At 37.0% G+C, this 70,886-nt stretch overlaps 5 protein-coding genes across 12 annotated transcripts; 2 read left to right on the top strand and 3 right to left on the bottom strand.

Moving 5' to 3' along the window:
• Positions 1–20,273: 20,273 nt before the first annotated feature.
• Positions 20,274–25,889, bottom strand: LOC142626175 (U-box domain-containing protein 5-like). Of its 2 annotated transcripts, XM_075799969.1 has the most exons (6): positions 25,141–25,889; positions 24,976–25,054; positions 24,362–24,547; positions 23,449–23,556; positions 21,672–22,840; positions 20,274–21,290 (listed from the first exon to the last, which is right to left on the bottom strand). In XM_075799969.1, the coding sequence occupies exons 2-6, from the start codon at positions 25,030–25,032 to the stop codon at positions 20,552–20,554; spliced, it is 2,259 nt and encodes a 752-aa protein (XP_075656084.1). In that variant the 5' UTR covers positions 25,033–25,054; positions 25,141–25,889; the 3' UTR covers positions 20,274–20,551. The 2 variants fall into 2 exon arrangements, with proteins under 2 accessions (XP_075656084.1, XP_075656086.1); XM_075799971.1 differs by lacking the exons at positions 24,976–25,054; positions 25,141–25,889 and adding an exon at positions 24,661–24,932 and having other exon boundaries at positions 24,362–24,548.
• An 8,653-nt stretch (positions 25,890–34,542) lies between these two features.
• Positions 34,543–40,506, top strand: LOC142625608 (disease resistance protein At4g27190-like). Of its 5 annotated transcripts, none has more exons than XM_075799263.1 (5): positions 34,543–34,766; positions 34,874–34,941; positions 35,195–38,786; positions 39,586–39,969; positions 40,195–40,506. In XM_075799263.1, the coding sequence occupies exon 3, from the start codon at positions 35,251–35,253 to the stop codon at positions 38,191–38,193; it is 2,943 nt and encodes a 980-aa protein (XP_075655378.1). In that variant the 5' UTR covers positions 34,543–34,766; positions 34,874–34,941; positions 35,195–35,250; the 3' UTR covers positions 38,194–38,786; positions 39,586–39,969; positions 40,195–40,506. The 5 variants fall into 5 exon arrangements, with proteins under 5 accessions (XP_075655378.1, XP_075655380.1, XP_075655382.1 ...); XM_075799265.1 differs by having other exon boundaries at positions 35,171–38,786; XM_075799267.1 differs by having other exon boundaries at positions 34,549–34,941; positions 35,195–37,869; positions 37,957–38,786.
• Positions 40,507–41,878: 1,372 nt separating this feature from the next.
• Positions 41,879–46,599, bottom strand: LOC142625885 (anaphase-promoting complex subunit 10-like). 2 transcript variants are annotated; one of them, XM_075799628.1, is made up of 5 exons: positions 46,387–46,599; positions 46,246–46,306; positions 46,024–46,116; positions 42,293–42,659; positions 41,879–42,204 (listed from the first exon to the last, which is right to left on the bottom strand). In XM_075799628.1, the coding sequence occupies exons 1-4, from the start codon at positions 46,560–46,562 to the stop codon at positions 42,483–42,485; spliced, it is 507 nt and encodes a 168-aa protein (XP_075655743.1). In that variant the 5' UTR covers positions 46,563–46,599; the 3' UTR covers positions 41,879–42,204; positions 42,293–42,482. The 2 variants fall into 2 exon arrangements, with proteins under 2 accessions (XP_075655743.1, XP_075655744.1); XM_075799629.1 differs by lacking the exons at positions 41,879–42,204; positions 42,293–42,659 and adding an exon at positions 45,046–45,842.
• Positions 46,600–50,591: 3,992 nt separating this feature from the next.
• LOC142625444 (uncharacterized) lies at positions 50,592–53,536 on the top strand. Its single transcript, XM_075799100.1, has 2 exons — positions 50,592–50,702; positions 52,910–53,536. The coding sequence occupies exons 1-2, from the start codon at positions 50,592–50,594 to the stop codon at positions 53,534–53,536; spliced, it is 738 nt and encodes a 245-aa protein (XP_075655215.1).
• Positions 53,537–61,829: 8,293 nt separating this feature from the next.
• LOC142624711 (U-box domain-containing protein 5) lies at positions 61,830–68,371 on the bottom strand. Of its 2 annotated transcripts, none has more exons than XM_075798426.1 (7): positions 68,228–68,371; positions 67,349–67,424; positions 66,582–66,660; positions 65,829–66,014; positions 64,994–65,101; positions 63,250–64,418; positions 61,830–62,856 (listed from the first exon to the last, which is right to left on the bottom strand). In XM_075798426.1, exons 3-7 carry the CDS (start codon positions 66,636–66,638, stop codon positions 62,118–62,120), a joined length of 2,259 nt encoding a protein of 752 aa, XP_075654541.1. In that variant the 5' UTR covers positions 66,639–66,660; positions 67,349–67,424; positions 68,228–68,371; the 3' UTR covers positions 61,830–62,117. The 2 variants fall into 2 exon arrangements, with proteins under 2 accessions (XP_075654541.1, XP_075654542.1); XM_075798427.1 differs by lacking the exon at positions 68,228–68,371 and adding an exon at positions 68,206–68,220.
• Between the last annotated feature and the right edge of the window lie 2,515 nt (positions 68,372–70,886).

Below are 70,886 nucleotides of genomic sequence, written 5' to 3'. Positions count from 1 at the left end.
ATTTCCTTTTATTTTATTATTGTTATTAACCTATTTCTGCTGTACTCATATCATTGTGTTCTTTCCCCTTTACTAAGAAAATGACTTAATCATTGTCTTTGGTTAACAGCAAGCATATTCTTCTTGTTTTATCATATTATACCCTCTTGCTATAACATTTTTATGACAACATATTCTGACGTGGGCACGTGACTAAAGTCCCAGCAAAAGGGTCCTAGCTTGTGCACAAGCTGGTTTGGGGTGAGTTTCAGTCAAGTCAGTCCTGACTCTCTTACCCCAGAACTATTGGGCCATAACGCGATAGGAAGTAGTCCAGCCTAGAATTACAGAAAGGCCCACCACAAAGTTTTGAGGTGTTTGCTTTTTACAGCCTCAAATTTTGAAACTTTAAGGGGTAAAATCTAAACATCTTTAAACTTTAGGGAGTAAAATCCAAACACCCTTAAAATTTAGGGAACAAAATCCAAATTTTGAAATATCAAGGTGTAAAATCTAAACACTCCCAAATTTCAGGAGGTAAAATCTAGATTTTGAAATTTTAAAGTATAAAATCCAAACACTCCCAAACTTTAGGGGGGTAATTTGCAATTTATCCAAACTTTTTATTTTTTTTATTTTTATACAAGATAGAAATTCTATTCTAGTCTAATTTAAGTGTATAGACTAGGCAAACCCAAACTTTCATCTCCAAATTGCAATCCGTTAAATTACCAATTGTTTCAAAAACTTAAATTAATAGAAATTGGTAAATTTAATCATTTAAGTTAACATGATTTGCACATTCTCCCTTACATTGTATATTAAATTACCAATTATCCCAAAAGTTTAAACCAATGAGAAATAATAAATTTAATCATTTAACTACATAATTCTAATACTCTAGTCTTAGTTAAAGGATACGTTTGGTACTATAATAAATCAATGATTTTTCCGAAAGTTTTTAATTATTAGGAAATGTGAAAGTTAATTATCTAACGAATATTCTAACACTCCAAGCATCTAGTGGGCTCCAATCAGACTATGATACAGAGGCATAATGTGAATTCTTTTTTTGGTAATCCACAAGATTGGTTCAATTAATGATACAAGCTAAACGAAAAAACAAAACCAGTGTAATTTTAAACTGATTTTCCTTTATACTTTGTTTAGAATCAATCAGAACCAGTTAACATGCATGTGAAAATTTCAAAATTAAAAATAGATTCTGCTGAGATATGTATGTGAAAGCATCAAAATTTCAAAATTTTGATTGTGTAGAGAATGTATATGTGAAAGAACCAAAATTGAAACTACTAGTTTTTTAAATAATACTAGCCTCATCACACTCTTTGCACATGTGATGAAGAGATTAAGAATTAGGGAAACTAGAAACTTAAAAAAAAATACAGAAAAATTAAAAAAAAGCAATCGGCGAGTCTTTTTTTTTTTAAAAACAAAGAAATCGGTGAGTCTTGATAAAGTAAAAAAAAAAAAAAAATGGAATGTAGTCTTGAGGGAAATATCAAAGTGGATTGAGAAGTTTTTTTTTTATTTTTAATTTTTGAATAAGTTTGTTTTAAAGACATGGATTAATATGAGAGTGTCCTATTTTGTAAGCATTTTTATGTGAAGTTGAAAAAATATTTTTACAGAGTTCTCCTCAAGCTTTTTCCCTATTAAACCTAAGGTTTAGGAATATTTCTGAACCACAACAAAATTAGTCTAAAAATGGAAATCTTCTTACAAATACTATAGATATCTAGTCCAATTTTAAACCAGTTTTTTTTTAATCAGAAGGTTAACAAAGTAAAAACATTTTAGAACCAATTAAATTGTTCTGGGCTAACCTGGTTCTGTGATATGCCATAAATCCCGTAACTCATGGACAGGACCAAAACCTTGTTCCCTACCTCTCTAACCAATTCTATTTCGTGCCTTGTCATTTGACTTCAATTCGGCAACTGTAATTAGTGCCTATATTATTTGTCTTGACGGTTGGATACATTTATTTCAAAACATGTTGAATATTATTGTATTAATAACAAAGTATTCCAAATTCTTAAAAAATTCTCTTTATCAAAGTTTAACCATAATTAATAAAAACAACTGACCCTCAAAAAAAAAAAACATATTATAAACTCAATTATATTTGGTGTGTAAACAAGTTTTTTTTTTTTTTTGTGGATAAACAACAAGTTAAGTTGAATTAAAGACTAAGCTACATATTCAATTAATATTATTCAAGTTTGAATTGCCAAACATAGATATTTACCATCTTGATGTGTTAAGGTTTGGTTGCTTATTAACCTTAGTAAAAAAAAAAAAAAAGTTCTTTTCATATATATTGCTCAGTAAATATATCTTAACAACCCTCCTCCCCCAAAACACATAACACGAATTACAATTTAAAAAGGAAAAAAGAAAAAAGAAAAAAGATAACGAGTCTTGATTTAGTCATACCTCACCAAAAAGTAAGTTAGTTTTGGACATCTATCCTTAATCAATGGACTTTAGACTTTGCTGCTCGTTAAAGAATCTAAAGAGAAATGATATGTCCACAACATTTTTACAATATTTTTACAACAAATTCTAAGTGGCAGGATGTTACTGGTTGTTATTATTGGGGCAAAAAAGTAATCTTAGTGTTAGGTTCAAATTTGAACTAATAACAACTAACCACTTATAATTTGTTGTAAAAATGTTGTAAAAATGTTGTGGACGTAGCACCTCTCGAATCTAAATTGTCCAACCATAGAAAATTATTAAGTACTCTCGGAGTATCATAAATGCGTACTTCCCCCTCTCACATAAATGGTGGGTTCCACCATGAATTTAATTAGTGGTACCTACCATTCATGTGAGAGAAAAGAGTACGCATTTATGGTACTCCGAGAATACACAATAATTTCCTGTCCAACCACTGTTTAACAAATAGCAACAGGAGAGAGAGAGAGAGAGAGAGAGAGAGAGAGAGAGAGAGAGAGAGAATGTCCGCTATTTGGGAAATGGTGCAAATGAACAAGGTTCTTGATTAATAGGAGAAATATTTTTTTCTTCCACCCTCCCCCACCCCTACCCTCGGTTGGTAGGGGTAAACAATTGTGTGCTAATTTTACGCAGTATGTTAAGAATTTGCTTAAAATGAATCATGTTTTTTAAATGAATTATTTTTAATTAATTAAATAATCAATCACTTTCTTGCCAATTTGACATTAATTTTCATAAAACTGAGTACAAGACGTGTATCCCACTTACACATCATGATCATGTGGCAGCTAAAACAAAGTCCTCACGCAGGAAAACAAACAAAAAAGATTAGCAACAAGCTTTTTTTAGGAGATCACTTTCTTCTCACCTTTTCTTTTCCCTTTTTTTTTTCCCCTCTTTTATAAAGTTAGTGATCACTTGTTCCAATAGTCATGTAAAGCCTCTTGCCAAACTCTAAAATATTTTGGATGGACAAGATCATTAGGCTTGGTGGGGACATAGTTTCAAGATACGAGGGTGAAATGGCACATGCTGATCTCCACCCACCTCATGAGAGTGCTTGTCTCTATCACTTTTGCTTGTGAGAAAATACATACCAATCCTCGTGCCACAATTGCTTGTGGGAAATTACATACCAATCCTTGTACAGATCCAATAATGAGTTCTAGGTCAAATGACCGAGTAAAGAAAATAGCTAGTGGGCTCATAACTTGTTAGTATCGAGTTCAATAATTAAATTCTTCATTTTTTTTAATTGCTTTAACCTTTTGAGACAACTACTAAATTATTATAACGTCAACAAGTCCAGTGCCGGCTCAAGGCCAAGGCAACTTAGGCCTAGGCCTAAGGCCACACAACTAAAAAAAAAATTCCCTACTAAAAAAAGGCCTCATCTCCATTTGTAAAGGCCCAAAATTTTATAAAAATATAATATTTTTTAAATAATTGGTACTTTTTTTTTAAAGTGATGTTAAAAATACCACAAATTTTACTATAGGTTTAAGTTTACACTACAAAAAACGGGGTCTATAGCTGCGTTTTCTATAGCCGTGTTTACAAACGCGGCCTATGCGGCGCAGCTATAGACCCTGCGGGTCTATGGCCGCGTTTACAACCATGGCCTAAGCGGCGCAGCAACAGACCCGCTTGAGCCGCGTTTTTTAACGCGGCTATAGCCCTCTTTCATCTTCGTTTGCCAACCAAAGCCTAGAAACTATAGCCGCGTTTTAAAAACGCGGCTATAGCTTCTCTTTTTTTTTTTTTTCCTTCCCTATTACGGCGTAGCATATCATAAGGTTTATTGGGACATATTTGATGGTGAGGGCAACATATCCACATGTCTACCAATCAATTAATTTAAAAAAAAATAAAAAAAAGGAAGAAAAAGAATAGCCAAGGAATATTCGACTCTAGAAAGGGTTTTGTTTGGTTGTTCTTTTGGTTTTTTAGTTGTACAGGGAGTAACAAAAATATTTCCTAGAATTGGCAGGAAATGCAGTTCACTGATAGTAAACCAAAATCACAAGGAAACCTCATATTCAAAAAGCTAAAAAAGAATTGGCAGGAAATAAAATTTCAGCCAAGTACCATAAATAATCGATTTTATAGAAGAGAAGCAAACTTCCAATGTAAGTATAAAAGAATATTCCAGCCTCTACAGTTTTAGTGTCTGATTTTGTAAATAAGTTATTCTAAAAAATGCATTTACCTATTCGGTATTTCACCAAGAAGTTCCATGAAATGCACAGCACGATCTAAATAACTTGCAAAAACAGTCTAAATATTTAAAATGATCAATAAGCATAAAATTCAAATTATACAATAAGAAGACGGAAGCTATAAGTAGATAACAAATTGTCCCACCATAGAATTAGACGTGTTCATTGTAAAAAATGGGTGTTAGTTAATCTTACCTCCAAGGATCCAATCCCAGTAAAAGAGTAAAGTCGTGTAGGAGTAACAACCATTACATAGTATCTAGTTCCATTCATTATGCTAGTTGTTTCCATCTGTAATCAAAAAGAAAGAAACCAAAACAGAATGCCTTAGACTTGTACACAGATAAATTCCTTTTGCAAATAAGTTGTAGTGTCAATTTCTGAAAATCAAGATAGCTTTGATTTAATCTATCTAGCTCCCATTCCAATACCTAGTAACCCAATTGCCCCCACCCAATTACCCCCCTCCCTCCCAAAAAAAAAAAGATGGCATTCCAGTGTTTTGACCCCCTACAGGTACTTCACAAGTTCATCTATCAGAACAAGCAAACGAATCCTTTAATCTTCAAGACATACAAGGTTTGAAGTGCTTGAGAAAATCCAAAGTAGTTGATTAGGCATTGTCTGACAGAAAATTCATGGCCAAAAACCCAAATCAACTGGATACATAGCAAATGCACGCAACTCGACACACCAAAGCATTAAAATTGTTACTATTCAAAGAAAAACTTTCTTAGTTGCTTCTTGTGTAACGGAACACACAAGTTAGTCAGAAATATAAAGTACCTAGCAAACAAAAATCCTTTTTTTTTTTCGGAAGAAAAACACAGAAAAAGAGAGACTTGTAAATCTCATGAAGTTGGCCATTATCCGTACCAAGAATAACTTCCTTTGTCGAAGCTGCATTTTAAAACAACAAAATCAAATTGCATATACGCTTGGCTATCTATATCCACATGTATGAATCAAACAAACAAGGCATGGATAAAACCTTACCTTCAGTAATGAGTTGTCTATTCCAGGCAACAGCATTGACAACAAGACCTTTCAATTTGGTTAAAACTCGAGGCTTAATCCACTTGGCATGAGTATAAAAAGTATCAACACCTCCACTTCCAACTATAGTGGCAATGCAATGACTCCCTCCTGGATCAACAAACACCCTGTGGATCGATTGCTCGCTGGGACGACCCGTAGAGAGATCAATCTCTATAACATACCTCATATACAACCAATAACACAAATATCAGAAAAAAATTCACTTTATTAGAAACACATATCGGACTCTCCCTCTCCAACAAAATAGGGGAAAGGCGGACTCCGCAAAAGTGAGAGGTTTGTGTACTAAGTACGACATTTATAATGGAATTGACAATGGAATTCCAAGAAAGAAAGGCTGGTAAGAATTTTGCTACCTAGAAATGGAATACATTTGTCTCAAAATAAAGTTTAGGGACAACTTTTATTACAATTTTAAGGTGGTTGACTTTCAGTGGTAGATCTACGTGACAGTGATTATTTACTTCTTATGATCAACCACATCATTAATTTGTAACAAAAATTGTAGTAAACGGTGTGATCCTAAAAGAACTGTTTATCTTTATAGAAAGTGGAAAACATCAGTGTAAAATTAAAAATACTAAAACAGGAAATCCCTCACAGAAATGATGATCCATGTAGATCTCAATGTCGGTGCAGTGTACTAGCTTGTTTACAAATGTCTCTATAAGCTAGGCTACATTGTCTTCCTACCACAAGAGATTCATTATCTAATGTTAAAAGCCCCTTTGCTAGTTTACCTGCACTTGCCTTATACTGTGAACTGTGAAGTACAAGTACCCTTAAATTCCTACCTAACCTTCAAATTCCCACCCAAGGATGTGGTGTCTCAGCTAGGAAGGGCGATTTTTTCTTGCTTTTTGTCCACATTGTGGAAACAATTTACTGATTATTGTCTGATTGAGGTTCACAATCACATTGCAAACCACAATCTCTCTCTCTCTCTCTCTCTCTATATATAAGAATTTGGACAATATGCTGTATGCATAAGAAATTAATTATATATCAATTCATAATTTAGTTTTCAATTTATAAATTTATTAGCTTGTTACAGCTAATGCATTTCCCTCAACAACCAATTAGCCAACCAATACCCAGTGGAAATTAAGGTTTAGTACAACTAATCAGCTAATGCCCAAAGAATCCATCAAAATATAGAACATTAAACCGCAAAGAAAATTAGCTTTTTTTTTTTTTTTTTCCCAAGCAGGGGAACTACTATGATGCAATTGACATACATTTGACACAAAGGAATTTCATTGACTAACTTTAAGGCACGCGAGTTTAACAAATTCACCAATTAAAAACCACACTTTTCATTATTAAAAGAACCACGCACACAAACACACACAATATGTACACAACCAAAACGAGCTTAATTCAGCTAATATAACCCAAACATCAATTTTCACTGAATATAACTCATCAACTAATGCCCAAAGAACCAATCAAAATTCAGAACATTAAACCGCTACGAAAACTAGCATTTCATGCAAGCAAGTTTAACAGTTCACCATTGATTCAACTAATATAATAATATAATCATACAAACTATGAATTGCACAAAAATTAAGCAAAAAAAAATTCCGTGTTGGACTAAAATTAAAGTAGAATATTGAGAGAGAGAGAGAGGGGACCTTTGGATGTCTTTCTTTTGAGAGAGGAGGCATTCGAGGATGAATTCTTTGCAGAAGACATGGCCCTTTTGGCAACATAAGGGGTCGATGAAGGGCTTGAGACACAGAGAACAACCATCCAATTCTCTAGCCTGAATTTCGTCACTCTTTTGATGGAAATGGAATTGGAGAGAAGAGGGAGACGTATTTGACGAGGGAGAGCCGATCTACGGCGGAGATTGAAAGACGAGGGAGGCCGTTGGATGGGTTGGGTTTGGAAGAGGAGGAGTCGGTGAGGTTGAAGAAGAGCTTTGAAATGAGAGAGAGTATGGGGTTTGGTCAGGTGAGTGAGAGAGATCGAGTAGGAAGGAGTCGATGGAGGAACGGGTGGAGATGATTTAGGGTTGAGAGCTAGCAATCTGATTTTGGGATTTTTTTTTTTTTTTGTTATTTATACTAAGTGTTAGGCCGCGTTTAATTAACCGCAGCTCCAGACATGTATGAGTTGCGTTTAATGAAACGCAGCTTCAACATGTCTGGAGCTGCGTTTAAAAAACGCAGCTCCAGAAATAATGAAAAAAAAAATGAAAAAAATCCCTCGAGCCGCGTTTTTAAAAACGCAGCTCTAGAAATAATGAAAAAAAAAATGAAAAAAATCCCTGGAGCCGCGTTTCTAAAAACGCGGCTTAAGACCTACCAGCCAAACGCAGCCTAACCCCCCAAGAACGCGGCTTCAGAGTGGGTCTATAGCCGCGTTTATTAAACGCGGCTATACGTGTTTCCTGGAGCTGCGTTTTTCATAAACGCGGTTCAAAACCCCTGTCTGTAGCTGCGTTTTACAAAAACGCGGCCCTAAAGCGCGTTTTTTGTAGTGTTAGATTTAACTAACATGTCACCAATCACATAAAAAATTTATTCAAACACAAATAAATTAAGTTGTTGAATTTTATCAATTACAGTTATTATCACATTATATTGTAAACATTTTGCAGTATCTGTAGTATTTTTCTTTTTCATTTCTAACAAGGCTTCCAAAATAAGAGACCAATTGAAACCCTAAAATGTTTTTAAAAAAAATGCTGCAAATGTGATAAATCATCAATGATGACTAATCTCCTCTAATAGTTTGAGATCTTAATTTTTGTAAATTAATATCCTACAAAGCCACGCACCAAATAATATTTATCTATCTTTTTCTCTTAAAAAGAATATATAAATTAAAATTTAGGTTACAACTGTACTTAACTATGCATAGTTATATATCCAAGTTAAAGTAAATTTCTTTTTTTTTAAAAAATAATATTTTTTCTATTTCTTTTTGTTTAAATTTATGGTTCAACTATGATACTCAATCCTCTGTATGAAATTAACCTTAGTTTAATTATTATCATTCATCAATTTCTGTATTTACATCAAATTAATCTTAATTTGATTATTATTATGTAAACTTATTTAATTAATGTTTATATATAAAAATGCCTCATATAAAATTTCTGCCTTACGCCTCAAATTTTGTTGGGCCAGCCTGAACAAGTCATCCTTACCATTGGATCTACACATTTATTGTGAGAGTAAGTATTTTTTACAGCAAAGTAAGTGTTGGGTGTGAGACCCACCATGAGGCCCACTCCCTATGTGAAAGCGCTAGCACTGCTCTGGAACTATCTTAAGTTTTTCCATATCAAAGTCACGTCTTGCTTTAAATTTTTTATCAACCACGTGCCCTGGCCCCATGGCTACTATTAAACAGAGTCAACTACTGATGTTTCCTTGTGTAAACAATGATAGGAAGCTTCAGTCAATCAGAGCTCGAAGCAGGACAACTGATGATGCCTAAGAGATCACCAGTAAGCTGCTAGTACTCCACCGTCTTGAAGCAACACCTGCGAAGAAAAAAAAGTAGGTGATCGACAGAGAGCACCGGTGTGGTGTCGGCCAAAGACCCTCCGACGATCAAGTTAGAATCTTTAAACAACCCTAGAGTGCCAGAGTTGAGGTAATTGTGCGTACCTTTGGGTCATGAGGGTCTTGGGGTATATATAGTGGTGTGTGGCCGAAATATGCGCCTTGGTGAAGAAGTACTTTCCCTTTTAAAAAGAGTAATTCGCGGATCTTTGCCTATTGTGTTGAGCCCTTTCCTTATAGGAATCTTCTTAACTAAGTCGAACGCGTAGCGCAAGAACTTTCCTTATATTCACATAGGCAAAGGTCAAGATAGGCTAAAAATGAAAGTTGGGTTATTCCTTCAGCCTTCACCTGCCAAGGTCGTCAGCCAACGTGTAACTCCTATACTGTCTTCAGCTTGCGTATGCCAACGTGGTCCATCAGCCAAGGACATCAGCCAAAGACCTTACAGGCAAGGTCGTCACCCCTGACTCGTCCACGTGATCCGTCAGCTTAACGTTGCTGCGTGAGGGGCATGGCTATGAATGCTAAAGGTGTCAATGACAGTAGTTGACGGATAGCGTATTGTCGTCAGTTTCTTAACGTGCATTTAGTATGTAACGAGCGAACTTCCGTCAGCTTCTTAATGTTCCGTCACCTTGTAATAACGTCACTTATCAGTTGCCCCCCACTCCATTATCCCGTCAGCTATGAGTGACGGGTCATGGAGTTCTTGTTATTGGGGAAAGGGTTCGTGCATGGTAGTTTGTGCCATCTTCATTAAATGGTGGGACACATATCATTGGTTGATTGGCTCCGCGTCTGGACGAGTATGTCGCTTCGTCTTCCGCGCCTCTTCTCTCCTATATATACTCCACTATTTACCTTTTTTCCACTTTTTCTGCCTTGTCCATCTTGAGAGAACGAATCCGTCACTGCCAGCCTTGTCACATCGTCAACCGCGCAGCCGTCAGCTTCCTGAGACCGTCCTCCTACACGTAAGTTTTCGCTACTCTACTTTTTAATTTTTATAGTGTCGCCCTTTTAGTGAAGTCGTCTGCCTAGGATCTTAGAAAGAAACCCGTCGCTTGTAAGTAGTCAGATGTCTAGGGAGACGCCGAGTGACCAGTCGTCGATCCGCGACGGAGCGGGTTACGACGAAGTTTTCCCGTCAGGTCGTGAGCTCGTAGAGGGCCTATCCTGGTCGTCAGAAAGAGAATCGTCAACTCATTCTGACGGTGAAGTAGAGAGTTCTAAAGGAAATGGGGTGAGCGGTGATGTAGACGATGAAGACCAGGGAATTCCCGAAAATGCAAGTATCAGTGACGAGGGCGAGGGTGACAACGATGAGGAAGCCTTAGAGAGTACCTCGGGATCCTCTAGTGATGACCGTCCTTTCATCTTACCCTCAGAGTGGTCCGTCAACAATTTTCTCCCAACGATGACGGAGAACGTTTTAAAAAGTTTGCGGTCCCGTTATCAAATACCAGACGACATTCCCATTCGTCTTCCTGAGGAAGGTGAGAAGTGTTACTCCGGACGAACCGCGGACGTCGGCATGTATGATGCCATGTTCGCGAAAGCTGGGCTGCCGCGACGGCATTACACCGTCACCGGCTAACTTCCGGGGATATCCGTCGACGGATTGCCCCCAATGCTTGGCGAACCTTCATTGGTGCCGAGATCTTGTGGGGCCGTTCGAGTGGTGGGAACCGTCACCGACTTTGGACGAATTCTTTTGGTGTTATCGTCCTCGGCACATTTCCTCGTCAAAAGGAGTGTACCACTTTGCGCAAGGGATAAGGAGTTGAAGTTGGTGTCCGATATGCCCGACTCCAATAGGAAGTGGAAGGGCGAGATACTTCTTTGTAGAAGGAACGAATCGGGTGTGTCGTCCCGGAAGAGTGGGAGACGATGCCCGGTGGTTTTGACAACACATGGGCATATGTTAGAGATTCGGGTTAATACCGTCGGCCACTTCTCGCTCCGTCTACTTATTTGCCGTTCTAACCCGTCACTTTTCAATCGCAACTAACAACCGTCCACGTATCACCGCGAGCAAGAGGGACTTCATTTGTCGAGTGACGGCCATTCCCTTGGACGAGAGGAAGTGTCGGATCTAATCACGTTAGACACCCTTCACTTATATTGTGGTGGCCCCCGAACCGACGGAGGAGGCTTGCAAATTGAACGCCTATTCTCGCCGACGTGAGTGTCCTTCAACCTCTTGTCTTTATCCTCGACGTTGTTTCTTTCTAACCCTTATTCTTTGCGAAATGGAGTCGCCTAAGCAAAGGGTCGAGCCGGCACCTGCGGCTAAGAAAAAACAGCAAGAGAAGGCTGGGGGCGAGTTAACCCCACCGTCAGCCCTCAGGCCCGTTGAGAAGGCCGCGGCCAAGAGAAAACCTGACGGCAGGGTAGACCGTCCGGGGAAGAAGGTTGCCCCCCACTCCTAGGGACCCGCCTCATCTCGAAGGCCGTCACCTCCTAGGTCTCGGCTCACGGGCGAGGCAAGGGTCCGATGACCTCGTCGGGCCCGTTGTCCAAGGATCCGTACGCCGTCTGGCGACCCACAAGGATTATGCGCTAGAGGTGACGGAATCCATTTTAAAGGATAAGGAGACGGATCCTTGTGCGGAGCAAACTATCGACGAGATAGGGGCGTCACTTTTGACCTCACTATGGTATGTGTCTCTTTTTACTTTACTTTTGGTGTTCGATCAGTCTTAATAATCCTGACGTTGTTCTATCTTTTTTAATGTAGGCTATGTTTAGCGTTAAGGCCTTGTCGAATATGTGCTCTGCCAAGGAGGGGGTGATCACCCGTTCGAACGAGCGCGTCAAGTACCTAGCCGACGGCCGGGCGCGAGCCTTCAAGGAGGCGAACAAAATCTTGGGCACGGAGCCGAAGGACTATAAGAGAAGCCGACGGAGGAAACCCGTCGACGGGAGCCGGAGACGGAGGCCAAGGTGACGGCGGAGAAGGAGTTGAGATCCATCCTAGTCCAAGTGGAGACGGCTAGGAACGACGCCGTGCGGAGTTCAAAGATTCGTCGGCCTTTATAGACGCTTGCGCCGCCTACTACGGTGACGGGTTCGAGGACCGCTGGAAGCAAGTAAAATCCGTCTATCCGGACTTGGATCATCAAGGATTTCAATGGATGAGTCCATCCCGTCAACCCCCGAGGCGACGTCGTCCATGAAGATGCCGACGACAATAATCGGAGAGACAACGGCGTCGTCCTTACTCACCACGGATCACTCCGTCACTCTGACTCCAAATCCTCACAATGGCGACCCAAATGCCGTCAGTCCTTCTCTCTCTTGTGCCCAGCCTTTCACTGCTGAAGATGATGGACAACACTGACGCCCTCTCATGAGATTAAAGCTTTTTATTTTTATTTTTATTATTTTTTTTTTCTTGAAGAACTGTAGACGAAATTGTAGTACTTGGCGCCCATTTTTCTGGGCTTTTGTAAAGACGCTGCCTATTTTAATTTTAATGTCATTTTATGCTTCAAGCATGTGTGTTTTTTTATTAAGTCAAAATTGTCCGTGATGAACTCGTCAGCTTATGGGTGACGGTATTTTTCTTCAATCCAATTTTTTGAATTGATGACGGCGTCAGCTTCTTTTTCAGCGAATCTAGCTCGATGTATTCATTTGGCAATACGCCCATTTTTCTACGAACGATGCCGTCAGCTAACTTTGAACATAACACCGTTATTATGAACATAACGCCGTCACTTTGAACATAACGCCGTCACCTTGTTGCATCGTGGCAAGGTGACGAGCTCAAGAGGGAACATATCAGCATTTTATTGCCCTTGTACATCTTATGCGCTTGGTGGTAAGGCCTTATAGCAATGAGGTCATCCACCTTGTTGTCCTTAGATTGGGATCGTCCACTTTGTGGATTTTAGGTGTAAGATTGTCCACTTTGTGGACTTATTTACGACGCCGTCCACTTTGTGGACTTAGATGTAGATCGTCCACTTTGTGGACTTAGAGGCAGACCGTCCACTTTGTGGACTTATAAGCAGGTCGTCCACTTTGTGGACTTGGATGTAGGTCATCCACTTTGTGGACTTATAAGCATGTCGTCCACTTTGTGGACTTAGATGTAGGCCGTCCACTTTGTGGACTTAGATGTAGGCCGTCCACTTTGTGGACTTATATGTAGGCCGTCCACTTAGTGGACTTATATGTAGGTCGTCCACTTTTTGGGCTTATAAGCATGTCGTCCACTTTGTGGACTTAGATGCATGCCGCCCACTTTGTGGACTTAGATGTAGGCCGTCCACTTTGTGGACTTATATGTAGGTCGTCCACTTTGTGGACTTATAAGCATGTCGTCCACTTTGTGGACTTAGATGCATGCCGTCCACTTTATGGACTTAGATGTAGGCCGTCCACTTTGTGGACTTATATGTAGGTCGTCCACTTTGTGGACTTATAAGCATGTCGTCCACTTTGTGGACTTAGATGCATGCCGTCCACTTTATGGACTTAGATGTAGGCCGTCCACTTTGTGGACTTATATGTAGAGGACCTGTTGTTTTCTTCAAGACATAAAAAATTCACTAGTCGTTTCTGAATGAACCTCCTCTTATTATGATAAATGCATAAGTAAAATTTTGCTCAAAAATAGGAAAGATAAGTTTTTAGCTCTTTGGACTTAAAATATACTGTAGACAAGAATAAGCTAAGACAAATAACTAAGGATCATAAACTGGTAATGAGGAGTAACGTTCTGCTTGTTATCTTCTACTGGTAGTACTTTCTGAGGTGCTCGGCGTTCCATGGGTGTCGCAGTTTCTGCCCGTCGAGAGTCTCTAGGTGATAGGTGCCCTTTCTTCGCCATGATACGATCTTGTAGGGTCCTTCCCGGGCCCGGGCCGAGCTTTCCTTGTGTGGGATCTCCGGCCGCGCCCATTACTTTCCTTAAAACAAGATCTCCGACTTTGAAGTCTCGGTGCTTGACTCGGGAGTTGTAGTGCTTGCTTACGAGGTCCTCGGCATCGCGCGAGTCTCCCGCCAGCCACCGCCCTTACTTCGTCAATTAGATCCAATTGTAAACGAAGCTCTTGATCATTTCTTCCCTCGTCGTGATTGGCCACCCTATAACTTGTGAGTCCTATCTCGGCCGGAATGACCGCTTCACTTCCGTATGTCGAGTGGAAAGGGGTTTCTCCTGTAGGGGTTCGCACCGTCGTTCTATATGCCCACAACACGCCGGGTAGCATCTCGTGCCATACGCCCTTTGCCCCCTCGAGCCGAGTCTTGATGATTCGAAGCAAGGATCGGTTGGTGACTTCTACTTGTCCATTTGCTTCGAGGATGGCCGGGGAAGAATAATGGTTCTTGATTCCTAACTCCTCGAACGAAGGCTCGGAAGGAGTCGTTGTCAAATTGTTTACCGTTGTCCGAGATTAAGACTCTTGGAATTCCATACTCGCAAACAATGTTTCTCCATACAAAACCCCTTATGTTCTTTTCGCAATTGTGGCTAGGGCTTCGGCTTCTTCAACCCATTTGGTGAAGTAATCGATGCCGACGACGAGGAACTTCGCCTCGCCTTGCCGCCATCGGGAATGGTCCCATGATATCCAACCCCCATCGGGCGAATGGCCATGGGGCGGGTTATGGGGTCAATTCTTCCGCCGGTTGCCGGGTGATGTTGCTGAACCTTTGACACTTGTCGCAAGCTCTCACATAAACCTAGGCGTCATTTTGCATTGTTGGCCAATAGTACCCGGCCCGAATCAGCTTTTGTACCAACGACCGTGATCCAGAGTGGTTGCCGCATATCCCCTCGTGTACTTCTCTCATAACATAGTCTGCTTCTTCGGGGCCTACGCACCTTAGATATGGTCGAGAAAAGCCCCTTTTGTAGAGAATGTCCTTTATCAAGACAAAGCGTGCAGACCGGGCCTTCAACTTCCTGGCGGCCTCCTTTTCATCAGGCAACGTGCCATCTTTTAGGTAGGAGATCAAGGGCGTGGTCCAATTGTTTTCGGAACCAATTTCCTGTACGCAGACAACGTCAATTAATGGTGAGGACCGAATGAAAGAAAGTACCTCATGTCGATGGGGGTCATAGTTTTCCGCATGCGGCTTTGGAAAGTTGGTCGGCATGTTCGTTTTCTCCTCTTGGAATTTGGACTATTTTGGCTTGCGTCCGTCCATCCTCTTTTTTTGCTTGCTCCCGCATTCCTCTTCATTCTTTTACCCTTGCACTCGTACTCGCCGTTTACCCGGCTTGTGACGACTTGGGAGTCGCAATGAACAACCACATTCGTGGCCCCCTACAACTCGAGCAAGGTCTAAACCTCGCTATCGTGGCTTCATACTCGGCTTCATTGTTAGTTGTAGGAAAGTCGAGGCGAATCATGCATTTTAGCTCGTCGCCTTCCGAGAGTTAAGCACGACCCCCTACCCCCGCCGGCCTTCTTGTTGGATGACCCGTCGGTTGAAAATCCCCCATTGGGGAATCTTTTCCTCTTCGCCTTCCGCGTTGGTGAACTCAGCAATGAAGTCGCCCACCGCTTGTCCCTTGATGGCGACGCGGGGGCGATATTGTATATCAAATTCACTTAGCTCTACGGACCATACGCCATCCGTCCGGCAGCCGCGGGGCTGCCCATTGCCCGCCGCAAAGGTTTGTCGATTAGGACGACTATTGTATGGGCTTGAAAATATGGCTTGAGCTTACGGAGCCGCCGCCGTAACCAAAGTGAAGGCAAGTTTCTCCATGGGGGATATCTCTCTTCGCACCGTGCAATGCCTTGCTCGCATAGTACACGGGTCGTTGGACCTTATCGTCTTCTCTAATTAGGGCCGCGCCGACGGCCGCCGGGGAAACGGCCGGATAGAGGAAACAGCTTCTTCTCCCCGGTCATGCGAGGGGCTTAGCAATGGTGGGGAAGAGAGGTAGGCCTTTAAATCTTCGAACGCTTGTTGACACTCGGCGGTCCATTCAAAGGATTTTTTCAATGTTCGGAAAAAAGGTAGACATCTGTTCGCAGCCTTCGACACACAAACCTCGCTAAGCGCGGCGACCCTACCATTGAGGCTTTGTACTTCCTTGATATTTTTAGGAGGGGCCATCCCCATAATGGCCTCGAATCTTGTCCGGGTTGGCCTCGATCCCTCTTTGGGATACCATGTATACCAAGATCTTTCCTGCCGTCACTCAAAAGGCACACTTGCTTGGGTTGAGCTTCATGTTGTAGGAGCGAAGAGTATCAAATGTTTCCTTAAGATCCTCCCGGATGAGCTTCTTCCTCTTGGCTTTTCGACCGGCATGTCGTCGACATACACTCGACGTTCCTTCCAATCGCCGTGCAAACATCTTGTTCATGAGCCTCGATAGGTTGCGCCGGCGTTTTTTCAGCCGAAGGGCATGACCTTGTAGCAAAAAAGGCCTTGGCTTGTTACGAACGAAGTCTTCTCTTGATCGGCCTCGGCCATTCGAATCCGGTTATACCCGAGAATGCATCCATGAAGCTTAACAGCTTGATGTTTGGCCGTGGAATCCACTGTGACGTCGACCCGCGGGAGGGGGTAGCTATCTTTAGGGCACGCCTTGTTTAAGTCCGTGAAGTCGACGCACATCCTCCATTTCCCGTTGTTCTTTTTGACCATTACGACGTTCGCCAACCAGTCGGGGTAATACACTTCCCTGATAAATCCCGCTTCCCGCTATGCGGACTTCTTCTGCTATTGCTTGGTCTCTTTCTTGGGCGAAGGTTCTTTTCTTCTGTCGGACGGGCGGAAAGGACGGCGACACGTTCAACCTGTGCACCATGACTGATGGGTCGATTCCCGGCATGTCTTCGTGGCTCCATGCGAATACATCTTTGTTTTCTTTCAAGAAAGTAGCAAGTTTCTGACGTACCGCCGGGTCGGCCAAGGTTCCGACTTTTGTCGTTCGCTCCGGGTGGGCTTCGTCGAGGTGCACGTCTTCGAGCCTCTCGACGGGTTCTGTCGCCACCCGACGTTCTTCTATGTTCATGGCTTGAATGTGATTGTCCATCTCCATCATGGCCACGTAACATTCTCGTGCGGATACCTGATTTCCTCTTAATTCTCCAATTCCGTGATCAGTAGGGAATTTTATCATTAAATGGTATGTCGAGGTTACAGCTTTCCATGAGTTGAGGGTCGGACGTCCTATGATGGCATTGTAAGCCGACGAGCAATCGACTACCAGGAATGTTACGTTCCGGGTGACCTGCTGTGGGTAGTCTCCAACGGTTCTTGCTAAAGTGACAAGGCTGCCAACGGATGCACCCTCGCCCCTCCAAAGCCAATGAGTGGGGCATTAACCGAGTTAGTCGCTCCCTTTCAATTCGCATCCGTTGGAAAGCGGGATAGTAAAGGATGTCTCCGCTCGAACTACCGTTGTCTACGAGAACCCGGTGTATGTTGTAATCTCCCGCCTGTATGGTGACGACCAAAGCGTCGTCGTGGGGGTGATGGAGGCGCCGGGCGTCTACTTCCAGAATTCAATGGGGGGATTTCCAATCCGTGGCCTTCCAAGCGCAAAGACTTGCCGATTGGACGTTCCGGACCGTTCGATGTATGTCTTTCGGGCTTTCTTGGAAGATCCGGCCCTTGTGGTGCCTCCTACAATCATCCTTATGTCTCCTACGGGCTGCCCGGGGCGATCATTATCTCGTCGAGGCTTGATTTTGTGGCGGGTCCGCCCTCTCTTTGTTGACAAACCTCTCGTAACCTCCTCGCCTAATGAGAGTTTCTATTTGCCGTTTCAGTCGTAGCAATCGGCGGTGTCATGGCCGTGGTCTTGATGAAATCGGCAGTACTTATCCCTTGGTCTCTTGTTGGGATCTCCTTCGCTTTCTGCAGAAAGGCCAAAGTTTCCTCGTCTTTAATACGCATCAACACTCGGTCGATGGGCGCATTCAGGGGAGGAAGTTTGTGTACCTTCCCGTAGGCGGCTTGGGTCGTCGATCATCTCGTCCCTCTCTCGGTTCTCCCCTCTTTCGTCCATTATCGGGTTTCGTATCTTCCTGTCTCTCCCTTTTTCTCGGGTTTGTAGTCGTCCCTCGGCCGCAAGGCATCCTCCGCGTTCATATACTTCGTCGCCCGTAGTATACGCTCGGACATAGTCTTTGGGTCGTTCTTGCATAGAGAGAACAAGAACTTACCCTCTTGTAACCCGTTCATGAATGTCGCCACAAGTGTCTTGTCGTCCGCCTCGTCTATCGAGAGGATTCCTTGTTAAAGCGGCTATATAAGACCTTAATGTCTCACCTTCTCGTTGTTTAATTCCCGTATACATGCAATAGACCTCTTATGTCGATGACTTCCAATGAAGTGCGATACAAACCGTGCACCTAATTCCTTAAAAGTGCCGATGGAATTAGGCGTCAACTCCGTCGTACCAATCCCTCGCAGCCCTTTCAAGGTGGTGAGGAAAGCCCCGCACATGATTTCGTCCGTACACCCCGAAGATGCATTAGTGTTCGAAAGACTCCAAGTGGTCCGCGGGTCCTTGGATCCGTCATAGTTTTCCACACGGGCATTTTAAACTTTGAAGGACGGGGCATGAGTTCACCAACGCCGTGAATGGTGAATCCGTTCTATGGACTAGGTCGTCCGCATTGCCGGATACCCGTCCCTTAAGGGCGTTCATCATTGCATCCATGCGCTCCCTCATCTCCCCGCATCTCGCCGTGATATGAGGTGGCGGGGAGTCCGAGGCGGATGGCGGGTTTGTCTCCCGGCCGCTCCGGCCTAGTCGGTGCGGTACTACCTTCGAGTTCGACGGCATTCCTCCCTCCGGCTCGCTACTTCCTCGGTCCTCCTCGGCGCACTTTGGTGCGCCGTCATCCGTCGTAGTTGCTCTTCTAAGTCGTGGATTCTCCGTTTAGTAAGGCGCTCGGCCGGCGGCCGCCGCCGTCGAACTTGCCTTTCTAGCGCCGTGTAGCATGCGGCTCGTCGCCTTGGTTATTGGACTGTTGCCATCGATCGAGTGAGTACCATACAACTTTTTGTCTCGGGAATGAGCAAGGCTAAATGCTTGTCGTTTCCTCACGGACGACGCCAATCGATGATGCCTAAGAGATCACCAAGCAGTTGCGCTAGTACTCCACCGTCTTGAAGCAACACTGCGAAGAAAAAAAAGTAGGTGATCGACGAGTACCGGTGTGGTGTCGGCCAAAGACCCTCCGACGATCAAGTTAGAATCTTTAAACAACCCTGGGAGTGCCGCAGAGTTGGAGGTAATTGTGCGTACCTTTGGGTCATTGAGGTCTTGGGGTATATATAGTGGTGTGTGGCCGAAATATGCGCCTTGGTGAAGAAGTACTTTCCCTTTTAAAAAGAGTAATTCGCGGATCTTTGCCTATTGTGTTGAGCCCTTTCCTTATAGGAATCTTCTTAACTAAGTCGAACGCGTAGCGCAAGAACTTTCCTTATATTCACATAGGCAGAGGTCAAGATAGGCTAAAAATGAAAGTTGGGTTATTCCTTCAGCCTTCACCTGCCAAGGTCGTCAGCCAACGTGTAACTCCTATACTGTCGTCAGCTTGCGTATGCCAACGTGGTCTGTCAGCCAAGGACATCAGCCAAAGACCTTACAGGCAAGGTCGTCACCCCTGACTCGTCCACGTGATCCGTCAGCTTAACGTTGCTGCGTGAAGGGCATGGCTATGAATGCTAAAGGTGTCAATGACAGTAGTTGACGGATAGCGTATTGTCGTCAGTTTCTTAACGTGCATTTAGTATGTAACGAGCGAACTTCCGTCAGCTTCTTAATGTTCCGTCACCTTGTAATAACATCACTTATCAACAACAATAATAACATGGGAGTTTCAGCTTTTCAGGGCTGTTTTTGCTTAGAAAGGTAGTGGTTCAAACATAATAGTTTTAGTTTCACACCAACTTATTACTCCTGTATATCTCCAGGTGAAAAGAACAGATAAGGGAGGGAAAGGAGAACAGATAAGGGAGGGAAAGGAGCTACAATGTTTGAGAACTTATAGTGCAGTTTGGGAGGATTAAGCAAAAATTTATAAGCTAAGTCATATTATTACTTTACTTGAGGAAGAGAATGATCAATACAAGTTTCACATTGAAGTTACTTTGCATACAAATCCCATCTGAGGTTTTTGCAAATTTTTAAGTTCGAAAGGCTGCAATCAAGGAAGAGGATTGATTTTGCTTAATCACAATATTGGAGTACGGCCCTGCTTAAGAGAGAATTTTACCAAGCAGACTCCATTTCATTTGACATAATATGAGGCACCACTGGGTTAAAATAATCTGAAGACACAAATTTCACTTCTTCTTTTTCGAAAACATTGGTATCTTTGCAAAAAATCCAGATGTCTTAGATGATTTCTTTTCTTTAGGGAGATCTGTAGTGTCTTTAGAGGCATCAATATCAGATCCAGAGCAATCCCGATCTTCAGCATACTCGATATCTCTTAAGAGCCGTAGCAATTCCAAGGCACCCACCCGGCCTTTTTCATTACCATTGATAGATATATCAACAAGAGCAGGAATGACACCCTCCTCCATGACCCACTGACAATACTGAACACGTTGAGAGCATAGCGAAAGGAGAACAGTCACTGCATTTTCTTGATCCTCATGACTGCCAGTCTCAAGTAGTGCAGTAACAGAAGCAATGCATCCACTAGTTTCAGCAATAGAAATCCTAGCCTCTTCTACATCGCAAAGATTTTTCAAAATAAATGCACATTTTCCTGCAAGGGTGCTGTCACCAAAGAAAGGAATCAATTTTGGGATGCACTCCAAAGATACAATGCGTGGACAAATGTCACTGCTTGAGGACATATTGGACAGAATCTTGATAATCCGTTCCTGGAAACTGCTATGGGAGTCAAGCATTTTTAGGATGGAAGTCAACGCACCAGATGCTAATATTTTAGCTCTACAATACTTGTGGCCAGACAACACTTCCAATATGACTAGGGCCTCTTCTGTGTCTTCTGAATTAAGTAAAGTTTCCAAGAGATCATATGCTTCTTCACGTAAGTATGAGATCCCACTTCTGCATGAAGCAATAGGTGTCATACATGAGCCCATGCATAAGAGAACCATGATCATAGTCAAAGAGAAATCAAGGACAAGGACTTGCAAAAGAAAACAACAATTACATGGCTCAATGTTCAAATGCTGTGCAATTCCATGGTGTGAAAAAAAAAAATCTAGCTAGGAATAAGCTAAGGACCTAAGTCAACTCAAGGTCTCACTACATCACACTGTCTCAACTGGCTAAAAATTTGACAGCGACCTTCCTACTTAGTCAAAACCTCATAATTCTCAATTTACAAGTCAGATGACATATTGAACTAGCCACACCAATTAAATGCATTTAAAAATGATAGGAATCACCTTAATTAAAAGATAGCAGCAACAAAGAATAAATCACCTGTTTTTACTGACAAATGCCAATAACAACTGAGATCCAGTTTTTTGTGCTTCTATATCACGCCGGTCACATGCATCCTTCAAAAATCTAACAAGTGGTTCAACAAAATTCTCAGACGACAGAGAATGGTAATCTTCTTCACTGTAATTCAGATGTCTTTTGACTTCTTCAACAACTTCACATTGGGATTCCCATTCAAGTTCAGCAAGGTTAGATAGAAATTTCAAATCTGTCTCATTTATGGTAGCATGAGATTGAAATTTGTGCTCCTCTATTGTCTGCATAGACATCAAACTTAAGCCATCTGCTATCTTAGTGCATGGTGAATCTGAGGTGAAACTTGTGACTAAAGATCCAGATGAAAAATTGCTGCGATCCAATCGAAGCTGCATATAATCCATAGAATGGCCAGTGCTGACACTAGAAACGGAAGATGATTCCCAAGTGTGAAGGACTTCTGGTTTCATAGTTGGGTCGGTAACAGTGACTTCATACCTCACACACCACTTTGATATTAAATCCTTCAAGCTCGTGTTTGGACTCAATGACAGATGGTCCAGTTTGATTTTTGTCTTTGGACATGTATCATTACCCTCATCAAACCACCTCTGTATCCACATCCTCTCAAATGTTTGTCCAGATGCAATGACAACTGGATCGTACATCAATCTTGAAGATATTGGACATCTAAATTCCTCAGGAAGTATAGCTCTACTTAAGACGTCAAATTGAGCCTTGCGATGCCCATATCCTCTATGTGATTTAACTTCAACAGATTGGCTGTGCACAGAACTCTTTCTTCTGTTCTCAGATGCAACTTCTCCTTCATGCTGAACACGGGTATTCCTCGATTGATCTCCCAAAACTAAATTTCCATACTTCTCTAATAGGTACAAAAGATATTTTAAAATCTTCTTTGTTGTTGCCTCACTATCACCGACTTTATCAATTAGCTTCTCCATAGATTGTTTCTCTATCAAGATAGCGTTTTGGGATGTAATATGAAGTGTTGCAGCTGCATATTGAATAGCTTTAACTTCAGAGGTTTCAAATGAATCTGATGGAGAAGCACCCTGCAGGAGCAATCCTTGCAAAGCCTTACCAGCCTCTTCCTCAGATGAGTCCAGAGAAAATTTCGCACTCCTAAGATCATCCATGATTTGAGAGATCTGCAAAAGACATTTCATCCTTAGCTGCACCAAATAACTGAGGCTCAGACTTTTTTTTTTATTGGAAAGAAGAAGTGGGGGGGGGGGGGGGGAGTATGGAACTAAAATTGGTGGGAATGAGACAGGTTGATACTTGATACCCACATAGATTTGGAATCATGAAAATTTTCATTTTGTAGTTGTTCTGCCAAATGTGTGAAGGGGGAGAAGGGAAAATAGTAATTAACAACTAGACTGAAAGCAGGTAAATTGGGAAATGGGGTTACCTATCCTCTTTAAACAGTTCCAATTTGGGATACAAGCATCAGATACCAGAATCACTTTCTGGTACAGTTGCACTCATGTAACGAGCACTTCCAAAAGACAGTTCAGTGGCTGGCTTACTAGACCATGTAATTACGAGCATCTAAACAAGAATATTGTATATTTTGAAACAAAACAATACTGAGGAACTTCTCTGACAACACCATCAAATACATATACCCTTATATATCCATTATCTCACCTTTTTTTCTATCTTGATTGGAAGGGGGAATTGAAAAGGAAAAAAACAAAAGAAAAAATAATAAAATAAGATAAAGCTCAAGGGGGCATGTAACTTGACGGACCTCTACAGCCAGCATAACTGGACACATAATTTGAATTTGGCCTAAACTTTGCTCCAACAAGCTCCTCAATCTTTGAAATCTTGAGACCATTAGATCACCTGTTACTGCCTGAAAGTAATTTGCAAGCCTTATCTTCTATGGATTGAGATTTCAGTATATAAACAGTATCAGAACAACAATAAAGGTTATAAAAGAAGTGAAAGGAGTCGTTAATTCCATCAGATTTGGCACAACTACTGGATGTTCCATCCAAGGAACAAGCCGAAACTTTAACACATGCGCACACTTCAAAAAAAATTAAAAATGAAGTATAAAATAAAATAAATAAAAAAGAGGTTACAAGGAAGCGAGCTTATTGAAGGACTAATCACAACAACACTCCATAACATGCTCTAGTGCAGGTAATTTCCAGTCAGAAACAATGCCATGTATGATCAAAAAATGCAAAAAAATCTGCAGGTAATTTCCAGTTGGAAACAGTGCCATGTATGATAAAAAAATGCAAAAACAATCTACCAAGGATTGCTGGTTGTAGGACTAGAACCAAACCACTTCTGACACAATCAGTTAACATAAGCAGATTAACCTAATCTACTTACCCTACTCCTCCAGCAAATCATATATTCATATCAGTTGAGTTTTTTATCAGAAGAAAGTTTTTTCAGTTTTCCTTCTCTTCTGGAGTCCACCAGCATAGACCAATTTCATATATTTATACTCTTATACAATTATTTACTTTTTCCAGGTACATGGACCAATCATAAATTGCTATCCTCCAGATCAAATTGCCAGATTTTGTGTCTATCAATTTCCAGTAGTTTATTTATGACGGTTATCACGTTGATGAAATACAGCAGAAATTGTACAAATTAATCTACTTTATTTGTCCTTGGTCATTGAAAAGATTACCTACCTGGTAAAGTTTACTAGACTCGCTGCAGTACTGAAGAAGTAGCTTGGCCTTCTCAATTGAACAGTTCAACAAGCATAGTGATTGTATTCCTGCTGAGCATCGAGGGCGAACCGCTTCTATTTCTGGCAATGTGCTTGATATTCTATCAACCAATTTCAGGAGTTCTGTGCACATTAAAAAGTGCACCTGTAATCATGAATAAATACAAGAATGAGACAATTCCACCTGATATTAAGAATAGCTGAGCTAAAGAAAAGAAAATATTCAGATACAAAGTGAGCTCAGATTTAAACTTCATCCTATAAGATTCCACAGGGAAACCACAGTGCTTCTCATGTCCTTGAGAAAAAAACGTCCTATCCAGGAATATATATCCATGCTCAATTTGATAAAAAAATCTTGGCCTTTAAAGAAACAGCATTTTGGGCCAGAGTATACCATCTTCATCAAAGAACAGTAAAATCTGGTTTCCAGTAGCTAATTTCACATCAAATGGGATCTCCATGACACCATAAAGAAAACACAATAGTCTTCTTTCAAATACAGTTAATAGGACTACACATACAAACCAGCACATTCCAACTGAAGAGTAGTCAAAACCAAAACAGTGGTACCTTAAAGGAACAAGGATCTGGCAGTTTTTCCGCTACTTCAGCAACATCAGTCCCCATTAAAAAGGATATTATCTTATATCTGGACGATCAATAACAAGAAAAGCATAACTTATATCGGTTCCTTACAAAATTCTATCCAAAACAACAAGAATAACAAATTCTTACCTATTGCAGTGGAAATCAGAACAATGATCAGAAAAGTTTCAATCCCTTGTATACTGGGAAGAAATTGAACTACCAGGAGACCCTATAAAACCAAAACGATCGCAAACTAATTCTTAAACCACAGAGACCCTTTTTAGAGAAGAAATTAAAGTCAAAACACATCCAGTATCTTTCAGTTCCGGACCACCAAGAAAAACTTCCCAACTTTGCAAACAGCCACAATTCAGCCCTTTGACCACTACAGTTCCCTCAAATTAATTCATGCATGTCGCAAGCATGACTTTCACATACATTTCAGAGTATTTTCCACGCGGCTCTCCCATGCACAAGCAAGAACAGCTATGTAGGATAACTGTACAGCGATAAAATAATCTTCTTTCTCATTTAAATTTTTTTAAAAAAAACCAAAATTCTTTAACAACTGGCGTTCCTTCCAGGATAAGAGCACAGCGAAAAAAGCTTGATCACCCAATCGAACCAAAAGGCAAGAGAAACCCACGACTTCATTTTCCAAAAGAACCAGGAAGCTTCTAAGCAGGGAATAACCCAAAAAGGGCACAACAAATAAAAAAAATTATATATAAGAAATAACAGTGAAAGCAAAGCATGTTAAAAAATTAAAGAATAGTTAACATTTAAAAGATTCTCGTGAAAACAAAAGTCTTTGGGTTACAAGTACAAGAGAGTGAAAGAGATATAGAGATAATTATTTGGTTGAAAAAATGGAAAACTATACATAGAAAATGTTGGGAGTATTAAATAGTAGGAGAATGAATATATATCCACACTCTCAATAGGCTATGAGAGGGTGGATCCCCAATGAATGGTATTCTTTTTACCATTCATCTTTTTAAAAAAGAAAGAGGATAGAAGTTTATAGGAGGGAATTCGCAAATTAACATTATTTTTTAAACAATTTCGTTACTTAGCAACATTTCTAAACTATTTAAAAAATTAACATGTTGAGTCTTTTAAACTCGTGTTCACTATAGCAACTCAAATCTTAGAGAATCGAGTTCCATGTGCTGGCAAAGTGGGACTCGAGTTCCCTAAAGCATGATTCACCATTTCAACTTCAACCCAGAAAGAACCTCAACTTCAACATAGAGAGAAATGAAACTTAACTTTAACTCGAAAGAAACGAAATGACTTCAACTCGAAAGAAACGAAATGACTTCGACTTTGATCAACTTCAACTTCGACAAACCCAGAGAGAAACGAAATCAACAAACCCAAGCAAACCCTGAGACCCACAACGAATCAAACAAACCCATTTCAACTTTAACTTCAACTCCAACAACAGAGTTTAGATACACATAGAAATCATGAACCACAAAGATCCAACCCACAAAGAAATAAAGATCAAACCCAAGAAAATCAAACCCAAACAACGAAGAAGAAACAATGAAGATCAAACTACGACGACAAAGGCCACTAAACCCAGGCGGTGAAGGCTCCAGTGGCAGTGACAAAGGCTTCATTTTCTTTTCTTCTCTGGGTCTTGGATTTGTTGATGTTCTTTTGTTTTCTTCTCTGGTCTTTGGGTTTGTTTAAGTTTCGTTGCTTCTCTTTGGGTTTAGGGAGCTCAAGTCTTAAAGACTCGAGTTCCATAGGGATAATTTTCATAGAACTCAAGTTTCTAAGACTCGAGTTTCTACAGTGAACTTGAGCTTAAGTGACTCAATATGTTAGTTTCCTAAATAGTTTGGAAACCATGTTAACTAATGAAATTATTTGAAAAATGGTGTTATTTTTCAAATTCGTCTAGCTTTTATTTTTTTAAGAAAAAAAGGCTTTATTAATCTTTCATTCATCACTGGTAGAATCAGCCTTGAGTACATCAGTAAAGTCTGGAGGGACATCCTCCATCCAAACCAATAAATTTTAGTGAAGTTTTACCCTCCTTCCAGAGCATAAGCAACATAATTTCCTATTCTATAGACATGGGCATATTTAACACTATGTTAGGTTGTAGACAGGGAAAGGGAAGAGAAAGGAAAAAGAAAAGAAAAAATTTCTCTTTGTGTTTGGATATAGGAAAGAAAGAAAAGAAGAAGATGTGAGCATTCTATCTTTCTTTTGTTTGGTTTGCAAAAGGAAGAAAAAGAAAAATGCATACTTTTACCTTTGTCCCTTATTAATAATAGAGAAATTCATAGATTAGAACACTTGTAATTTCTTAAAAATATTAAGGACATATTTGTCATTTTATAGTATAAATTAGTTAGCCCCATAAAATTTGTGATCTCCCTTCCTCCTATTTCCGCTCAAATTGGGTTGATACAAAATCAGTGGGCCCCAAGAAAACAGAATCATTCCACATCATTCTTTTTTTTTTTTTTTCTCTTTCTCTCTTGTACAACCAAATAGCGAAAAGGAGATGTCTTCCATCCTTTTCCCCTCTTTTCTCTTCCTTTCCACCATTTCCAAACACACTATAAAAGCTAATGTTAAATTTCTAGAAAGAGCTTTTGCATCTTGGAACCATAAATTTAGCAATTTGGTACAAAAAAAAATACTTTATCTATTTTATCACCTCACTTTACAAAGCATCTAACATCAGTGGTTTTATTTTAGCTTTCAACACAATAAAATAATATAAACAACACAATAAAATAATATATTTACTACAATAAACAACTACCACCACCAATACAATAAAATAATATACCTTTTAATATTTTTTTTAAGCTTCTTAGCTATAGTGCATAGCCATCTTTTGGCTTTCCCTTCATCATTGTAGCATGCTTTTTAGTATTGGTACCAATACTAATGCTCTAATCAAGTAGAAGTTTTGGTGGGGGCTGTCGACGCCCAGCCTCAATCGGTACCGAAAAAATTGCCGCCGTCGTGCCTTCTTTCGAATCCTCGCCGTGGCGACGCTCCCATGCACACAGGGCCCCGTTGGTGGGCCCCTCTCGATAATGGTTGTATGTGTTCACGCGGAACTTCGGGTGCTTTCTCTCTCGATGGAGGAAGGTAGGTCTACCTTTGGCGTTATGGCAGGAATCTGGGCCAAATTTTAAGGGATTACCAAAGGTGAGTGAAGTCACCACAAATCATTGGGTTTTTCTAAGGTGTGATTGGTCACCTGTTTCTAGTTGATTTTATTACCAATCCTAGGCTAAGAAAAATTTCATTTTTCCTAATCTAAAGTGGATGGCAAAAAATCTTGATTCTTGAATCCGGAAGTTTGGTTACGTGTGGGGAAGGTGTTAGGCACCCCATAATGCCTGTCCAAGGACAGTCATTTGTTTTGATAAAACCTTAATTTTCGAAGATTGGCAGTAAAAACATAATTTTAGCATCGGATTTCGGGGCTTAACATACATGGGGCTTTAAGGTTTGGCTTTTGAATGGGTGTGGTCTCAATCTATGCTTTGAGCTCATGTCTCTGTTTTATGAGACTCCTTCTTTTTGAGGTGCTCGTCAGAACACCCGTTGCTTAACCTTTGCTAAAGGTCCAAGGTTTCTTAACATGGTGATGACAGTCGTTCTCCATCCTTTGTCTCACTATAACTCTATCACAAAGTCTCGTGCTTAATTTTTGTTATCCCTCCTAGAGCACCTCACTATAGACTTCCCTTCTCACTTCATCCTCTCCCTCATAGATGTATATAGAGATACGGTGACCCGTGATAAACTTATCTTTCCTTCCGCTATCATGAGGATCCTTCACCATTTTTCTATCTCCTTTCCCGTGTCGGATCCTTTTCCTATCATGTGTGCCATTGATGCGGCTACTGTCAGATGGAGTGAGGCCTAGCTTTGACCAAAGCGGCCACCGACCAAGACGGAAACTCCTCTAGCTTCTTTAGCTCCATCCACGTCTGCTCCTCCTTCTTCTACGAATGGTGTGACACTCGAGGCAATAATGGTGTAGCTTCAGCGCATGGATACTCATCTTGACACTCTCAGCGATGAGTTATGTCAGGTGAATACCCATGTCGGTTGTATTGCACGATGACAGGCTCGCCTTGGTGGCTTCGTCGAGTCTCTTACTCCTCCAAAATCTTTTGAGGATGAGGACGACGATGTTGGCTCTAATGGTGATGGTGATGAGGGTAATAGTGCTAGCTCTTCCAGTGATGATGCGATGACTACTTGGGTTACTTACCCTTTGTCATTCGTGACAAAAATGTGAAGTAGTTTTGGATATGAGAGTATTCATGTATTTAGGGAGAGAGTTAGAATAGGAGATTTTTGTTAGGGGGAGTGTTTATACTTGATGAGAGATGTAGTGAGGACTTATGTATTATTTTCTTTTCTATCTTTTATAGATACATTGTTCTTACATTGTGATAGCAAACCTTGTGCTCATTATTGATATATATATATATATATATATATATATTGAGGTTGTCTTCATGTGTTGTTTCTTTTCTCTCTTTATGCACATGCTTCTTATTATTTGTATGCAATCTTTTATTTGTGTTTCACACTAAGATGACGTGACGAGTTTTGTTTAAAGTGTTTTAGAAATACAGATTGTCAAAGTCTTCTTGCCATGAACTCTCTTCTTGCAAAGTTTTTTAAGAGTTTGTGTTAGGATAGATTTTATTGTATTCAACAAATGAGTATGAGTTGAGTGATTTATGACTTCTCTCATATGTTCATTTGTTTATTGTGGTTTTGTCACGGATTGCCAAAGGGAGAAATTGTTAAGACATATGTGAATGATGTTAGAAACATATGTCATTGAGAATTGACTAATCCTTTGACAAAACACACTCTACTTGTAATTGGGTAGATCTAGAATGTATTTAATACTTCAAGGAACAAGAGTTCAAGTCCAAGTATTGAAGCCATGCAAATCTGTCTAAGAAACAAGTGAAGAAGTGTTGAATTTTAAAGCTCGACAGCTAGCTCGACAGATAGCATCTATCGAGGTTTAAAAGGCTGCTTTAGCCCGATACTCGACAGCTGCTCGATAAATACCTTATCTATCGAGATTTATGAAAATCAGCTTTTCAGATCTGATTTGACTCCAATCCGTGTATACATGTTTATGTTTTCTTTTCTCACAACCCTAAACATATATAAGGATTATTTTAAGGGTAGTCAAAGGTGGCACAGTTGCACAAGTATAGAGCAAAGTTTTGTTCATGCAAATTGTGACCGGAGACAGAATTTGCCCTAATTCATCTTTCTCTTGAAGAAACTATTACGTTTGTACGCCGTTGGGTTTTGTAACCAAAGAGTTTCGTGATCTTCATCGTGTTGATAAAGAACTTTGCATCCAACATCTTTCTCGAGTTAGTGATTAAGTTATGTACTAGGATCCGCGCATCTATTGGTTAGTCACGTACTAGTAACCGTGTATTGAAAATGAGAGATTGTCACTACAAAACAAGTCCAATTTTGTATGGAGGTAAGGGTTCAACTGTAAGTTGGTATAAGGTACTGGAATTCCTTTACTTGTAATCGCTTGTTGTGATAATAATGAATTTTCGGGAGTGGTGGCCTTAAAATCACCAAATGGGGTTTTTGCCTTCGAGGTTTTCCCCATTCCTAAACAAATCACCGTGTCAACTTTATTTTCAACTGCATATTAACTTAATTGGTGATTTATTTGTCCTACCACGCATATTGCATGTTAATTGGATTAATTAATTACCTTGGCTAATTAATCAATTAATATATCATAAGGGATTAATACATTCTTGGCCTATCAAAGAGCATCTCCAATAGGTTCTCTAAAACCAATTTTGGAGAACAAACACACAAAAACTCACTCCAATAGCTTCTCTAAAAGCAAAACTTTTCCAAATTTTTTTTGAAGTTGCTACAGTCGTTCTCTTTATCTAGAGAAGACTGTAGCAACTCCAAATGAATTTTTCTATTTAAAAAAAATCATACAACTCAATAAAAAACAATTCTTTCTCTCTCCTCTCACCACGGCTACAAACATTCATAATGGCTACAAACACAATAATCCTTTCTCTCAAACATCTTTAAACTCAAGCATAATCAAAACATAATCTTAAAATTAATCAAATCATAACAATAAAAGAAAAAAAGAAAAAAAAAGACACAAGCCATCTAAGCCATCTGGGCTGTGTTGGGGAGGAAGACGAGCGACAGTGACGGAGCAGAAGGCATGGCGCAAAGAGTAGAGCGGAGCCATCTAACCAATCTGTTCTTTCTCTCTCTACCTCTTTCTCCGTTTCTTATCACAAAGAGAGCTAGAGAATGTTCTGGAATCAAGTAGAAAAAGAGAGAGTTGGAGAAAGAAAGAGAGAGGGAGGTTCTGGAATCAAGTGGAAAAAGAAAGGTGTCAATGCATTTTTGGTCCCTACATTTTCATTTTACCACTTTTAGCCCCTAAACCAATTAATGCGTAACATTTAAGTCTTTACCGTCACTTAACTAACTGAAAAAGCTGACGTGACAAACAGAGTTTACTGTTGGTACACTAAAGGCTGACATGACCAATAAAATAATATTTAAAATGCCACGTCGGCATAAAATAGTAATTAAAAAAGACACATCAACATCCACACAACCTTTGATTTTTTTAAATTAATTTATCAATTTAAAAAAAATGAAAAATGAAAAAAAAAACAAAACAAAATTAGAACTTAGAATACAGACACTAACCCCACAAACCTAGACACAGCACAGGCCACCACAAACAACACAAAGGTCAGAGAAACCTTAGCCCGGGTCCGAAAATCCGGCAATACCAAAGCCAAAGAGTCCGAAACAAGAAAGAATCGGACGAGGCTGAGAAAGAGCTCAAAAGGGTAAGTAGGGGAATGGGGATAGGGCGAGGAGATGAGTGAGAGAGAAGTAGAGAAGAGGAGATGTGAGAGGTGGAATGTGAAGAAAGTGAGGAGCGAAATGAGTGATGGAGCAAAAGAGAGTAATGGGTTTTTACTAGTGGAAGTGGTGGTGGGTCCGATCTACCACCACAAGGTCTGATCTGCCACTGCCACTACAAGGTTTGAAAACATCGCTGAGAAGATATTTTATTCCATAAAGTGATTGTTATTTGATAGAATGGATCTAGAAGCTTCTCTCCGAAACTGAATTCTTGTTGGAGTTTGGGTTTGTGTTTATTTTTTTGTGTTTGGTTGACAAGAAAGATCAATTGCCAGGTTTGTGTTTTTGTGTTTGGTTGACAAGAAAGAGCAAGAAAATCCTAAAAAATTTGGGTGTGTGATTCTTATATTTAAATCTGGGTTTGTATTCATTGTGTTCTTGTTGAAGATGAGCCCAGATCTAAATTTATGTATTGAATTTTAATTCTGTTGTTTTCTTTTTTAATTTGTTGAATTTGATTGATTAATTTTTAAAAAAAATTAGATGCATTTATGCCTAATTTTGGGTTCTAATTTTGTTTTTTGTTTTTTTTTTCATTTTTCATCTTGTTTAAATTAATAAATTAATTTTTTTTTTAAATCAAAGGTTGTGTGGATGCTGATGTGTTTTTTTAATTACTATTTTAGTGTACCAACAGTAAACTCTGTTTGCCACGTCAGCTTTTTCAATTAGTTGGGTGACGGTAAAGACTTAAATGTCACGTATTAATTGGTTTAGGAACTAAAAGTGATAAAATGAGAATGTAAGGACCAAAATGGAAAAAGCCAAAATGTAGGGACCAAAAGTTCATTTACGCCAAAAAGAAAAAGGAGAGACAAAAAAGAAAAAGAAAAAAGGAGAGGATGGAGATAAAGTGGATATACGTGTGTGGTGGAGAAAAAACAAGTGGAAAAAAAATACATATGGATGAAAAAAAGGAAAAATAATATAAAGAATAAGAATTGATAATTTAGAAATACTGCTACAATATTTTCACAATAAATTTTAAGTAACATATTGTTATTAGCTAATATTGGTGAGTAAAAAAATATTTTCAGTGATGAGTTCAAATTAGAACTAGTAACAACTTTCTATATAAGATTTTGTTATGATTCTGGTGAAAGCATTGCAAAAAATATTATGGATGTAACATTTTTTGTTGAAAATATAATTGTTGAGAATGAATAAAGATTAAAATAGAATAAAGAATGAATGAAGAAATAATATTTAAATAAGATGGAGAAAAGATAAAGAATTATTTGAAAAAGCAAATAATTAAAAGATAAACATCACTGTTTATTGTTTAAATTGTACATAAATTTAAACAAATTGCAGGAGCTCTAATCAAATAGGTATTATTTAGGAAAAAAAAAAAGAAAGACCCTATAAAACAAACCCACTATCGATTGGCTTTTTGTTTTTAGCGGCAAGGTGGATGCAAAATTGCCCACCAAGGCCATTGGGGTCCGTTTGGATAGAACTTATTGCTAAAAACTGAAAACACTGTAGCAAAATAATTTTTAAATATGTGAATAGTGCTGTGAACCCATTTTTAATTAAAAAAAATGCTAAAAAGTGAAGTTTGTGGGTCCCGTGAACAGTGCACGGGACCCACTTATACACAGAAAATTGGCTAAAAACTGTTCATGCACAGTACATAAACAGTAGCCTTTGTCCCTTAAAAGCTGCGAAAAAAAAAAAAAACTGAAACATGAACTGGGAACATAGACGCAGATAAGCTGGATCCAAACGCCACCTTGGTCCCAGACATTTGTTTATTGATCAATCATGTTTGGTGAAACCAGCTTTATGGAATGCTTAGCTTCGCCTGGTTTGTTTTCATCTAAAATAATATTTATTTTACAGTAATTAGTGAAATGTAAAATATTTTTAATAAAAAAAAAACTAAAGACAAAAACTATAAAATATTTTACACTTAAAAAATCTGTAAAACATTTTACATTTTCTTCTCCACTCTAACTTCCGATACTTTATCAACTTCTTTTCCTCTCTCAAGGTATGTTTAGATATCTTTTATTTTGTTAAAACTAAAAAAGTATTGCTAAAAATACTATAAACAAAAATAAAAATTAGTTAAAATAGTAAAATAAGACTTATAAGTAGTACCAAAAAGTACAATAAGATTTATAAATAATAACAAAAGTAAACTCAATAATAAAATAATTTTAATTTTTTATTGTCATCCAAACTCACTCTTAGTATCCATTTGGATACGAATTAATTTTACTGCGTTTTGCTTTTTCACTTTTTTTTTTGTCTTTTTTGCTGCTGCATGTGTCAAGAATAGATTTTTCTGTTCATGAACAGTAGCCGTATATGTTTGACTTTTCAACCCCAATTCAGCCCCTTTTTACCTTTTTTATTTTTTTTTCTAGGAGTTTCGGCTTTTATCTGACAAATTACACTGTAGAGAACTGTTGAGCATGGTTTATATATTGTTTATGAAACCCACAATTATTTTATTCAAAAAAAAATATTAAAAGTGAATCTTATTATATTATTTACCTATTTAAAAATTATTTTAATACCGTGTATTTAGTTTTCGTTTAATTTTCAGTATCCAAACGTAACTGTAACTTTCTCATTTCTTCTCCATTACTCATCTCTCTCACTCACAAAGCCACAGCCCTCTCATCTCGCACCCGTCCACCCACTGACTGACGCCACTGACCGACCCCAACTACCATCATCGACGCTACCAACCTCATCATATTCGCCCTAACTTTCTAAATCAAGGAATCTTCGTAGATCTTCATTGATGTTGATATTGTCTACCTTTTCGCCCCAATTTTGAACCCCAGGTGCAATTCTCTCTCCGTTCCTTTGCGTCAATTTCTGATTGCACCTCACGTCTCTTGTGACCCAGCTTTTGAAATTGATCTTTAATATTTTTGATGTTGCTATTTAGGTGAGATAAATAGCCGCACTGTTGTCCAATTCGCTCCAGCAAGTATTCTTCACTTTTAGCTATAATTGGTAATTGATAAATTCCATTGTTATATCCACGCTTTCTTCTTTTGGATTATTTATTAGAATATTTTAGCGCAGCGGTTATCACCCAACTTTTTAGAATGATCCTTTGATCCAATATACCTTGTGATGAGTAATCTTCTTTCGCAGATCCTCATCAAGTATTTTTATTGTATTTGCAAATATTTTACTTCGAAATAAACAGAGTGTAAATCAAATGATCTCCTTTGTGCAGTGAAAATATTTTATTCTTGTGCAGCTTTTTCCCTATCAATTATCTGAGCTGCCGACATCGCACGTAGCAAAAGTTACAGCATGGAAGTGGTGGCTGCGGCTGTTGGTGCATTAGTGACATCAACTGGGGAGCTTCTCTGTAGCTGTGTCTGTTCTAAGATCAATATCACTGTCAATCTCCAATCAAATCTTGTTGCTCTTGAGAAGGAGATGAAATGCCTTATGGATCGTAGAAAGGAGGTGAAACATGAAACGGAAATAGCTGAGAAAGTTGGAAACGAAATAAGAGCACAAGTCGTAACTTGGCTTGAGGATGCCGAAAAGCTTCAGCTTAGAGTTAATCCGATTCAAGAAGAGATGGTCTACAACGAGAATACTTCTGCATGTTTTTTAAATTGCAGTAAGCGGTATAAAGCAAGCAAGGAAGTAGAAGAAATACTCCAAGAGATTAAAAGGCTTCTAGATGTTGGAAGTTTCAGCTCTGGAGTAGCTTATTCTACTAGAGTTCCCAGAGCAGTGGAGCATATTCCTGGACCTTCAATAAAGAGTCAAAAAACTGCATCAAGAAAATTTGACGAAACTATGAGCGCTTTGTATGATAACAGATTTCAAAGGATTGGTATTTGGGGACTGGGAGGGATAGGAAAGACTACTCTAGTAAAAAACTTGAACAATGAGCTCAAGACTGCGTCCACACAGCCTTTTGGCATTGTCATTTGGGCTACCGTTTCCAAGAATTTGGACATCAAAAACGTCCAGATACAAATAGCTCAGAGATTGAATTTGAAGTTAAAAATGGTAGACAACATGCAGAGAATGGCTAATCAACTTTATCAAAGGCTTGAGAAGGAGGAAAGATTTCTACTCATTCTAGATGATGTTTGGGAGAAAATTGATTTGAACATTTTGGGTGTCCCACAGCCTGAAGTTCATAAAGGATGTAAGATCCTTTTGACATCTCGACGTATGGAAGTTTGTAGAAGTATGATGACCGATATTGAAGTTAAAATGGAGGTTTTGAATGATGAAGAAGCTTGGCAATTGTTTAGTCAAAATGCAGGGGATGTGGCTCATTTGAAAGACATTAAACCATATGCAGAAGCAATTGCTAGAGAATGTTGCGGGCTGCCTCTGGCTATCATCATATTAGGAGCTGCTATGAGAAGAAAGACAAAGATTGAGTTGTGGGATCATGCGTTAAAAGAACTACAAAGGTCAATGCCTTCTGTAGGAGGCATTGAAGATGAGGTCTATAAGCCTTTGAAGTGGAGTTACGACTCATTACAAGGTAACAACATAAAAGAATGTTTCCTATATTGCTCTTTGTTTCCTGAGGACTTCTCAATTGAAGTTAGTGAACTAGTACAACATTGGTTGGCAGAAGGTTTGATAGATGAACAACAGAACTATGTGGACTCAGTTAACAAGGGAATAGCTTTAATTGAAAATCTGAAGGACTCATGTTTGTTGGAAGATGGCACCAATGCAGAGAGTGTGAAGATGCATGATGTTGTTCGTGATGTTGCTATATGGATCACATCATCATTTGAGGATGGACATAAATCCTTTGTTCGTTCAGGGACTGGGTTGAGTAAGATTTCAGTTGGAGAATTTTCAAATTCTTTTAAAAGAGTTTCTTTCATGTGTAACAAAATAACAAGGCTACCTGATTGCGTCATACAATGTTCAGAGGCCTCAACTCTGCTACTACAAGGCAATTGGCTCCTTGAAACAGTTCCTGAGAGATTCCTGCAAGGATTTGAAGTACTCAGGGTCTTGAATCTTGGCGAAACCTGCATCAAATCATTGCCTCTTTCTCTACTTCAACTTAGTGACCTCCGTGCTCTTATTTTAAGGAGTTGCTTCTCTCTTGAAGAGTTACCCCCACTGGGAGGGCTTAGTAGACTTCAAATACTTGATCTTACTGCTACTCGAATCAGGGAAATTCCAAGAGGGATGGAAGACTTGAGCAATTTAAGGCAACTAGGCTTATCCCACACTCGCAGACTGAAAACCATTCAAACAGGAATCATATCCAGGTTATCTTGTTTAGAGTTTCTAGATACAACCCGCAGTAAATTTCGTTTCCGTATGAAGGGAGAGGAACAAGACGGACAAGCAACCTTTGACGAGCTTAGGTACCTTGATCGATTACTTATCTTATCCATCACATTCAAGAGGATCCCATGTTTCCGGTTTGAAGATCTTTCTTGGATAAATAGATTAAGAGGATTTAAAATTTTCATGGGTACAACAGTATACCCAATTGTAACTACATATGACAAAAGGGTGATTATAAGTGGTCTTGATCTCTCGCAAGAATCGATTGGACAGCTATGGGGTATTGCAAATTATTTGGTCTTAGAAAATTGTTCAGGACTGAATAAAATGCTTAAAGACTTGGTCATTAATAGCGTTGGCTGCTTTGTTGGTTTAAAATCACTCACTGTTGAAAGATCTACAAGCAGCAATTTACGGACGGTTGGAGAATGCTCTGCCCACTCTGACCTTCTACCAAACTTGGAGCAACTTCATCTCTACGCTCTAGCTGACTTAGAAAGCATTTCAGATCTAGCTAGTCTTCTTGGGTTGAGATTTGATAGACTAATATTAATTGAAGTGAGGGACTGTTATAATATGAGATGTCTTCTCTCTTGTGGTGACTTCATTTGCACCCTGCCAAACCTAGAAGTAATCAAGGTTAGCTCCTGTCCTGTCTTAGATGAGCTCTTTAGTTATGATTCAGGGCAGAATATGGCTCCAAATCCTATTGTTCCAAACCTGCAGATATTGGAATTGAAGGACCTTCCCGAATTAAAAACTCTTTGCAGACACAAGGAGACATGGCCGTGTCTAGAGCAGGTTGATGTGATTGTGTGCCATCGTCTCAGAAGGCTGCCTCTAACTGAACAAAATGTAGGCGCCATAAAAGAAATTAGAGGAGAATCACAATGGTGGGATGCATTGGAGTGGGATGAAGACAAAACCAAATCAAGTTTGCTGCCTTATTTCCGTCCATGTTAAGTGCTAGGAATCCCAAATTTGGTCGTCATGATTGTATATCAAGATGGACACAGATTTCCTCCAAAAACAAGTTTGCTGCAACCCTGCAAACAGGGACAGGTGTCAATTAAATAAAAAGACACCTAAGCAATCACTTAAGCAAGGGTCATGTGCAAACGTTAACAGCGTTAGGCAGAGTCTTCTCATCAAACACGCCCCTGCTTCCTCTCACCCACAGCAACAGCCTCACGCCTCTCCCCCATCTCTTCCTCTGCGGCGCGGCGGCTCCACCTTTGTTTTTCTCAGAAACCCCAGTCTGGCCAGAGAATCACGGCCACATGCAGAGGCCGCCGTCGATTCCGCCTGTTCACCCCCTTCCCTCTTCGCCGATTCCGTCTCATTCCCTTTCCCTAACAACCTTCTCTCTCTTTTCCATTCCCATCCCGCACCCATATATTCTCCGCCAAGGACATATTGATCATTTTGCTTGAGTGATGCGTGTGTTACCTAATGTCGATGATGGGAAGGATGACTTCGACTCGGAAGAGCATGAAACTCATGCCACGGTGCTGGATAAGTTGCTAGCCTGGGAGAAGCTATATGATGAAGTGAAGGTATATTGCAGTATTTCTTTTTGCTTTGTTTTTTCACACTTTGTCCTGAAAAAAAAGCTGTACCCAGTGCGGTTCCATTTTACATGAATTGATTATTAATTTTTTGCTTAATTATAAATTTATGGGCCTTCACATGTATGCTTGAGCATTTCTTGAATATAAGTAATGGACATTTTCTTTGAGTTGATAAGAATTGGTGCACGTAGATAATCTTCTAGTTATTACTTCTAAAAAAAAAAAACTTCTAGTTATCTCAGCTTGCTTGTCAATTTGACATGAAATTGGTGATGTGCTGGTATGATGCACAATTTGAGTCTGAGAAACATTACAGACAAATAACAATGAAATTGCTAATTGCTTTAGTAGGTATCTTAAGTTAGTTTTCATATCCAAACTTAGGTACTGCAACTTAACTTCACCAATTAAATTCAGCTATGTTATAAGTTGTAATTATGAATATGAGAGCACATTCTGTAATCTGTACATGAGTTTTTTTATTTTGGGTCAAAGAACTACTAACCATACAAATTGCTTCTTGGAATGCGAATTTTGATCATTGTTTGTGGGTAATCATTTGCCGTTTGGCATGGTGGTGTCCAAGGACAAGTAATTTGGCAAAGGAATATTGAAAATGTCGCTTAATCATCTTTCTTTCAATTTCATGTTGTTTACCATCAAATCCCATTATCTTTTTACCTTTTTTTTTTTTTTTTACAGTGATACATTATTCTCTTTTTCATGATGTATTTTAGGGCCTAATGTATTTTATGATGTATTTGGAGTCTGCAAATTATTGCAGCAATGACAGGATAAATCCTGGCCAACTATCAGAAATGGCTGAAGATATTTGGAGTCTTGGGCTTCTGTTACTTGAGCTACTAAAAGGGAAGCCTCTAGCAGATAGAGATGGTAACAAAAATTTCAGGAGCATGGAAGAGATAAATGAGCTTGTTGGTGGTCAGGAGTCCTTTGATGAGCGGCTAGATATTCCAAAAGACAAATGCAAGATCATGGTGTTGGCAAAGTTTGGTGAAATTGCAAGATGGTGCATCAGTAGCAGCTGGAGTTTTGGAAAAAATCAAAATTATCCCAAGATAGTTGATGTTCTGTCTGGCTTGACACAAGTGAAGCAACTGTTTTCTTCTGCTTCATGCTGAGAGGAAAAGGCAAAATGTAGGTTGAGGTGAAGCATCAGTATTGAACCTTAACTGGTTAATTTAGTGAGTTACAGGGATTCACATATATGATTCTGAACCCACCGCAGTAATAAATTTTAATTGTCTAGATAATAATTGCTTCAATAGCAATCATAACAATTAAAACTTCTGTTGTAGTTCTAAGAAACTTGAATGTGTCATTTCCTTGATGAAAATAAATTGTTAACTGTTGCTCTTGTTTTATCTGTCAGGAGGCCAGATTATTGCCTTGGACCTCACTTGCGGCAAATGCTTTTGTATGGTTGTACACGATTGGAGATTGGAGTCCAGAGCACATATGAGGATGTTGCTTGTGACACAAATGGAGGCCATACAGTAGCCGCTGTGGCTGATTGTTTTTGCTTGGCAAAGGATGCTGATATGGATTTTGTCATTTGTATTAGTAATGTGTTACGTTACAATTCTTGCAATATTTATTTGGGACGAGCTCTGAGAATCATATATGGTTTTGTTACATCAAATTGAGTTTTGACATAATGTTATTAGTTCCTTGCCAACCAAAAGAATTCTTATATGTTCTTTTACTTTATTTATAAAGGTGACACTGTGGTACTACTCTTTATTCCTCTCCCTTGGTTTAGATTTTGGTTGTTTAATTGATGTTACATGTGATTGAAGATTATGGACCTCTTGTAGTGGGCCATGTGATCATGCACCACATGCAACTAGCTCACAACAGAAATAAGCATGTTCCATGGCCTGATTTTGCTGATCATCAACATCCCCACTACTTGCTTCTGATTTTGCTGATTTTGTCACAGAGAAAGTGAATGGGGCGGAATCAGCGTAGGGGGAAGCGGGTGAAGAGAAGGAATGGAGATATGGTTCGGTGAGATCGGCGGCCGCTGCATATGGCCGCCGTTGATTCTGCCTCCCAAGACAGAGGTGAGAAGGTTGAGATGCAGGTTTGAGGAGTTTGAGTAGAGAGAGAGAGAGGGGCTGTCCAGTTTAGATGAGAGAGACGCTGTTAATGTTAGGCTTTGGCCACCGTCGATTCTGCCTCCCAAGCTCTTGCCGGTCTGAGTTTGCTGAGATCATAGAGGTGGAGGAGATGAGAGAGAGGCGTGAGGCTGTTTGAGGAGAAGACTGCCTAACGCTATTTTTTTTTTTTTTTCCTTGAAAGGCTGCCTAACGCTGTTAACGTTAGGGTTAACAGCAATCCAATTAAGTTGCACATGACCCTTGCTTAAGTGATTGCTTAGGTGTCTTCTTATTTAATTGACACCTGTCCCTGTTTGCAGCAGTTGCTGCAAACTTGTTTGGAGGAAATCCGTGTCCTATGAAGATTGAAAGATGACCCAATGAGTGAGTTAAGAGTTTGTTCACTATATAGCTTGAGTACCAATAAGTTTTTGAGAGTTTGTTCATTTTTTGAGTGTGAGGGCACCTATATTATATATTGGGAATTTGAAAATATTGAGTGTCATGTTTGTTAGTTAAGATTGAAAAGGGTTTTGAGTTGGGTGTAATTTGTTTTAGAATTGTGAGGGACTATAAATTTGAAGTTTGTAAAAATCTGTATCTTTGTATTTGAATTTTGGTTGACGTCGCTCGGGACTAGAATGAAGTTGGCTCAACAATATTGAAATCTCGTTGAATGTTTTAGTTGTATGCATCCATATACTTATCACTATTTATTTATCATATTTTTTTCTAGATAGCTTATTAAAGGCACCAACATGCTTCCAACCAGTTGTTGAGCACCACATGTTTATCTTTTTTCCTTTTTTCTGGTTTCTTCTTCACTATTTGATGATTGAAGATGATCCATACGGATCATTCATCTTCTTGTGCAAATTGAATGTCAGCTCTTTGATTGCAAAAATAAAAATATTTAGGCCATTTATGTATATTTTCTACAAATATACGATATAATTTTTGCAAAATTTTCAATTGCCGCATATTTTGTGTGTGGGAGTTTGGCGAACTTATTTGTTGTGAGATCATAAAAGTATACAAATATTATGCTTTTGAAGCCTTATATCCATCTCGCCACCTCTTTGTCCATATAATTTACATCTTGAAAGTTGAAACTACGTAGAATAGCACCTAAAGAAAGAAGCATCTGAAAGAAGTCCTAGCCCATCTCAAAGGAGAATACAAAGCTATTGAATTCTTACCTCTTTTAAAAAAGACGTCAACAATGTCAGATTTTAATATTTTATCTTCGGCTTTAAAGCAGCAAGTTTCATTGACAAGAACTGCATGTCAAATCAAATTCTACTTTAGTGCTAAACACAAAAGCTGCTAGAGTTAACATAACGTACAAGGTAGAGAAGTTTCAATTACCTCGACTAGTATTTGAAGAGATTGAATGTAGTTGATGTCAATATCTTACCAGCCTTACTCACGATTTAGCTATCACCTGACCCGGGACCAAATCTTACAAACAATTTCATCTTCGTTTTTACGTTTTAATTTCCTCCTTGCTTGTATATAATGGACATTACAATTTTGAGATTTTCATCATGGACATTAACTAACAAAGAGATTTTTTCCTACACACATTTTCTGCTAAGCTGTGGCTATCAGTGGCCTTGGAATTCTCTTTTGAAGTATCGCTGAAGCTTCTCTGGCTTTTCTCAAAGACCTTAGATCCTACTTCTTCTGCATATCCTTTGATCCTCTTGTCTCTATATACCTCTGCTTCTACAAACTGAACACGAAAAGACAAGCGTTTATGTCCATCCTAAGTAATTCTTTGATAGTCAACTTAATCAACATTCAATATCAGTTGCAGACTCACGCGATACGTTAGAATAAATAATTATTTTATAACTGTGGTATATAATAAAATTTGTTTTTTTAATTTTGTTGAAGATAATTTTGGTCTCCTTAAAAATTAAACAATTTCTAAAATTATTTCATCTTTCTAACTCTACAAATATATCATTCTATTATTTTGGGTTTCGTTTAATTGATGTTATTCCTTTATGAGGTGATCCATATTATTCAAAATTATGTTATAATGTACTATGTTTATCTTTTTTTTTTCTTGTACAATTAAACTTTTTAAGTTTTGAATAAATCATTCAAATTCCTCATTCTCTTAAAGATTATTATGATAATAAAAAATCATAACAAAATTGCACTTAATGTTACTTAAATAATTAATAGACACATTCAAATACATAGCCATGACTTTTTATTTGTTTTTTTATATAAATTCAAATTCTCATTTACAAAATAACTAACTCAAACAAAAATCAAGCTAAAACTATAAGAGGGGGAAAGATTAATTGTGATGGAAAACTCAAAAATATAACACTAAAACGTATTAACCCAAAATAAAGTTATAAAAAAATACAATGATTTATCAACTTAAAGTAGAGTTGCAAGAAATAGTAAAAAAATTGAGAGAGAGAGAGAGAGAGAGAGAGAGAGAGAGAGAGAGAGAGAGAGAGAGAGAGAGAGAGAGAGAGAGAGAGATTATAAAAACTAAGATAAGAACAAAAAGAGTAAAAATATAAGATATACTAATAAATATCAAATTACTTGATTCATGCTATATAATATAATAATGATATATTTTTATATACTATCTTTATAATGTAATAAGATGACATCTATTAAATCAAAGAAAAAAAAATACCATCATAAAAATACAAAACTAAATCACACCAATCTAAAGTAAAGTTCTAAAAAATATAAAAATTCATCAACTTAAACTAAGCTTTGAAAACTGCTTAACGTTGATAATATGAGACTAAAATAATTCAATAACCTATGACAGAACAATAATCATTCAATAACTGAAAATATACTTGCACTTTTTTATAGTGTAATATGAAGCTAGCCATACCATATCAACCACATTATAGGATGTAAAAAATTAAAAATATATATAAAAAAGAAGGAAAATAATTATGAAACTTTTCAATTCACAATTATCAATAATATTTGGAAAGGAACTCATAATCTCAACCAAAGAAAAAAAAAATTAAAACTTAGAAACTCTTATGGTCTAGGCATATTTGATGACTCAAAAGGATATGCATCTCAAATTTTGGCATGGTCATGTTCAATTTAGGCCAAGTATATAGGTTCGTTACTTCAGTTCAATACATAACAATGATAACATAAACAACAATTGTAATTGACAATTAACAATGGTATAATTAGGCTTCCCAAGCATTAGTGGTATACTTATTCCTTACTCTCATATCTACATCAGATTGGCTAAAATCACAAACATGAATTCTATGATGTGACTTGATGCAAATGAGCTGCAATCAAATATTAATAATAAATATGAAAAAAAAATTCTAATACACTACCATTTTTGATTTGATTCCTATCTTGTTGAAGTTCATTAAAATTTGTGAGTTTCCTCCAATCTCATGTTCTTCTCTTTTGATGTATCCTTCTTAACTAAAGAGAACCTTCAAATTTCTCTATTTTGTGTGCTTACTAGATTTCTTGATTTTATAAATACTGTGATTACAATGCAATAGAACAAAATGACTGTGTTTGTGAAGATTGTCGAACTTGATAAGTCAGGCACCATCCTTCATCTTCTAATATTTCATTCTTCTTTGGTATGTTCAAAATTTGTGGCAAATTGATGTCAGTCAAAGCTTGAGGACCCTGGACATGTTATGATTGTCATTGAAGTTGGATTCTTGAAGGTTTTATTAATCTATCTTTTTATATGCTGCTCATTTTTTTTTTCCTTATGCATCTTCTATGCATTGGAATGAAATCCTGCATCTTGGAGATTTTCTCTTTCACACGTTTAAGACTATAGATGAGCTCAATGATAGATATTTGGAAAACTGTAATGAATGTTTTATTATATCTACTTTTGGTTTTTGTGCAGTTGTATTGTTGTTTTCATTAGACGTTGAATTTGCATCACTGTTTCAGTATAATGCCTAGATGTTTGGACTAAAGATTGATTTCTGTTGGACAAGGCTAAATGCTTAGGGATTTTATGCTTACCTCAAGTCTCTGCCTCATCTACTTCAACGCACAGCACCATAATAATTAAAAGTTAAAACCACAAATTAGAAAGAATGGAATTTTTTTATTCTGTAGTTGGGGAACCTTTCATTTATACATCTGTCTGTTAACAATTGCAAGAAGCCAAAACTTCTACTAGCACTGGATGTGGTGGAATGCCTCGTTAATTTAAAGATGCCAGTTATTTTTCAATGTTACAATAAAAGGTCACATTTGATCAACAGGCTCTCACCCCTTCAAACTTCAAAATGCTGACAAAGGATTTGAGCAAAGTGCTTTGAAATTCTATCATTTGACTTGTCTGTTAATGACATGTTTAATGTCCCCAAGAAAGAGGGACAACTTGAGATTCAAGTCAAAAGAGAGCATCTTTTCATTTTATGTCTGATATCAAGTTCCAAATTTTTGGTAAGCCATCTTCATTTTAGCCTGTGTGAAATTTCTGGTTGCTGGCCAATTGGACTATTATTGTGTCTATATCTGCAAATATTTACGAGTTTACTCTACATGATAGCACTACTACCTTTGTCAACCAACAAAATATCAAGTGAGTCCAAGTTTTCCAGCTTTTACATCATGGTTTCTTCCATCTCCTATGTACTTAGCAATGGATCTTTTCTAAGAAACTGAATTCCAGTATGTCATCCACCCATTGAATCTTATTTTTTTTCTGGGTTATGGTTGGCTAACCTAGGGACCTCTTTTTTCATCAACATCCGGACTTTACTGCACTCTTAAGGTATATATCTGCCTAAATAATTCCCAAATAATTTCTTCTTCATATCTTTCTAGCTCAATTAATGCAGTTTTGTTCTTCTCTTCTTGTAAGCTTTTATACCCATCCTCTTGGCTTGACAAGTTCCACAGTTTTTATCTCCTAAAGATATTTGCAGGGAGAAGAACTAGATTAACCAAATTGAGTCTTGGTGAGCAAATTAAACACAAAACAAAAGAAAAAAAAATGTAGATTACTGCTTGTGTTGAACATGTTCCAATTTAAATACTATTAAAATAAATGCTTGAAGGGTATTCTTAAAAACCCAAATCAAAGAAATTACCTTCAGATTGTGGAAACCATCGCAAGCACGAATGGAGATCTTACTGGGTGTGTAGCTCTCATCAAGCTTTAAATCCACATAAAGAACAACTAACTTCATAAACAAACAACCCCATTAATTGCTATTGACCCACATACACAAACAAAGGAACTAAACAAAAAAATTAAAGATTTAAAAAAGGATTATAAAAAAATAAATAATAAAAATCTGCATATGACATACTTGAAGCTTAACTTTCTTCTGAAATTGAATATTAACCAAATGAGGTTGTGCACCATCTGATCTGAGACAAAACAGAAAATGTAATCAGGGTTTCAAAGACAGAGAGAGAGGTTCGGTTACAGAGATTTTGTAATTGATTACTGCCAATAGGTCTCGAGGTTCTCATCTCGGAGGGCAGAGACACCATTGCCGAGCTTGCAAGAGCTTACACTCCAGGCAGCCTTCCCCATTTCTATAAGGTCATCTTCCACTATCAGCACCTGATTCCCACCAGTAACTTTCCCTTCTTCTTCTCCCTCTGAAAATTCCGTCGCCATAAGCCTAACTTTTTATTTTGTTGCTATTAGTCTTTTAATAATCTCTCAAGGAACCTGCAATCTATTGAGGGAGGGAATTTTCAGACTAGCACAGCGAGGGAGGGAAATATAGTAAGTTAACACACCTTTGAAACATATTAACAAACTAGCGTCTCAAGTTTTAGAAGCTCGAGTTCTATTTTAAAACTCGAGTCTCAAAGACTTGCTTTGAACTGATTACTTGGACAAAAATATCAAGAAATGCCACATAGATCTCGAGTCTCTTAGACTCTCGAGTTCTACCAAAGAGATGAGCTGCGAACCCAGCCGAACTTTGAAGAAGAGAGAAATCCAGAACGAAGATGAAGAAAAACCCAAAACGAAGAAGATGAAGCCCGAACTGATCGAAAATCAAACAACAAGAACAGAACGAAGATGAACCCAGTAGAAGAAGAACAGAACAAAGATGATGAAGAAACCTCAGAATGATCTGACGATGAAGAACAGAGGGAAGAATAGAGGAAGAACCCAGAACATTGGAGCTTCGATTGGACGATCTGCACAAAGAAGAACAATGGGTCTGACTCAAAAGAACGCGAGGAAGACGAAGGATGATCTGAAGGGGAAAAATGATGGAACTTGAGTTTCTAAAACTCAAGGTCTACGCAAAAGGAAAAAATGGTGGAACTCAAGTTCTACGTGGAATTTTTTCCATGTCAGCTTCTACCGCTTGGGTCTCGAGTTTCAAAAACTCAAGTTCCAATTGAATCTAGAGTTTTAGAAACTCGAGATGCTAGTTTCACACATTTTTTCAAAACCGGGCAACTAACAAAATTGTTAATATTATTGTTACTAGATGATGTCCCGCGCGATGCGCGGATGCTTTATAATTTCACTTTCAAATAATTTATAACTAATTTTTATAACCCATATAAAATATGTAATCTTGTGGTATAATAGTTACATAATTAGCTTCAATTATCTTATTTATTAAAAAAGAAACATAAATTACTAAGCATAACATAACTAAGAATATGTATGTATTGCGTGAGTGAATTCATGATTATTTAATTATTTAAGTTACACGCACAATTATTATTTTCACATCCTTTGAAAGAGAGTGAGCATATAATTCATTTGGTTTGTGAGTATTAACCTAACTCTTATTGTTTTTTTTCTTTCTATTTTTATTTGGAGAAGAAATCTAACTCATATCTAGCAATGAATGGTTTCAGAAATAGATACCAAACTACATATTTCATCAACATGGGGCAAAACACACACCCTTAAATTCCAAATCATTATGAAGTAAATTACTCCAAGTATTTCTTGAATCTTATTAGCTAGCTACAACAAAGCTACTAATTGTCAAGGAGCTACATGGTATTGAATTTTTAACAAATATGCCCCAAAGTACTCCTAAGAGTAGTAAAGTCTTGTATGTAAACCACCAAATTATGCCCAACACATTAATTTCTCAATCATTGTATCACTATGGAATAGAGTTCAAAAGGAAGATATTTTTGTTTAACCACGACCATCTTTATAAATAAAATGAAAGAGAGATATCTCACCATCGTTCAACTTATTAATAGTAGTGTAATGATTCATTTATAATGAGTTTTTGGCATCCTTGAAGCTTCCAATACACAGTATCTATGGCCAAATTAACTAAGAAATATATTCTTTGGCACCAAGACCAAGTCTTCTACTTGGAAATCTCATTGTGTATTTCTCCAGAATATACTGAATACATACCAAGAACTAATACCCTAAAAATGTTCCACACAAAAGGGACATTTTTGCCACCATGAATTTTCAATCCAAGTGTTGCAAATATGTCATTAGTTATAAAAGCATTGCCTATGTAGTAATCAAACACCATAGCTAAGGCCTGAAAGAAAATTTGAAAAAGGAGACTGTGAATTTTCTTTCATAGATAAACTTTATTGAAATCATGATCCAAGTTGGATAACTAATAGATTCATAAAGAATTTCACATAGTCAAGAAAAGTAGCGGTAATGACAAAATTTGATAGTAAGTTTTTGAAAAATACTCAAAGAATGTCATATGCTAAGTTGCAACTTCTAATTGGAACTGGTTCATAGTCTAAAACTATGATAATAACATAAAAATTAAAGAATCAGTAGTTATACTAATTTTTTAGGCTGCTTGATAAAACTTAAGAGGATAAAAAAACTAATTGAAGTGAGATAGGCATGCCAAGAGGATAAAAAATTAATTTTTTAACCTTATGGGATAGGCATGCCAACCCTCAATCTTGAGCAACACTTGATATACAACTGATTGAAGTGAGGTAGGTGCAAACAATACAATCATTGGAAATTTGTTTGAGTCTTTGGGGACCATGATCCAACCAAGGTAAAATAAATAGAAAATAAGAAAGTTCAAAGATTGAAAGGATAAGAACTAAGATTAACCATTTCAGGTTATAAATTTTTTAGAGAGCGTATGTATTAACAACAAAATTGATAATATGCATCTGGCAAGCTCTAATATACCTAAAACAAAAAATTATGAAAAATTTTAAGGCAACCGTTAAACACAAGAAAATTTTCAGTAGGGAAGAGAATAGGCAGTAAAAAATAGATAAAAGGTATTAAACAAAAGGAAATTTTTTTTTCTTATGGCAAAGGGCTCCAAAAATTTGGCTAAGAGATGAAATTTTTTTACTTAAGACCAACTATAACATTATTTATGTTGGGTTCTACTTCTTGCAAAATAATGATCAACTGTTAATACACTACTTAACCTCACCTTTAGTAGCCATACATAATAGAAGCTTGACACTTATAGCTTGGGTTTTTTACACAGTTATGGTGTGTAGTTATATATGATTTTGTAGTATTAGTTCTTACTCCATTGCCATTTATAGTGTTTATAGAGTTCCGCAACTCTGGGAATTGGTTGTTCTTGGTTTGGAGATTGCTAACTATGTATTTTAGGTCCATAAAGGTATTCTAATAGGGAAAGCCACTTTCAAAAGCTCAGAAGTATCAAAACTCATTCATTTGATTTGTGGGATTTGGCTGAACCATCAGATATAAATTTACCTTGATTAACTACCATCAGAAAATCTTGTGGCTTCTTTGACATCCAGCAAAAGTCATGAACACATATGCCTCTGCATATGTTGTATTAAATACACTACCTTAGACTTCTAGTTATGTACCTACACTTATTTTACATGACTAATGTCAAGGGCCCAAGATCACAACCAATTACCTAGAGCCCTGGACAACTCTACCTGCACCAAAAAGAAAAAAATCAACTTGAGCCTTTACTTTCTTTTTGACACTAAAGTATTTGCTTCTCAAATTTTATATTTCATAAGCAGATTATGTGTTTGGCTTCAATCCTAGATCTGTAGGATCCATTCGGATTTACAAAAATCTAGATATGGATTAACAGAAATTGTGTTTCTTTGTTTAAAAAAAAAAAGTTTCTTACTGATTTCTTTTTTAAAAAATTTAACTAAACCATAAAAAATTTATTAAAAAAAAAACCCAAATCGTTTTTTAAAGAATTTAACTAACAAAATTTATAAAATAAAAAACCCCAAATGATGGTTTTCTTATGTCCTTGACAGGTCGGCCGTTTGGCTTGAGGCTATTCTTCCGGGTCGGACCTATATTCTTGGAATCATTCCAAATATTAAAAGACCACATAGAAACCCAAAATTCAAATTCATTTAATTTTAAAAATTTGCAGCAAAAATCTTTGAGATGTTACTTTTAATGGAAACAAAAAGGGAATCTTAGGGAATAGAAAAGGAAGCTTGACAGAAAGGAGAGTTGGTTACCAACTTTTCTCTAATAAAGCAAGGAAGGAGAGGGAGATACCCTTTACATGTAAACAGTGGCCTTTCCTCCTAAGTTCAAACAATCCAACCTGCAATCTTTTGCCGTACATGTAATACTTCTTCTTCTTTTTTTCCCCTAAAAGCAGAGATGAGAAAGAGAAATAGCATCACAATTTAGTTTTAGAGAAACAAAGTGAAATTTTAGGGACCGGTTAAAATCAATGTCATGCCAAGCATAGAGAACATCTCCGTAGTGGAATTGAGGCCCTTTGCTGTCATTCAAAAATCCTTTAAGATTGAGATTCCACCACATAGTTTAGGAAAGATTGGTTTTTTGGTTGTTTGACCAAATGTATGGGAAACAGAGGAGATTGAGATGGAAATAAGAAGGGTTAGAACTCATAATAGCAAGAGGTGAAAATAAATGAGCTTGTGTAATTAAGGAGACGTTGGGGTTTCCTAAGAGACATACTTGAAAGTTTAAACGTTTTTATAATCAATTGAAAACCTTTAAACGTGATTTTAATCTTTTATAGTCAATTGAAAGAGAGGAGTGAGGTGTAATAACATTAACTTTTAACAGGGAAAAAGAAAAAGAAAAAAAAGAAGCTAGATGGCTTAAATAAAAGAGTTAACCATAGAAGACGCCACTTGGCAGAACCTCAAGCTCTACCGCATGAGGTCTCTGCTTTTATATATATATTGATTTGGAAAGGGTGTTCATCTATTGAGAGATCAAACATAAACCCTAAAAAATGGACCTGACCTTTGTAACAAAGAAGCTATTTGAATAAAAACCATAACAGTCAAAATTAAGAATATAAAATTATCTACACATGTAATAATTTTGTAAAATAAAATTGAAGTAGACTGGGATTAATTTGGTATACTGCTAAGTGCTGGTTCCACTTGAAAAGGAAAGGCCTTGATCGTGTTAGAAATCACAGTCTTGTAATGTTATTTTCATCCCATGAGAACTACTAACTTAACTCCATTTCTTAATTTGCAGTTTTAAATTTCAAAACAGAATAGTTATCTAAAACAGTGAATCTAGTGCTAACTAGTTCTAGCATGGTTGTTCCTTAAAACAGTCTTTTTCATCATGAGGAGGAGATGGGGAAGGGGGGATATGCCAATCAAATTATCCATGTCAGATGTTCTCTTTTCTTTTCTTTACTAAAAATTCAGTAAGTTACATATAACTACTAGAGATGATAGTAGCCCAATGTCATTCTTATCATTACTATATTCATTTATGCTAAAAAAAGTAGCACCAATACTTATACCAGTAGAACTGAAGATAACCATCAACACATTCCAAACCAACAAGGAGATTAACACACGATTATTATTGTTAGACATTAATTCCCTTATCAGATATATTTTCTTTTACTTTTTATTTCCTTCAAAATTTCACATCTCCGAAGTCATTTCAAGAAATGAACAAAGTCACACACAAACTAACTAACCATTCGATGAAAGACATATTTCGTGGGTTAAAAACTTCTAAAACACACTTTGTCAACTACTTTTTCATGAACCAGTAATCTAGTTTCTATTCTACAACAGTAAAAATTCTAAACAAACATAACAGCAACAACCAACAAAAAAAAAAAAAAAAGATTCCAGAATCATAAATTACAAGTAGCCAAATGAAAACAAATGATCTATAAACCAATCGAAATTGGCATTCACGACCCAACAACAACAACAATTAGACTCAGCCGTTTACATAGTGGATGACCCAGCTTATATCTATAGATTCTATACTAGATCATTTCATAACAAAGGGACTGGTTTTGAACAAAACATATGACCCTAAACACAGACACAATCATTAAACTAATTGTAAAAAAGGAGGCATATGGGTGTTTTAATAAAGATTTTAAAAACACAAATTACTCAAACACAAGCATTAAACTAAGCTTTTTCAGGCCAAAAAAATAAAAATAAAAATCTCAATTACTCAAATTTAGGTTCCGGATCTTACAGGAATTCCACAATCCTAACCAAATGAACCCACAAATCACTATAATCTCTCATGCATTGAACTCCCCAAAGTACCAATTACAAGATATGTAAACCCCAAACAAGCCCTCAACCAAAATAGAAAAGCCCCAATATTAAATTTAAAGATTTTGGGGTTTTAGTAAAAACCCAAATGCAATTAGAAAATTTCACCAGCTCTATAGTTCCCTTATCAACATCAACATGAAAATCTAAGAAGCACAGGTGCGTTTTAGGATTCAGGTGCAGGTGTGGGTGCAGGTGCAAGACTCAGCAATTTTTTGAAAAAATAGGGTGCGGGTATGGCGGGATGTGGCAATTAAAAAATTATTAAAAATATTTTTATTTATATTTTATATATTTTTATATTAAAAAAAATTAGACAGTTTATTTGTACTAGTTTTAATAATAGTTTATTATATTTACATATCATATAATAGATTAATTAATTAAATGAATAATAACAAAGTCAGAAAAATCACACCAGGGTCCCACCTGTAGGACTTGTAGCAAACTGTAATCTAAATTGAAGTGTAGGGGCGAAACAAGTTGAGGGAGAATCAACCCACTTGGCCGCTGCTAGAGCTGGGTGAGAGGGCTGTCACTTTGGTTCGGGAATTCCTGGACCTGTACAAGCCAGTTGTGTTGCCGAGAGGTCCTGGGGTCCAGGTGGGCTGGTCTCGTCCTCCAGTGGGTGCCTTCAAGGTGAACTATGACGCTGCCTGGTTTGAGAATCTGGGTTGTGCTTGCATTAGAGTGGCAATTAGAGATTCAGATGGGGAGATGATTGCGGCTTTATCTCAGAGAATTTCACTTCCTTTTTCTGTGGAAATGGCTGAAGCTTTGGCTGCTCGTCGTGCTCTGCTTTTTGCGCAAGAACTAAGCCTCTCTAAAGTGGTGATGGAAGGTAATTGCCTCCGAGTGGTTTCGGCTCTGAATTCCTCGGGTTGCTGCAACACGTTATATGGGAATGTGGTTGAGGAAACCCGTCGTCAAGCTGGTTTGTTTCATTTTTGTAGTTTCTCTCATGTGCGGCGGGGTGGGAATAAGTTAGCCCACGCCCTCGCTAGAAGAGCAGTTTCATCTACAGGTTTAGATGTTTTGGTAGGAGATCTACCCTCTGAGTTGGAGAGTGTATTCCAATCTGATTATCTTAATTTATAAGAGCTTACCTTCTTATCCAAAAAAAAAAATTGAAGTGTAGGTTGGGGAGTATAACTTTGCTTTAGAATACAACTTGAAGTGCAACCCACCACGTGTAGGACTTAAAGCAGATTGTAAAGAAAATCTTATTTGAACAAATAAACCACTGGCGGACTGAATGAAGAAGTAAAGAAAAGAAGAAAAAAAAAAAAAAGCAAAGCAGATCAGCAGAGAGAAAGAGAGAGAGAGCATGAAGAAGAAACCCACTGTGACTGTGGTGGTGCTCTAATTTTCTTCCCCGAAAGAATCCAAGATGCAGATCAGCAAAGCTTGGTGGTGCCATCTGTGATTGTGCTCTAATGATTTCAGCCTTTTTTCGGCCATTTCGGTAAGTTGAGATTGAAAAACAGAGATTGAAACGGTGCGTTTTGCACCTTTTTTTTTAAATTTCGGCCTGAATCTGCCAGTTCAGCGCAGGTACCGGTGTGTTTCGGCAGTTACGCTCGATACAGACTGAGTCGACGCAAATTAGCCTGAGTTTGCCCCGAGTCAGGAAACCAAAAAAAAAAAAAAAGACGTGGCATCGACGCGCAGGCAGCGGCTTCGCTTACGCGTCAGACGCGGGTGCGACGGCCATTTTGTCGCTTCCGTGCATCCCAGATGAAAATCCTCAGACTTTAAAATAAATTCAATAAAAACACGGTTTTTAAGTTTAATGAAAACCCCAGTAATGGACATTAAAGAAACAAAGAGAAACGATATAAAAGTTTTTTTTACCTTCAACGTCTCTGATACTTTTCCCAAATACTCAAAACAAAGAGAGGGGAGGTGGTGAAGTTTGAGGAACTAAAATGTAGCAGAGAGAAGGAGATCAAATGAATCAGTAAAGTGGAGGGAGAAGAAGGAGGGAAAAGAAGAGCTCTGTGACTTTCAAAAATATATGTAAAAATTGAAGGAAAATTGATTAAATAGTGCAATTTTTTTTAAAATTAAATAGTGACTCATCCACGCCACAAAAAGTTAAGAATGAGATGCAAAACGTGCAACAAAGACCAGACAAGCCATGGACTCACATGGAAGTGGAGAATGCACAAGGCTCAAGCACCACCCACTTGTACCCAGCAAATACAGGATCGGTGGGTCATGAGTCAAAAGTAAGAGAGGGTATGGTCTGGCAATGGGGAGAAGGGGGAAGTCTATCCTGGAGTTTTCACTCAAGCTCTTTTGGGGGAAGTATCCTACTGTGATGACATACCACCCAAAAAAGGAAAATATGAGCTGGGATCACTAGGTGCATGCTATAGGAATTAGTAAAAGAGAATACCCAACCCTTATTCAAATGGGAATGCCACGGAGAGCAAGAAAACAAGACAAAACTCTTTTGTCTGGGAATGGAACGTGGCACGACCAGTACAGGTAAGTGGTGATGGCTGGCCAGCTGACAGACCAATTGGTGATCTGGGAAGGACACCCATGCCAGGACAAAAGTAGTTCAGGAGTAAAACAGTAAAACTCATTACGGCAGGCAATATAAAAAGGTCTTGGCTGTGCACAGTAAGGGAGAGGCAAGCACGAGAGATGACAGAGAAAAGCAAGAGAGAAAGAGCAAGAAAGAAAAGAAGCGAAAGATAAGAAAGAAAATAGGTAACATAGAAATTAGAAAGAAAATGGATATTGTAAAGAAAAACAGAGAGTAAAAAATTAAGAAGTGTGGTAGGAGCATTCACTAATAGACTACTACATTCTCTCCCTCTCAATAGCCTACTCTCTAGTAAGAATTCGAGGATAAGCCATCTAGGCCCATTCTTTCAAAGTGAGCAAGCAATTTTTGTGGCGGGATTTCCCCCGTGAGATTGTCTACATTGAAGAGTGGTTTTCTTCCTGGACTTAAATCTCTTAAAAAACCAAGCACGGCAGACTAACCATTCTTTTTTTTATTAATAGTCAAGCATTGATATTATTTCCTTTTCTTTTATTGTTGTTATTAACTTAATTCTGTCGTACTCATATCATTGTGTTCTTTCCCCTTTACTAAGAAAATGACTTAATCATTGTCTCTACCTGACAGCAAGCATATTCTTCTTGTTTTATCATATTACACCATCTTTCTATAACATTTTTGTGACAGCATATTTTGTCGTGGGCACGTGACCAAGGTCCCAGCAAAAGGATCCTAGCTTGTACACAAGCTGACTTGGGGTGAGTTTCAATCAAGCTAGTCCCGACTCTCCTGGATCCTAGCTTGTACACAAGCTGACTTGGGATGAGTTTCAGTCAAGCTAGTCCCGACTCTCCTACTCTAGAACTATTGGGTCATAACACGGCAGGAAGTAGTCTAGGCCTAGAATTACAGAAATGCCCACTACAAAGTGTTGAGGTGTTTGCATTTTACACCCTTAAATTCTGAAATTTCAAGGGGTAAAATCTAAACATTTTTAAACTTTAGGGAGTAAAATCCAAACACCCCTAAAATTTAGGGAACAAAATCCAAATTCTGAAATATCAAGGTGTAAAATCCAAACACTCCCAAATTTCAGGGGGTAAAATCTATATTTTGAAATTTTAGAGTATAAAATCCAAACACTCAAACTTTAGGGGTGTAATTTGCAATTTATCCAAACTTTTTTTATACAATATAGAAATTATATTCTATCATAATCTAAGTGTATAGACTAGGCAAACCCTAATTTTCATCTCCAAAATGCAATCCGTTAAATTACCAATTGTTCCAAAAACTTAAATTAATAACAATTGGTAAATTTAATCATTTAAGTTAACATAATTTGCACATTCTCCCTTACATACTATATTAAACTAGTCACTAACCCGTGCTATTCACGGGAATCTACATATTTGTGAGGTAGTCTAAAATAATTTTATAAAATCTTAAATTCATTAAAAATTTACACCATTGCATGATTTGTTCTTGTATGACTTCAATTTGTGCTACAATTTGATGAAGAAGTCATTGCTTGAATGTGCAATGGCTTACAAAAAATGTGACAGAAAATTTCAAATATTACAAAAAAATAACTCAAAAAATTCAGATATTAAAACTTCTAAAAGACCATAAAATATATAATAAAAAAATCAGATGATTCATTGCTTTGAAATTTTTGAAACAAAACAAAATATATATGACTAAACAATAGATAAATATAAAAGAAAGATGGGTTACATTCAAAAGAATAATTTCAATTATTGCAAGTTTTTTATCTTGTAAAAAACAGTTAAAAAGAGTTTGGTGGTTTATATACGAAAATTACTTTTTAAAGAAGTTGCAGTAGAATTGTTCTATTATCTAAAAAAGTTAAACTTTATCGATAGTTGATGATTTTTATATTTATCCAAATAAAGCCACGTTTAGGATAATCTTAATATAGGATTTATTCAAGTTTTTTTTTAAATCAGCGTTTGAGTTTGAATTTAAGTTAGACTTGTTAGAAAGACATAGTTTCACTCCTTGTAAGTTTGAACTGAACAAAAATAATTTTGTTTTAAAAAAATGATAATAATGAGTTTGAATTTAAGTTAGACTTGTTAGAGAGATTGATATTTAAAAAAATGATAATAATGAGTTTGAATTTAAATTAGACTTGTTAAAGAGATAGAGTTTCACTATTTGTTAAGTTTGGACTAAACAAAAATTATTTTATTTAAAAAAATGATGAGTTTGAGTTTAAGTTGTACTTGTTAGAGAGATAGAGGTTCACTCCTTATTAAATTTAGACTAAGCAAAAATAATTTTATTTAAATAAAATTATCATTTTATTTAACTATTGTGCTAACGTGAAAAATTGTGGGAGTTTTAGAAATTTTGGTTTTATATATATATATATATATATATATTACCAATTATCCCAAAAGTTTAAATCAATAAAAAATAAAAAAATTAATTATTTAACTACATAATTCTAACTGTCTAGTCTTAGCTAAAGGATATGTTTGGTACTATAATAAATCAACGATTGTTCCAAAATTTTTTAATTTTTAGGAAATGTGAAATTTAATTATCTAACAATATTCTAACACTCCAAGCATCTGGTTGGCTCCGATCAGACTATGATACAGAGGCATAATGTGTAATTCTTTTTTTGGTAAACCACACGATTGGTTCAATTAATGATACAAGCTAAACGAAAAAACAAAACCAGTATACTTTTAAACTGATTTCCCTTTATACTTTGTTTAGAATCAATCAGAACCAGTTAACATGCATGTGAAAATTTCAAAATTAAAAATAGATTCTGCTGATGAGATATGTATGTGAAAGCATCAAAATTTCAAAATTTTCATTGTGTAGAGAATGTATATGTGAAAGAACCAAAATTGAAACTACTAGTTTTTTAAATAATACTAGCCTCATCACACTCTTTGCACATGTGATGATGTTCTTTTTGCTTTTCTTTTTTTGTCTAGTGTATGTGAGATTAAGAATTAAGGAAACTAGAAATTAAAAAAAATACAGAAAAATTAAATAAAAGAAATCGGTGAGTCTTTTTTTTTTTGAGAAACAAAGAAATTGGTGAGTCTTGATAAAGTTAAAAAAAAAAAATGGAATGTGGTCTCGAGGGAAACATCAAAGTGGATTGAGAAGTTTTTTTTTTTTTTTAAATAAATTTTTGGATAAATTTGTTTTGAAGACATGAATTAATAGGAGAATATCCTATTTTGTTGGCATTTTTAAGTGAAGTTGAAAAAATATTTTTATAGAATTGTCCTCAAGCTTTTTCCCTATTAAACCTAAGGCTTAGGAGTATTTCTGAACCACAAAAAAATTAGTCTAAAAATGGAAATCTTCTTATAAATACTATAGATATCTATTCCAATTTTAAACCAGTTTTTTTTTTTTTTAATCAGAAGGTTAACAAACTAAAAACATTTTAGAACCCATTAAATTGTTCTGGGCTAACCTGGTTCTGTGATAAGCCATAAATCCCGTAATTCATGGACAGGACCAGGCCTTGTGGGTCATTAGCCCACTATCAAAACCTTGTTCCCTACCTCTCTAACCAATTCTGTTTCGTGTCTTGTCATTTGACTTCAATTCGGCAACTGTAATTTTATATTATTTGTCTTGGTTGCCCACAGTGTATACTCAAAGCTTTCAACCAGAGACTAATCACTGTTCGCGACGGGTGAGCCCATAACGGGGTAAATCGCTGGCCCAGGGAGATTGTTTCAAAGTGCTGTTGCCGGGACTTGAACTAGGGAGCTCCTAGTCAAACCCCAGACAGCCACTTTGAGACCAAGTGCTCAACCACTTGGCCAACCCCACTGGGTTGGCAACTGTAATTAGTGCCTATATTATTTGTCTTGACGGTTGGATAATTTATTTCAAAACATGTTGAATATTATTGGATTAATAACAAAGTATTCCAAATTCTTAAAAAAATCTCTTTACCAGAGTTTAACCATAATTAATAAAAAACAACATATTATAAACTCAATTATATTTGGTGTGTAGGCCCTCAAAAAAAATATAAATATTTGGTGTGTAAACAAGTTGATTTTTTTTTTTTTGGATAAACAACAAGTTGAGTTGAATTAAAGACTAGGCTACATATTCAATTAATATTATTCAAGTTTGAATTGCCAAACATAGATATTTACCATCTTCATGTGCTAAGGTTTGGTTGCTTATTAACCTTAGTAAAAAAAATGTTCTTTTCATATATATATATTTGCTCAGTAAATATATCTTAACAACCCTCCTCCCCCAAAACACATGCACGAATTACAATTTAAAAAGGAAAAAAGAAAAAAGATAACTAGTCTTGATTTTTTAGTCACACCTCACCAAAGGGCAAGTTAGTTTTGAACATTTTAACTTTAAAAGGGAGGATAATTTTAGAAATCTATCCTTAATCAATATCATGGGCAGGTAGTACACAACATTTATAAATTCTAACATCAATTTATTTAACTAAGTTTGGTCAAATGGATGTTACAAGAAAAAAGTTTGGGATGGAGTATCATTCTCCTCAAACCTAAAGAAAGGGGAATATAATTACCGTTTTTTTTTTTTAATAACATGGAACCTCACCAAGGTAGGGTCCTTAGGACCTACCATGAGGAGTAAACCTTAAATACACGACCCCTACCATCAAATCTATGTATAAAATAATCCAAAAGAACTCATAGTGAATATTCGAACTCAGAATGTCTAGATTTACAGCTCATTCCAAGCCTGTTACCAACCCGCTCATTCCAAGCTCGTCACCAGCCCCATTGTAACGTGTATGTCATGTATTTCTAAACCCTTTTTGCGAAGGTAATGTTGAAATTGTTTTAGACTAAGACTACTTGGCCTAATAGGTAAAGAGTTTAGACTTTGCTACTCATCAAAGAATCTAAATTGTCCAATCACTGTTTAACAAATAGCAACAAGAGAGAGAGAGAGAGAGAGAGAGAGAGAGAGAGAGAGAGAGAGAGAATGTCCGCTATTTGGGATTTGGTGTAAATGAACAAGATTCTTGATTAACGGGGGAAATCTTTTTTTCTTCCACCCTCCCCCACCCCCGCCCTCGGTTGGTAGGGGTAAACAATTGTGTGCTAATTTTAGGCAGCGTGTTAAGAATTTGCTTAAAGCAAATCATGTTTTTTAAATGAATTATTTTTAATTAATTAAATAATCAATCACTTTCTTGCCAATTTGACATTATTTTTCATAAAACTGAGTACAAGACGTGTATCCCACTTACTTTTTTTGGTAGAATATCCCACTTACATCATGATCATGAGGCAGCTAAAACAAAGTCCTCACGAAGGAAAACAAACAAAAAAGATTAGCAACAAGCTATCACTTTCTTCTCACCTTTTCTTTTCCTTTTTTTTTCCCCTCTTTTATAAAGTTAGTGATCACCTGTTCCAATAGTCATGTAAAGCCTCTTGCCAAACTGTAAAATATTTTGGATGGACAAGATCATTAGGCTTGGTGGGGACATAGTTTCAAGATACGATGGTGAAAGGGCACATGCTGATGCTGTGGGCAAATAAATTGCAGACTGTGACGAGAAATTGACTTTTAAGCAATGGGTAGGAGATAATGGGAGTGGAAGTGCTGTGCCGATCTCCACCCACATCATCTTGTCTCTATCACCCTTGCTTGTGAGAAAATACATACCAATCATCGTGCCACATTTGCTTGTGGGAAATTACATACCAATCCTCGTACCGATCCAATAATGAGTTCTAGGTCAAATTACCGAGTAAAGAAAATAGCTGGTGGGCTCATAACTTGTTAGTATCAAGTTCAATAATTAAATTCTTCATTTTTTTTAATCGCTTTATACTTTTGAGACAACTGCTAAATTATTATAATATCAACAAGTGATTCTTACCATGGGATCTACACATTTATTGTGAGAGTAAGTGTTTTTACGTTAAGTGTTAGAATTATTGTTAAATAATTCAATTTCTTCACCTCTTGTTTCTTTCCTTATGCAATAGTATCAAAGGGGCAATTTTTAGATACTCCCTGTGCACTGTTCTGGACTCTCGGGTGGGTGTGAGACCCACCATTAGGCCCACCCCCGATGTGAAAGCGCAGAGCACTGCTCTGGAACTATCTTAAGTTTTTCCAGTATCAAAGTCACGTCTTGCTTTAAATTTTTTTATCAACCACGTGCTCTGGCCCCAGGGCTACTATTAAACGGAGTCAACCACTGACGTTTCCTTTTGTAAACAATGATAGGAAGCTTCAGTCAATCAGAGCTCGAAGCAGGACAACAATAATAACAGGGGAGTTTCAGCTTTTCAGGGCTGTTTTTGCTTAGAAAGGTAGTGGTTCAAACATAATAGTTTTAGTTTCACGCCAACTTATTACTCCTGTATATCTCCAGGTGAAGAGAACAGATAAGGGGAGGGAAAGGAGCAGAAATGTTTGAGAACTTATAGCGCAGTTTGGGAGGATTAAGCAAAAAATTAGAAGCTAAGTCATATTATTACTTTACTTTCCTTGAGAAAGAGAATGATCAATACAAGTTTCACATTGAAGTTGCTTTGCATACAAATTCCATCTGAGGTTTCTGCAAATTTTCAAGTTTGAAAGGCTGCAATCATGGAAGAGGATTGATTTTGCTTATTCCTCAATATTGGAATACAACCCTGCTTAATGGTTGAACTAATATAAACATGATATTTATTGAAGTTACTGATGATTCAAGTACGTATATGCTAATATGCACTCAGCAACCTCACAAAAATAAAAGCATGACAGTCTGCAGGAAAAACTACAAAGATATGTTTTAGTAAGTGCAGTTTGAAATCCACAAGAGAATCATTTCAGCATGTAAGATAAGTAGACAGCCCATCAAGGAATACAAAACTGTACATTCTTCTCAAGCTATTATCTAAAAAGTGGCAGCAAATACATCATGAATTAAGAATTAAAGCTAACAAAAGCTACAGGTTGAGAATTAGTATTAGATCTCAAAAAACCAATCACCCACTAACTATACATGATGAGATCATGGCTCCATTCCATATAAACAGAAAATCCCTAAAGGCTAAGATAAGGGAGAATTTTACCAAGCAGACTCCATTTCATTTGACATAATATGAGGCACCACTGGGTTAAAATAATCTGAAGACACAAATTTCACTTCTTCTTTTTCGAAAACATTGGTATCTTTGCAAAAAATCCAGATGTCTTAGATGATTTCTTTTCTTTAGAGAGATCTGTAGTGTCTTTAGAGGCATCAATATCAGATCCAGAGCAATCCCGATCTTCAGCATACTCGATATCTCTTAAGAGCCGTAGCAATTCCAAGGCACCCACCCTGCCTTTTTCATTACCATTGATAGATATATCAACAAGAGCAGGAATGACACCCTCCTCCATGACACACTGACAATACTGAACACGTTGAGAGCATAGCGAAAGGAGAACAGTCACTGCATTTTCTTGATCCTCATGACTGCCAGTCTCAAGTAGCGCAGTAACAGAAGCAAGGCATCCACTAGTTTCAGCAATAGAAACCCTAGCCTCTTCTACATCGCAAAGATTTTTCAAAATAAATGCACATTTTCCTGCAAGGGTGCTATCACCAAAGAAAGGAATCAATTTTGGGATGCACTCCAAAGATACAATGTGTGGACAAATGTCACTGCTTGAGGACATATTGGACAGAATCTTGATAATCCGTTCCTGGAAACTGCTATGGGAGTCGAGCATTTTTAGGATGGAAGTCAACGCACCAGATGCTAATATTTTAGCTCTACAATACTTGTGGCTAGACAACACTTCCAATATGACTAGGGCCTCTTCTGTGTCTTCTGAATTAAGTAAAGTTTCCAAGAGATCATATGCTTCTTCACGTAAGTATGAGATCCCACTTCTGCATGAAGCAATAGGTGTCATTCATGAGCCCATGCATAAGAGAACCATGATCATAGTCAAAGAGAAATCAAGGACAAGGACTTGCAAAAGAAAACAACAATTACATGGCTCAATGTTCAAATGTTGTGCAATTCCATGGTGTGAAAAAAAAAAAAAAAAAAAAAAATCTAGTTAGGAATAAGCTAAGGACCTAAATCAACTCAAGGTCTCACTACATCACACTGTCTCAACTGGCTAAAAATATAACAGTGACCTTCCTACTTAGTCAAAACCTCATAATTCTCAATTTACAAGTCAGATGACATATTGAACTAGCCACACCAATTCAATGCATTTTAAAATGATAGGAATCACCTTAATTAAAAGATATCAGCAACAAAGAATAAATTACCTATTTTTACTGACAAATGCCAATAACAACTGAGATCCAGTTTTTTGTGCTTTTATATGACGCTGGTCACAGGCATCCTTCAAAAATCTAACAAGTGGTTCCACAAAATTCTCAGATGACAGAGAATGATAATCTTCTTCACTGTAATTCAGATGTCTTTTGACTTCTTCAACAACTTCACATTGGGATTCCCATTCAAGTTCAGCAAGGTTAGATAGAAATTTCAAATCTGTCTCATTTATGGTAGCATGGGATTGAAATTTGTGCTCCTCTTTTGTCTGCATAGACATCAAACTTAAGCCATCTAATATCTTTGGGTGTGATGAATCTGAGGTGTAACTTGTGTCTAAAGATCCAAGTGACATATTGCTGAAATCCAACGGAAACTGTATATCATTCATAGAACTGCCAAAGCTAGCAATAGAATTGGACGACATTTCCCAAGGGTGAAAGACTTCTGGTTTCATTGTTGGGTCAGGAATAGTGACTCCATACCTTGTACACCACTTTGATATTAAATCCTTCATGCTCGTGTTTGGAGTCAATGACAGATGGGCCAGTTTGATTTTAGTCTGCGGACACGTATCATTACCTTCTTCAAACCACTTCTGTATCCACATTCTCTCAAATGTTTGTCCAGATGCAATGACAACTGGATCATACATCAATCTTGAAGATATTGGACATCTAAATTCCTCAGGGGGTATAGCTCTACTTAAGACGTCAAATTGAGCCTCGCGATGCCCATATCCTATATGTGATTCCACTTCAACGGATTGGCTGTGCACAGGACTCTTTCTTCTGTTCTCAGATGCAACTACTCCTTCATGCTGAACACGGGTATTCCCCGATTGATCTCCCAAAACTAAATTTCCATACTTCTTTAATAGGTACAAAAGATATTTTAAAATCTTCTTTTTTGTTGCCTCACTATCACCGACTTTATCAAGCAGCTTCTTGATAGATCGTTTCTCTATCAAGATAGCCTTTTGGGATGTAATTTGAAGTGTTGAAGCTGCATATTGAATAGCTTTAACTTCAGAGGTTTCGAATGAATCTGATGTAGAAGCACCGTGCTGGAGCAATCCTCGCAAAGCCCTACCAGCCTCTTCCTCAGATGAGTCCATAGAAAATGTTGCACTCCTAAGATCATCCATGATTTGAGAGATCTGCAAAAGACATTTCATCATTAGCTGCACCAAATAACTGAGGCTCAGACTTTTTTTATATACCCACATAGATTTTGTTGAATCATGAAAAATCTCATTTTATAGTTGCTCTGCCAGATGTTTTTGAATGTTTCGTATATGTGAAGGGGAAGAAGGGAAAATAATAATTAACAGCTAGACTGAAAGCAGGTAAATTGGGAAACGGAGCTACCTATCCTCTTTAAACTGTTCCAATCTGGGATACAAGCATCAGATACCAGAATCACTTTCTGGTACCAGTTGCACTAATATAAGTAGCACTTCCGAAAGACAGTGAAGTGGCTAGCTTACTATACCATGATATTATAAACATGATAACAAGAATATCATTTATTTTGAAACAAAATATAACTGAGGAACTGCTCTGATAACACCACCATATATATATATATATATATATATATATATATATATATATATCTCCATTGCTCATATTTGTTTTTTCTATCTTGGTTGGAAGGGGGATTGAAAAGGAAAAAATGAAAAAAAAGAAAATGAAAAAAAAAAATTTAAGTTCAAAAGGGCATGTGACGGACCTCTACAGCCAGCATTACTGGAACCATAGTTTGAATTTGGCCTAAACTTTGCTCCAACAAACTTCTTGATCTTTGAAATCTTGAGACTATCACATCACCTGTTACTGCCTGAAAGTCATTTGCAAGCCTTATCAGATATAGATTGAGATTTCAGTATATAAATAGTATCAGAACAACAAAAGAGATTATAAACAAAGTGAATGGAGTTATTCATTCCATCAGATTTGACACAACTACTAGATGTTCCATCAGGGGAGCAAGCTGTCTAACACACACACGTTTTTAAAAAATAAAAAATGAAGTATAAAATAAAATAAATGAAAAGAGGATACAGAGGAGCAAGCTTATTGGGACTAATCACAACAACAATCCACAAAATGTTCTAGTGCAGGTAAATTTCCAGTCGAAACAATGCCATAAATGATTAAAAAATGCAAAAACAATTTCACCAAGGATTGCTGATTGTGGAATTTGAATCAAACCACTTCTGAAACAATCAGTTAGCATTAGCAGACTAACCTAATCTACTTACCCTACTCCTCCAGTAATCACCTAGGATGAGTTTTTTATCAGAAGCAAGTTTTTCAGTTTTCCATCTCTTCTGGAGTCCACCAGCATAGACCAACTTCCTTCATTTATTTATACTTGTATGCAATAATTACAATTATTTAGTTTTACCAAGAACATGGACCAATCATAATTTGCTATCCTCCAGATCAAATAGCCAGATCTTGTTTCTATAATTTTCCTGTTAGTTTGTTTATGATGAAATAAAGCAGAAATTGTACACATTAATCTACTGTCTTCGTCCTTAGTCATTGAAAAGATTACATACCAGGTAAAGTTTACTAGACTCGCTGCAGTACTGAAGAAGTAGCTTGGCTTTCTCAATTGCACGGTTCAACACACATAGTGATTGTATTCCTGCTGAGCATCGAGGGCGAGCCGCTTCTATTTCTGGAAATATTCTTGATATTCTGTCAACCAATTTCAGGAGTTCTGTACACATTAAAAAGTGCACCTGTAATCATGAATAAATACACAGAATGAGATAATTCCACCTGATATTAGAGAATAGTTGTGTCAAAGAAAAGGAAATAGTCAGACACAAAGTGAGCGTAGATTTTAACTTCATTCCATAAGATTCCAAAGGGAAACTAGTGCTTGTCATGTCCTTAAGAAAAAACTTCCTCTCCAGAAACATATGTCCATGTTCAATTTGATCAAAACCTAGGACTTAAAGAAACTGCATTTTGGGCCATCGTTTATCATCTTCATCAAAGAATAGTAAAATCTGGTTTCCAGCTGCTATTTTCACATCAACAAGGATCTCCATAACACCATAAAGGAAACAAAATAATCTTCTTTCATATGAATTGTAAATTAAGTGTAATTGACACTAATTTACCAACAAACTAACCAAGGCATAAACTACTAAAAGAATAAAGGTAACTGACACAATTATTTAAGAAAAATACTTAAAACTCTTGTAAACATTGGTGAAGTGAATTAAATACAATTAATAGGACTGCACATTCAAACCAGCAAATTCCCACAGAAGAGAAATCAAAGACCAAAGCAGTGGTACCTTAAAGGAACAAGGATCTGGCAGTTTTTCCACTACTTCAGCAACATCAGTCCCCATTCAAAAGGAGATTATCTTGTATCTGGGTTCAATAAAAATAAAAAGCATTACTTATATCTGTTCCTCACAAAAAATCTATCTATCGTATCTTACATACTCTATCAAATCAAGATACATAAACCTTTCACATGCAAAGAAACAATTTGAGTATATGCAATATACAGCGTTTCCACATACAGGAGAATATATGCATGGTCTACTAGAGTTGCTCACCAAACTCACATGTGAGAATATAATAACACTGCTTGTCTCTTTTTCTTTGGAAACTATAACTATTGTCAAGCAAATGTCAAAAGGATGTTACAACGCTACCAAAACCGGAAAACCAACTTCTTGAGTTATCCCATCATAACCATAGACCAGTTCAACTTGATATATGTTTTAAGAAATTTTCACTGCTAGAGACCGTGTACAAGTTTCCCTATTTCCGAAATATACTATCAATTTCCAAAATTTGAATTTAAGGGTCATAGATTACTTCTTATTTGAAGTGGTCATAGATTACTTTATCTTTAGGTGGAGCTGAAGATCAATTGGCTAAGTTTGGAGTCTATGTTGAAACATAATAAAGGGTCCCCTTCAGTAACAATCTTCAAAATTGAAAATTACGCTATCCTTAAAATTTAAAATTATTATAATAAATAAATATTAAAAAAATTCTTAAGTTGAGATGGAATTTAAATACTAACAACAACAGTAAAAAGACTTACCTAGTGGATATCAGAACAATGATCAGAAAAGCTCAATCCCTTGTGTACTATGAGGCAATTGAACTACCTGGAGACCCTATACAATCAAAAAGATCGTAACCCAATTCTTAAACCACAGAACTCTCCAAACTGAAACCCCTTATAGAGAAGAAATTGAATTCAAAACACTCCTAGTATCTTTCAGTTTCAGACCACTACGACAAAAAGACTCCGACTTTGCAAACAGCCACTAGTCAGCCCTTAAACCACTACAATTCCCTCAAATTCATACACATCCAAAACAAAATTTGAACTTTTCAGATTATCTTCCACGCGGCTCTCCCATACACAACCAAGAGCTGCTCCATATGACAACAGTACAACGATATAACAATCTTCTTGCTCATGAAAAACACAAAACAAAACAAAACCCAAAATTCTTTAACAATTGTTGTTTCTTTCCGGATAAGATCACAGCCAGAAAAAGCTTTATCACCCCCCAACCAAAACCAAAAGGCAAGAGAAACCCAGGACTTGATTATCCAACAGAACCAGGGAAAAAGAACCAATCCAGAATTTTAACTTCCCAGCAGAAAATAACCCAAAAACAGACGCAAGAAATAAAAAAAAGTTAAAAAAACAAAAGAAATATCTGTAAGGAAGCAAAGGATGTTAATAAACCAAAGAAGCGAAAAAAGATTTATAAGAATCTCGTGAAAACAAAAAAGTCTTTCCAATAATAAGTCCAGGAGAGTGAAAGAGAAAGAGACCGAGTGAGAAAGCGAAGAAGCGTGAAAGTTTTTTAAATTGCTTATTTAAAATATATACCACATAATATATAAGAAAAAAAAAAAACAGAGAGAATACCAGTCAACTACCTGAATGTGCTGTGAAACTTACCACTGCTTTCCGCTACGGTTTCATCAAGTCTTAGTCATAATACTGCTCTGTGATCGTCCACGATGAGATGAGAAATAATAACTCGCTATGACAGAACAGTCAATAATAAAAGAGATAAACAAAACGACAAAAGAAAGAAAGAGTAAAGCGGAAATGATAGCTAGTACTAGTACGTATGTCTAGCAAGTTGGCCTTTCACAGTTTCGGACAAAAGCAAACATAAACAGTTGCCAAAACATCGTGATGCGATGGCTGTGACCATTTTACACCGTTGATCAAGAATAATAAAAACGTGCTGTGCGTAGGTCCCACTCTACAATCTGATAATTGTTTTGGTGGGCTGCGTGCGTTGCTTGTGGCAGAGGGTTTTAGATAAAAAATGTTGACAAATTAATTCATAAGCAGGCTCCATTGAACACTCTATGGAAATTAATATACAGAATTTTGTACAATTTTGTTTGCGAAAGGCTGCGTTGCCTGTGGCAGAGGGTTTTAGATAAAAATATATATAAATGCTGACAAATTCATACGCAGACTCTATTGAACACTACGGAAATAAATATACAAGATTTTGTACGATTTTGTACAATTTTGTTTGGGAAAAATTCAAATGGAACTTTCTTTCATTGGACCAAAAAAAAAATTTGTACAAAATAAGATTCAAGTCAATAGCAAATGCCCCCTAAAAAAAAAAAAAAAAAACTCAATAGCAAATGAGTTTTCTTATTTTATAAAAGTCTAAGCCCCCGCAGTGGCATTAACCTAGCCCAATTTTAGCCCTTCAACAAAATAATGTGACTTTTTCTTCTCCTTTTTTTGATAGATAGAAGACTTTTTTTTTGTGGATTTTTTTTTTTTTATGAGTGTTGTATTACAATTTTATTAATGTCATTGACATTGTCAGTTAATTGCATGTCATCAAATATTTGACGTATAGATTTCTATATATATATATATACTTGTTTCATTATACAAGCTTCGCGCGTCCCATGAGATTTTTTTTTTTTAAGTGGTCTTATTTTGTAGGAAAAAAAATTGTGTTTTTTTTCATTTTATATATATAATTTTTATTTTGAAAATCTAATTTATATATAGATAAAGTAATTGAAAAATTTACAGAAAAGTGGTCCTATTTTTTAGGCAATGTTTTAGTAGGAGTTAGAATTGCATTTTTACCAGATTGTCCTGTAGTTTTATCTTTACTTAAACATGGGGGTATAGGGGCATTTTTTAACTAAAAAATGAGGAATCCAAACAAGGGAAGCTCCTTAAATAATAGTGTATATATATATATATATATATATATATATATTCTTTTTAAAGAATTTCAATCTCTGGCGTCCACTTTAGATAATAACATTTTATTATCAGACCAAGACACTAATCAGTTTTTGATATAGGCAGAGATTGAATCTTAAATCTCTTATTCAACCACTAAAGACATTATTAATTAAGTTAATTGAAACCCATAAAAAAAAAGTATGTGATTTACAGTAGTTGTATTTTTTTTTTTATGGGGTGAATATTCTTTAATTATACTTTTTGTTTGTTTTTATATAGATTTATGTAAGACCTAAATATTAGTAACTTTGCTTTCATAATAAATTTTGTACTCCCTCAATCCTAATTTATATATCATAGTATCAAGTCCAAGTGATACCATTATTAATTGGGCTGCTTTTGTTAATTGGGTAGGGCTAGTTCCCTTCTCTAGTGTCTCTCTATTGGTTACTCAGTCTGCGGAGAGAAATAATTAGACAGACTCTCCTTAACTTCTTTTGTACTATGCTATTCATAAATAATGTTTTTATTCAACTTTTATATATATATTAGTGATCATTTTAGAATATTTTTTATTTTAAATAACAGGTTACACAATTATTAATAAAAATAACTTTAAATGATGTAAGAATAATATAGAAATTAAAGAAGTAATAATAATTTCAATTAAAAAATGTATTTAGTGACACTTCCACTTCAAAAATGAAAAAAAAAATTCAAATTAATATGGATAGAACAGCTTTCCTAACACGTACGTCAAGGTCTTTTTTTATTAACAAAAAAAAAATCTTTTCATTAGAAATTAAATTAAGTGTAGTAGTTTAAGAACTTTTTTTTTATTAAAAGTAATATATTAAATAATGCTCGCCATATAAAAAGGAAAAAAATTGCAGATTTTTAACCGTGTGCGTTTGCCTAAAGTTGCATTTGTGTTTTTTGACTGGTCCCATAACACTGTTTATAGACTAACAAAAACGTTGGTACATTATTCATAAACAATATTTTGACTTTAAAAAATAATTTTACTACAGTAATATTAGTAATAAATTTTTAATTTTTAATAAATAAATGGTATCTAAATATACGCATAATGTAAACATATGCGTCTGGACTCTGGAGACTGGAGGCTGGACCGTGGAGGCGCCATTGATTTTGTTTGGTTTCACTTTACTCCCTTGTTAAGAGAACCGGAATAAAATGGAGGGAATCTGATGTGACTTGTGGGGTCTTCTTGAAAGCCTGCAAAAAAAAAATGTCCTGGTTCATTTTCAAACCTAAAAATATATCTAAACCCACTAAGTTTTTAAATATATATAGATATATATGTGACGCAGACCATGATAATTGGAGGATAAAGATAATGGAAAAAATATAATTG

This window comes from Castanea sativa, chromosome 2 (assembly GCF_040712315.1).
Source record: "Castanea sativa cultivar Marrone di Chiusa Pesio chromosome 2, ASM4071231v1".
Taxonomy (NCBI): domain Eukaryota; kingdom Viridiplantae; phylum Streptophyta; class Magnoliopsida; order Fagales; family Fagaceae; genus Castanea; species Castanea sativa.
This window is presented reverse-complemented; position numbering and strand designations above follow the sequence as displayed.

What these genes read in the sequence shown, in the direction of transcription:
- LOC142624711 (XM_075798426.1), bottom strand. Translation starts at nt 66,638, where the DNA reads ATGGGGACTGATGTTGCTGAAGTAGTGGAAAAACTGCCAGATCCTTGT. An exon ending in CAGTAATGCTGGCTGTAGAG is followed by an intron (nt 64,419 to 64,993) that starts GTCCGTCACATG and finishes TGTCTTTTGCAG; the next exon opens with ATCTCTCAAATCATGGATGA. An exon ending in GCATTTGTCAGTAAAAATAG is followed by an intron (nt 62,857 to 63,249) that starts GTAATTTATTCT and finishes TGCTTCATGCAG; the next exon opens with AAGTGGGATCTCATACTTAC.
- LOC142626175 (XM_075799969.1), bottom strand. Translation starts at nt 25,032, where the DNA reads ATGGGGACTGATGTTGCTGAAGTAGCGGAAAAACTGCCAGATCCTTGT. An exon ending in CAGATCCTTGTTCCTTTAAG is followed by an intron (nt 24,548 to 24,975) that starts GTACCACTGTTT and finishes TCATGATTACAG; the next exon opens with GTGCACTTTTTAATGTGCAC. An exon ending in GCATTTGTCAGTAAAAACAG is followed by an intron (nt 21,291 to 21,671) that starts GTGATTTATTCT and finishes TGCTTCATGCAG; the next exon opens with AAGTGGGATCTCATACTTAC.
- LOC142625885 (XM_075799628.1), bottom strand. Translation starts at nt 46,562, where the DNA reads ATGGCGACGGAATTTTCAGAGGGAGAAGAAGAAGGGAAAGTTACTGGT. An exon ending in AACCTCGAGACCTATTGGCA is followed by an intron (nt 46,307 to 46,386) that starts GTAATCAATTAC and finishes GTTTTGTCTCAG; the next exon opens with ATCAGATGGTGCACAACCTC. An exon ending in ATGGTTTCCACAATCTGAAG is followed by an intron (nt 42,660 to 46,023) that starts GTAATTTCTTTG and finishes TTTCGTGTTCAG; the next exon opens with TTTGTAGAAGCAGAGGTATA.
- LOC142625444 (XM_075799100.1), top strand. Translation starts at nt 50,592, where the DNA reads ATGCCAAGCATAGAGAACATCTCCGTAGTGGAATTGAGGCCCTTTGCT. An exon ending in TAGGAAAGATTGGTTTTTTG is followed by an intron (nt 50,703 to 52,909) that starts GTTGTTTGACCA and finishes ATTGAAGTGTAG; the next exon opens with GGGCGAAACAAGTTGAGGGA.
- LOC142625608 (XM_075799263.1), top strand. Translation starts at nt 35,251, where the DNA reads ATGGAAGTGGTGGCTGCGGCTGTTGGTGCATTAGTGACATCAACTGGG.